Consider the following 72,089-nt stretch of genomic DNA (forward strand, 5'->3'; position numbering starts at 1 on the left):
CAGTCAAGAATACTGGAGTGGGTTGCCATTTCCTACTCCAGGGGATCTTCCCGACCCAGAGAAGGAACCCACATTTTATAGATTGGTAGGCAGATTCTTTATCAACTGCACAACCTGGGAAACCCACATCCGAGAGGATGAAATTCAAGTTAAAGCTTTGAAGGACAAATAAGAGTTCCTAAGTAGTAAATGGGGAAGAGTGATCAAGGGAATGAGGTCAAAATAGTGAGAAAGAATGCAATGGTTTTAATGTTAGAAAAGAATGGGTTGTTACCTATTTCTCCACCAGAATCTCCAATACAGCTACTGAATGCACACAGTAGACATTTAGAAAAGGCAGAGGAATCAGGAGATCAAATTGCCAACATCTGTTGGATCATAGAAAAAGCAAGAGAATTCCAGGAAAACATCTAATTCTGTTTCATTGACCATGAGAAAACCTTTGACTGTGTGAGTCACAACAAACTGTGGAAAATTCTTAATGTGATGAGAATACCAGACCACCCTACCTGCCTCCTGAGAAACATGTCAAGAAGCAACAGTTAGAACCGGACATAGAACAGCTAACTGGCTTAAAGTTAGGAAAGGAATATGTCAAGGCTGTATGTTATCACTTTTCTTATTTAATTTCTGTACAGAGTACATCATATGAAATGTCAGGCTGGATGAATCACAAGCTGGAATCATAATTGTCAGGAGAAACATCAGTCACCACAGATTTACAGATAATACCACCTTTATGGAAGAAAGCCATTAAAAAGAGGAACTAAAGAGTCTCTTGATGAAGGTAAAAGAGGAGACTGAAAAAGCTGGCTTAAAACTCAACATTCAAAAATGAAGATCATGGCATCCGGTCCTATCACTTCATGGCAAATAGATGGAAAAAAACAGAAATAGTGACAGATTTTATTTTCTTGGGCTCCAGAATCACTACAGACAGTGACTGCAGCTGTGAAATTAAGACACTTGCTCCTTGGAAGAAAAGCTATAACAAACTGAGACAACATATTAAAAAGCAGAGACATCACTTTGCCAGCAGAGGTCCATATAGTCAAAGCTATGATTTTTCTAGTAGTCATGAACAGATATGAGAGTTGGGCTATAAAGAAGGCTAAGTACCAGAAAACTTGATGCTTTCAAATTATGGTGCTGGAGAAGACTCTTGAGAGTCCCTTGGACAACAAAGAGATCAAACCAATTAATCCTAAAGGGAATCAACCCTGAATATTCATTAGAAGTACTGAGGCTGAAGTTGAAGCTCCAATATTTTGGCCACCTGATGGGAAGAGCCAACTCATTGGCAAAGACCCTGATGCTGGGAAAGATTGAGGGCAGGGGGAGAAGGTGGTGACAGAAGACTAGATAGTTGGATGGCATCACCGACTCAATAGACATGAGTTTGAGCAAACTCTGGAGACGGTGAAGGACAAGGAAGCCTATTGGCTGTAGTCCATTGAGTCACAAAGCGTCAGACATGACTTAGCAACTGAACAACAACAAGACATTTCATTAACATCTATGGTTTAACTTTTGAAGAATGGTAAGAAATGCGGAAATAGCAATAAATATGGCATCTTGGTAAAATCAGAATAAGAGACTAAATAAAATGAGTTGTCCTCCATTTTTAAATCAACAACATTGAAACAATTTTTTTGATACTACTTCAAAAAAACTCTGATAAGAATGCCATTTCTGGGAGTCCTGACATGTTTGGTCAAATCAGCTTGTCTTTGAAACCTCTCTGAAAAAGGATTCTGAGTTTCAGCTGAAGGTTTACTCATGAAATCATGCCTAAATTTGCCCTCAGAGAACACTGTTCTCTAGGAATATCTTCAAATCCAGAGGATGTTTTCCCCGCCAGAATTTCCTGTATTTCTGGTCTGAGAGAATGAGAGGGCAACATTCTTTTAGCTCCACGCTAACACTTTTAAACATATCCTTAATCACTCGCCTTGAAAGTCCAGACATACGTGTTTATAACACCTTCTACTGGTCCTTGGCATGCTTTTATCCAAGAATAATAAACATCAGATTTCTCTGCTTTTGACTGTTTTCCTAAATTGAAATATAAAATATAGATATAACCAATTAATTGTCACTTAAGAAATCTTGCCCATCCTAAACACCTTTTGTTGCTTAGAATTAAGTTTCAGAAAGCCAATCCTTCACTGTTTCTTCAGTTTTTGGAGAATTGAAAATGCAACTAAGGAAGTCAAGTTATTTTTTTTTTTCAGGAATAAGAGACTGTGTTTAATACTGTACATGAATTCTCATTATCTAAATATGATACAAAGAAATTTACTGAATTGCTGCTTACAAAAAACAGGAAGAAAGAAACATGTTTATATAAAAGTTCTCTCTCTCAGGAACAAATTCTAGAAGTTTGATGCTTTGCTTATATAATGATTTTAAGTATTCAGAATATAATGTTGTTGCTGTTGTTTAATCATTAAGTCATGTCCTACTCTTGCCACCCCATGGACTGTAGCTTGCCAGGCTTCTCTGTCCATGGGATTTTCCAGCAAGAACACTAGAATGGGTTGCCATTTCTTTCTCCAATCAGAAAATAATAGAACACCTTGATTTTGAGTATCTTAGATAAATAACTTACTGTTTTCATATTAACACTCACCATACTTTTATACCATTTGGTTCCTGCTTAAAGTTTTCTGTTAATATTAGTATGATTTATTATGAAAAGTATAGTACATTCTATACTGAGAACTAGACTATCACTTTAATGTTTTGTTTATGTCTATGTTTAAGAGGTGTATTTCTGTGTCTTAGAATCTTGGATTGGAGTCATCATTCCTGCTATGATACTGAAGCACATTCCCTTTCAACAGAGATGTGTCTTTCACACCGTTGTGCTATGCCGTGCTCAGTCGCTTCGGTCGTTTTCAACTCTTAGTGACTTCATGGACTGCCGCCTGCCGGGCTCCCCTGTCCTTCACTATCTCCAGGAGTTTGCACAAACTCATGTCCGTTGACTCAATGATACTATCCAACCACCTCATACTCTGTCACTCCCTTCGCCTCTTGCCCTCAATCTTTCTCAGCAGCAGGGTCTTTTCCAACGAGTAGGTTCTTCGCAACAGGTGGCCAAAATATTGGAGCTTCAGAATCAGTCTTTCCAGTGAATATTCAGGGATGATTTCCTCTAGGATTGACTGGTTTGCTCTCCTTGCAGTCCAAGGGACTCTCAAGAGTCCTCTCCAGAACCACAGTTCTAGAAAATATTTATATATTCAAGATTTACACCTCACTGAAAATACTGGCTAAAGTGAAGAAACATGTTAATGATTTAAGAAGCCATTCAGTTGCCATAAAAAAGTGATTTTGCTTCTTCCAAACTCTAGATTATTAGGTGATTTTTCTGTTGAGTATTACTTTTTAAAGTCATTATGCACATCAAAACTGTCATAGCCATAAGGAATCATAGAAGTTTTAGTATCTGTTGATGTGAATAAGAAACTAAAATTTCCATATTTAAAACTGTCAGATGAATTTTAAATGGGTAACATTAAATTAATGTCATAAATGTTCAATATTTTCTCATCTACATACAGTTGTTTCTTGGTAGAGTAAAACTACAATCTAATTTCTTAGGCCAAATGATCATTTTTCCACTTTGTCCCCAAGCTTGCTATCAAACATGTCCCAAATGCAAGGGGGTGAAATTAAATCATTTCTTAAGTGTGTCTGTGTGTGAGAGGGATAGAAGCAAACAAAAAGATAAGGCAATATCTCTGAATGACGTATTTTTAAAATCAAATTTTTCTCAAATAATTATACGATTTTTTTAATGACACACATAAGGAGGATACTTGGAAACAAATTTTTGTTCAAAGATTTTTCAAAGTCTTTTTCAAAGACAGTTGCATTTTTTGGTATACTCAAAATGTAAAAGTTGGGAGCCCAAATATTTGGATTGATTTAATTTTTTTTAATCCAACATTGTGAGAAAATTATGAGAATTGCAAAACCCTGCCTTAGGCTCTATAGGCTTCCCAGGTGGCTAAGTGGTAAAAGAATCCACCTGCCAATGCAGGAGACACGGATTTGATCCCTTGGTCAGGAAGATCCCCTGGAGGAGGAAATAGCATCCCACTCCAGTATTCTTGCCTGGAGAAGCCCATGGACAGAAGAGCCTGGTGGGCTGCAGTTCACTGGGTCACAGAGTCAGGCATGACTTAGAGACTGGGCACGCACACATACACATGCTTTAGCGTCTAAGGGTAAAGAAAGAAGAAAATTGGGACATTATGATGAAATTACTTAAAGTCTTTTTAATTTCTGTTCATCGTGCAGTATTCCGTGAAAGGGACACAGGGCTTTTGGGAGGGGGACCGCAGAGAACATGTGTAAAGCAAACAAGCCGCTACTTACACGCCGTTGTTGTTTTTGTTGTTCAGTCGTTAAGTCTTGTCTGACTCTTTGCGACCCCATGGACTGCAAGATGCCAGGCTTCTCTGTCCCTCACTATCTCCCATGTGTGCTCAAATTCAAGTCCATTGAGTTGGTGATAATACCTAAACATCTCATTTTCTGCCTCCCCCTTCTCCTTTTACTTTCAATCTTTCCCAGCATCAGGGTCTTTTCCAATGAATTGGTTCCTTGCATCACGTGGCCAAAGTATTGCAGCTTCAGTTTCAGCATTAGTCCTTCCAATAAATATTCAGGGTTTTTTTCCTCTAGGATTGAGTGGTTTGATTTCCTTGTTGTTCAAGCGACTCTCAACAGTCTTCTCCAGCACCGTCGTTCAAAGGCATCAATTCTTTGGCGCTCAGCCTTCTTTATGGTCCAACTCTCACATCCATACCTCCATTGCCACCTTTTCACAAGCATAAATATCTTTTAAGGCATAAACCTTTTAATGGTATTTAAAACTTTAAAATAAAAAGTGTGCTAAAGTACACATTAAAGCAATGGTAATTTTAAAAGGCACTTAGTCAAACTACAATAAAGAGATGCAAAAGGTCAGAGACAGGCCCCCCTCAATAACACGATAACATGAAAATTATCCACTTTAGAAAAAATAGCAAAATAAAGAAACTTTTAAAGATGTATAAACAGTATTTGAGGCTTCCCAGGTGGCTCAGTGGTAAACAATCCACCTGCCAATGCAGGAGACGCAGAAAGGAGTCTCTGGATTGACCTGCAGGTCACTGGATCGGGAAGATCCCTTGGAGTAGGATATGGTAACCTGCTCCAGGATTCTTGCATGGTAAATTCTATGGGCAGAGGAAGCTGGCAAGGTACAGTCCATGTGGTCACAAAGAGACAGACAAGACTGAGTGGCTGAGCACACACACAGAAGATATTTGAGGAGAGAAAGTTTCCAGCCAAAAGATCCATTGTGAAAAAGGACTTTGAGAGCTGGTAGAGAGTTTAGAGGCCTCAGTTCAGGTCAGTCGCTCAGTCATGTTTGACTCTTTGTGACCCCATGGACTATAGCGTGCCAGTCTTCCCTGTCCATCATCAACTCCCAGAGCTTGCTCAAACTCATGTCTATCAAGTCAGTGATGCCATCCAACCATCTCATCCTCTGTCATCCCCTTCTCCTCTTTCCTTCAGTATTTCCCAGCATCAGGGTCTTTTCCAATGAGTCAGTACTTCACAACAGGTGGCCAAAGTATTGGAGCTTCAGCTTCAGCATCAGTGCTTCCAATAAATATTCAGGGTTGATTTCCTTTAGGATAGACTGGTTTGATCTCCTTGCAAGGGACTCTAAAGAGTCTTCTCCAACACCACAGTTCAAAAGCTTCAATTCTTTGGTGCTCAGCTTTCCTTACGGTCCAACTCTCACATCCATACACAAGTACTGGGAAAACCATAGCTTTGACTAGATGGAGTTTGTCAGCAAAGTAATGTCTGTGCTTTTTAATATGCTGTCTAGGTTGGTCATAGCTTTTCTTTCAAGGAGCAAGCGTCTTTTAATTTCATGGCTGCAGTCACCATCTGCAGTGATTTTGAAGCCCAAGAAAATAAAGTCTGGCACTATTTCCACTGTTTCCCCATCTGTTTGCCATGACGTGATGGGACCAGATGCCATGATCTTCATTTTTTGACTGTTGAGTTTTAAGGCAGCTGTTTCACTCTCCTCTCTTACTTTCATCAAGAGGCTCTTTTAGTTCCTCTTTGCTTTCTGCGATAAGGGTAGTGTCATCTGCATATCTGAGGTTATTGATATTTCTCCTAGTAATCTTGATTCCAACTTCTGCTTCATCCAGCCTGGCACTTCTCATGATGTACCCTGCATATAAGTTAAATAAGCAGGGTGACAATATAAAGACTTGACATATTCCTTTCCAAATTTGTATAGTCAATAAAGCAGAAGTAGATGTCCTTCTGGAACTCTCTTGGTTTTTCGATGATCCAATGGATGTTGGCAATTTGATCTCTGGTTCCTCTGCCTTTTCTAAATCCAGCTTGAACATCTGGAAGTTCATGGTTCATGTACTGTTGAAGCCTAGCCCAGAGAATTTTGAGCATTACTTTACTAATGTGTGAGATGAGTGCAATTGTGTGGTAGTTTGAGCATTCTTTGGCATTGTCTTTCTTTGGGATTGAAATGAAAACTGACCTTTTCCAGTCCTTTGGCCACTGCTGCATTTTCCAAATGTGCTGGCATAGTGAGTGCAGCACTTTCACAGTATCATCTTTTAGGATTTGAAACAGCTCAGCTGGAATTCAATCACCTCCTCTAGCTTTGTTTGTAGTGATGCTTCCTAAGGCCCACTCGACTTCAGACTCCAGCATGTCTGGCTCTAGTTGAGCGATCACATCATCGTGGTTACCTGGGTCATTAAGATCTTTTTTCTATACTTCTTCTGTGTATTTTTGCCACCTTTTGTTAATATCTTCTGCTTCTGTTAGGTCCATACCATTTCTGTCCTTTATTGAGCCCATCTTCCCATGAAATGTTCCCTTGGTATCTCTAATTTTCTTGAAGAGATCTCTAGTTTTTCCCATTCTGTTGTTTTCCTCTATTTCTTTGCATTGATTATTTAGGAAGGCTTTCTTATCTCTCCTTGCTATTCTTTGGAACTCTGCATTCAAATGGGTATATCTTCCCTTTTCTCCTTTGCCTTTAGCTTCTCTTCTTTTCTCAGCTATTTGTAAGGCCTCCTCAGACAACCATTTTGCCTTTTTGCATTTCTTTTTCTTGAGAATGGTTTTAATCACTGCCTCCTGTACAATGTCATGAACCTCCATCCATAATTCTTCAGGCTCTCTGTCTATCAGATCTAACCCCTTGAATCTATTTTGTCATTTCCACTGTCTAAGAAATTCCCACACTGTTAACAAAGTTCTAGGACCCACAACAGATTTCCCAAACTGGAGATCTAGCAAAGGTAATGAGAATCCCCAGACAATTTGACTTTGGAGGCCAGTGGAATTTGATTACAGAACGTCCACAGGACTCAGGAAACAGACTTTTGGAGGGCACAAACAAAGCCTTGCCCTCACCAGGAGCCAGAAGGAAGAAGAAAGAAACTGAGCCAGACTTGGTTGTGAGTGTCCAGGCATCTCCAGTGGAGGCTGGGTCGACAGTGACCTGCAACAGGATCAGGGGCACTGAATAGAACAGTGCAGGTGTGGGTCCTTTTGAAGGAGGTGACCCTACCATAGTTTGGCCTCAGGCCAAACAACAGGGAGAGGGAACACAGCCCCACCCATCAACAGAAAATTGAATTAAAGATTTACTGAGCATGGCCCCGCCCACCAGAATAAGACCCAGATTCCCCCACAATCAGTCTCTCCCATCAGGAAGCTTCCACAAGCCCCTTATCCTTCTCCATCAGAGGGCAGACAGAATGGAAACCACAGTCACAGGAGACTAACCAAACTGATCACATGGACCGCAGCCTTTCTACCTCAACGAAACTATGAGCCATGCCGTGTAGGGCCACCCAAGACGGATGCATCATAGTGGAAAGTTCTGACAAAACATGGTCCACTAGAGAAGGGAATGGCAAACCACTTCAGTATTCTTGCCTTGAGAACCCCATGAACAGTATGAAAAGGCAAAAAGATATGACAATGAAAGATGAACTCTCCAGGTCGGTAGGTGCCCAGTATGCTACTGGAGAAAAGTGGAGAAATAACTCCAGAAAGAATGAAAGGACAGAGCCAAAGAGAAAATAACACCCACTTGTGGATGTGACTGGTAATGGAAGTAAAGACCAACGCTGTAAAGAACAATATTGCATAGGAACCTGGAATGCTAAGTCCATGAATCAAGGTAAATTGGAAGTGGTCAAACAGGAGATGGTAAGAGTGAACATTTTAGGAAGCAGTGAACTAAAATGGACCGGAATGGGTGAATTTAATTCAGATGACTATTACATCTACTAGAGTGGACAAGAATCCCTTAGAAGAAATGGAGTAGCCCTCATAGTCAACAAAAGAGTCCAAAATGCAGTACTTGGGTGCAATCTCAAAAATGACAGAATGATCTCTATTCGTTTCCAAGGCAAACCATCCAGTATCACAGTAATCCAAGTCTATACCCCAACCACTAATGCTGAAGAAGCTGAAGTTGAACCATTCTAGGATGACCTACAAGACCTTCGAGAACTAACATCCAAAAAAGATGTCCTTTTCATCATAGGTGACTGGAATGCAAAAGTAGGAAATCAAGAGATACCTGGAACAATAGCCCAGTTTGACCTTGGAATACAAAATAAAGCAGGGCAAAGGTTCACAGAGTTTTGCCAAGAGGACGCACTGGTCACAGCAAACACCCTCTTACACAACACAAGAGACAACGCTACACATGGACATCACCAGATGGTCAATACTGAAATCAGATTGATTATATTCTTTGCAGCTAAAGATGGAGAAGCTCTATACAGTCAGCAAAAACAAGACCGGGAGCTGACTGTGGCTCAGATCATGAACTTCTTATTGCAAAATTCAGACTTAAATTGAAGAAAGTAGGGAAAACTTTCAGGTATGACCAAAATCAAATCCCTTATAATTCGGGGCCTCAGTAAAATGCTACAAGTCATGATCCATGGCCTCCCCAACACCCAGAACCATCTAGAGACAAGGAATCTGAGACTTGATTTGAGCTGAGCTGGTCAGAGCTGGGCTGGACTGGGCTCAGCTTACTGTCAGAACCAATTTTTACTTCTTCTTGATGCCTGTAATTTTATGGCCTTTAATTCCACATTTAGAACAGTACTTAGAATGTATTTCCATTGGAAATGGGAATCTGTTGACCTAATTTCACAGAAAAACGTGAGTGCAGTAATAGATCAAAGGTCTTGATCAAGGCAATAGCACTGAATCCTTAATGTGTGTGAGATGAGCTGAGCTCAGAGGAACAGGGAGGTTTTACAGAAGTGCTGAAGGGGCGTCAAAGGCAAACAAGCATCTCACGTTCTGCTTCTGGGCAACTGTTTACTAATCAGAATTCAGATTCCCCTCTCCGTGCCTGTGGAGGCTGGCTTGTTTTATAAGCCTTGAAAATGCAGTTTTGAACGTCAGATGTTGCTAGTGGCTGAGTTAAGTCTCTGTTTTCTTTCACCTTAATTTCTAAGTTACAAGGTGCCCTTTTGCTTCACTCGGCAGCGCAGCCTCTGACCACTAGAGGGAGCTGCTCCATCAGCTGTGTGATCAATCGACTTCAGGCTCCTCATTCTCACGGCTCTGACTAGAACAGTTTCCTCCGAAGCATAAATTGATCATTGATCTGATTATCTCTATTTCGAGACCTTCAATATGTACTCACCCAGCCTCAGAGTTCTGAGTCGAAACACTGCCGTTGAGCAGAATGAGTTCTCCGGAAACCTGGTTTTCTTTCTGCAGAATGTCCCTTGACTAACACTACTTACTGGTGACGGGTAAACCACGAGTCCTTCCAGGGAACTCCAATAGTAAACAGTAAAGGCACAGGCCCCCTTCTCTTTCCCGAAACTCTCGTTTCCAAAAACCTCACTGGGTGCTGGATTAAATGATAGAGGAGCTGGGCAGGATACTGGTCCTGTGAGTTAGAGTGGGGCCGAATGACTACCCACACTCTGCACCAGCCAAGACCTGGACATCAACTGCGTGCAAAGTAGGAGAAATGCACGAAACCAGTATTCCCGGTGAGTAAGAAAAAAGAAAACCGAATAGGATTTCTTGAGAAAAATGAATATTTTTTCAACTGGTTTCTGTGGAAGGTTTGTGCTCTCAAGCATATTCTGATTCCAACAATCCTTCAGAGGTCCACAAACTTAGAAGAACGAACCAATATTACAGGGGAAGGTGAACAGACTGTAGAACATCCGTAGATAATGGAAGATAAAGAGTTCCTATCTCTCCTGGAGGGTCGAAGATTTATGAATCTTAAATAAACTCAATTTAGGAATCATTTTCTTGTTTCAAATTCATAGCTTATTCATTTAGTAAAATTAACTGTCTTCTATCTACCAGGAACTGTTCTAGGTACCAGAAAGTGTGTATGGGGCACAGGTACTGCATATGAGATCATCTTTGCTTTTATAAAATACTTATACTTTTTAAATTAAACTTGCTATTTTGAAATAATTGTAGATTCACATTTAGTTATAAGAAATAATGCAAAGATTCCATCGACCTTTTATCCATTTTTCCCCAAAGGAAACATCTTACAAAACTCAAGGACAATTTCATAACCAAAATATTGACATCAATACAATCAATAAAAGTGTGTTTCCATCACCACAGGAGCTTCCCTGATAGCTCAGTTGGTAAATAACCCGCCTGCAATGCAGGAGACCCCAATTCCATTCCTGGGTTGGAAACATCCACGGAGAAGGGATAGGCTACCCACTTCAGTATTCTTGGGCTTCCCTTGTGGCTCAGCTGGTAAAGAATCCGCCTGCAATGTGGTAGACCTGGGTTTGATTCCTGGGTTGGGAAGATCCCCTGAGGAAGGGAAAGGCTCCCCCACTGCAGTATTCTGGCCTGGGTCGCAGAGTCAGACACAACTGAGCACATTTCACTTTCACTCCATCACCACAAGGATCCCTCATGCTGTGTCCACACCCAACTCACCCTACTACCTCCCACAGGCCTACTCCTCAACCCCTGGTAACCACTAATCTGTTCTCCATTTTTATAATTTTGTCGTCTTGAAATTGCTGTATAAATGGAGTCATACAGTATGCAACTTTTTGAAATTGGCTTTTTTAACAGAATAACTTTCTAGAGATTTGCCCAAGTTGTTCATAGTTCATTACTTTTTATTGCTAAGTAATATCCCATGATATGGATATATCATAGTTTTTTTATTCGTCCACTGAAGGACCTCTGAGTTGTTTCTAGTTTTTATGTATTACAAGTAAAACTGCCATGAACATTTATGTATAGGATTTTGTGTGAACATAAATTTTGATTTCTCTGGAATAAACGTCCAGGAGTACATTTGCTGAGTTGTGTGGTAGTTGCATGTTTAGTTTTTTAAGAAGCTGCCAACTGTTTTCCAGAGCTGTACAATTTTTATTATTACTAGCAATGTATAAGCGATTCAGTTTCTCTGCATCCTTACAAGTCTTTAGCATTGTCACTTTTTTTTTTAAGCTATTCTGATTGGTGCATAGTGATATCTCATTGTATATTTATATTACATTTATCCGATGGCTAACTAATGGTGTTGAACATATTTTCTTATGCTTATTTGCTATCTGTATATCTTCTTTAGTGAAACATCTCTTCGTGTCTTTTGCCCATTTCCTAGTTGGAATTGGATGGTTTGATTGCTTTTGTTTAGTTGCTAAGTCATGTCTGACACTTTTGCAACCCCACGGACTGTAGTCCACCAGGCCTTCTGTCCACGGGCTTTCCCAGGCAAGGTTACTGGAGTGGGTTGTCAGTTTCTTCTCCAGGGGATCTTGCTGACCCAGGGGTCAAATCCAAATCTCCTGCATCTCCTGCATTGGCAGTCAGATTCTTTACCACTAGGGAACAAGGGAAGCCCATGGTTTGATTATTTTGCATTGAGTTTTGAGGGTTCATTAATTTACATATATATGTGTGTGTATATATATATATTCTAGACACTAGTACTTTGCCAGGTATGTGGTTTGCAAATATCTTCTCTCAATCTGTAGCTTGTCATTTCATCCTCTTAACAGAGTGTTTCTCAAGGCAAAACTGCTTAATTTTAATGATATACAATTTATCAAATTTTTATAGATCTTAATTTTATTGTCAAGTCTAAGAATTCTGTTTTTGGGGAGGGTGTTAGTTCTAGAAGGTCTTGTAGGTCTTTATAGAACTGTTCAACTTCAGCTTCTTTGGCGTTACTGGTCGGGGCATAGACTTGGATTACTGTGATATTGAATGGTTTGCCTTGGAAACGAACAGAGATCATTCTATCGTTTTTGAGATTGCATCCAAGTACTGCCTTTTGGACTCTTTTGTTGACCATGATGGCTACTCCATTTCTTCTAAGGGATTCTTGCCCACAGTAGTAGATATAATGGTCATCTAAGTTAAATTCACCCATTCCAGTCCATCTTAGTTCGCTGATTCCTAGAATGTCGACGTTCACTCTTGCCATCTCCTGTTTGACCACTTCCAATTTGCCTTGATTCATGGACCTAACATTCCAGGTTCCTATGCAATATTGCTCTTTACAGCATCGGACTTTGCTTCTATCACCAGTCCCATCCACAGCTGGGTATCGTTTTTGCTTTGGCTCTATCCCATCATTCTTTCTGAAGTTATTTCTCCACTGATCTCCAGTAGCATATTGGGCACTTACTGACCTGGGGAGTTCATCTTTCAGTGTCCTATCTTTTTGCCTTTTCATACTGTTCATGGGGTTCTCAAGGCAAGAATACTGAAGTGGTTTGCCATGCCCTTCTCCAGTGGACCACATTCTGTCAGACCTCTCCACCATGACCCATCTGTCTTGGATGGCCCCACACGGCATGGCTTAGTTTCATTGAGATAGACAAGGCTGTGGTCCGTGTGATCAGATTAGCTAGTTTTCTGTAATTCTAGTTTCAGTGTGTCTGCCCTCTGATGCCCTCTCACAACACCTACTGTCTTACTTGGGTTTCTCTTACCTTGGACATGGGGTATTTCTTCACGGCTGCTCCAGCAAAGTGCAGCCGTTGCTCCTTGCCTTGGACAAGGGGTATCTACTCATGACAGTCCCTCCTGACCTTGAATACCAGACCATCTGACCTGTCTCTTGAGAAACCTGTATGCAGGTCAGGAAGCAACAGTTAGAACTGGACATGGAACAACAGACAGGTTCCAACTAGGAAAAGGAGTATGTCAAGGCTGTATATTGTCACCCTGTTTATTTAACTTATATGCAGAGTACATCATGAGAAACGCTGGGCTGGAGGAAGCACAAGCTGGAATCAAGATTGCCAGGAGAAATATCAATAACCTCAGATACGCAGATGACACCATCCTTATGGCAGAAAGTGAAGAAGAACTAAAGAGCCTCTTGATGAAAGTGAAAGAGGAGAGTAGAAAAGTTGGCTTAAAGCTCAATGTTCAGAAAACTAAGATCATGGCATCTGGTCCCATCACTTCATGGCAAATAGATGGGGAAACAGTGGAAACAGTGTCAGACTTTTTTTTTTTTGGCTCCAGAATCACTGCTGATGGTGATTGCAGCCATGAAATTAAAAGACGCTTACTCCTTGGAAGGAAGGTTATGGCCAACCTAGACAGCATATTTAAAAGCAGAGACATTACTTTGCCAACAAAAGTACGTCTAGTCAAGGCTATGGTTTTTCCAGTGGTCATGTACGGATGTGAGAGTTGGACGGTGAAGAAAGCTGAGTGCCACAGAATTGATGCTTTTGAACTGTGGTGTTGGAGAAGACTCTTGAGAGTCCCTTGGACTGCAAGGAGATCCAATCAATCCATCCTAAAGGAGATCAGTCCTGGGTGTTCATTGGAAGGACTGATGTTGAAGCTGAAACTCCAATACTTTGGCCACCTCATGCGAAGAGTTGACTCATTGGAAAAGACCCTACTGCTGGGTAGGATTGGGGGCAGGAGGAGAAGGGGACGACAGAGGATGAGATGGTTGGATGGCATCAGTGACTCGATGGACATGGGTTTGGGTAGACTCCGGGAGTTGGTGATGGACAGAGAGGCCTGGCGTGCTGCAATTCATGGGGTCGCAAAGAGTCGGACACGACTGAGCGACTGAACTGAACTGAAGAATTCTTTGCTCAGCTCTAGATCCTGAAGATTGTCTCCTTTTTTGTTGTTGTTGTTGTTGTTTTACAGGAAACTGATAGTTTTACATTTTATTTTTAAGTCCATAATCCATTTGAGTTAATTTTTATTTAGGATATGAAGTTTAGGTTAAAATTCATAGGGGTTGCCTACTAATGTTCAATTGCTTCAGCGTGATTTGTTGAAAGGCAATCTATCTTCCATTGGATTGCTTTTGCGTCTTTTGTCAAAAATCAGTTGGCATATTTGTGTGAGTTTATTTATTGGTTCTCTAAGCTGTTCAACAGATCTCTGTGTCTATCTCTCCACAAATTTTATACAAGTTTGATTACTGTAGCTAAATGATGTCTTGAAATCAGGTAGACAGATTCCTCTAATTTTGTTTTACTCTTTCAAAACTGCTTTAACTAGTTTACTTTTTTCCATATAAACTTTAGAATAATTGTGTCTTCACACACAAAAAAATCTTTCTAGGATTTTGGTGTAAATTTCATTTTGGGAAGAATCACTATCCTTTCTGTGTTAAATCTTCCAGCTCATGCACATAACATGTCCTTCCATTTATTCAGCTCATCTTTGACTTCTTTCATCAGCATCTTGTAGTTCTCAGCATATATTTTCTAGATATGCTTTGTTGGATTTACACCTAAGTATTTCATTGTTTCAATGTAGTCACAATCACTGGGCAATTGTAAATAGTATTTTCTTTTAATTTTGATGTGTACATGTTCATTTATAATAAATAGTATATATACTATATATATAAAATTTATAATTGATTTCCTATGTTTAGTGTGTATCATGCAACAATACTGAATTTACTAATTAGTTCTAATGTAATTCTTTTGGGAGTTTCCCAGGTGGCTCAGTAGTAAAGAACCTGCTAGTTTCCTTGGGATTTTCTTTATGGATAACCAGATCATTTGCAAAAAGATAGTTTCATTTGTCCATCTGTTCTGTATTTCCTTTGGTTAGAAAAAGCAAGCTTTTTGTTTCAGCCTTTCTTTTATTTAAATTTGTCTGTGTTTGTTGCTATTTTCAGATTGCCCATTATTTGGCTGCACATATGGGATATATGAGGCAAAAAAAAAAAATCCAGGCAAATGATTGCAGTGTTTTGCCCGAGTCCCAAGGTCCCTAAGCAATCTGCCTTCTCTCTACTTTTCAGAGCATTTTCATGTTTGCTTGATATACATAATGTGCAGGGGGTGTTTTTCTTAGCAAATAGGTGTTGTTCTTAGAAATAGGGAAAAGCATGTCTACTCCATATTCCAGAAGTAGAACCCAGTGTTATTTTTAAACAATATTTTGAGATATTAGCTTGTGTCATTTTTATGCTTGTTATAACTTGCAACCCATTTTGTTCTCTGTCCATAGAAGTCTTGGAATCTCTTGCCTAGAAGCAATCAAGGAGGCAGATTTGAGCTTCTAACTTCTTAAATGAGCTTCTCTGCACATTTTGAAGATAAGAATGCCAGATATTTATTTCTAATTTTCAAGAGCCAAACTTTATTAAGCTGGGGAGATGGGGGAATACTTTTGCAGACTTTGAAGCAGCAAAGCGTAAAGGACTTGAATATAGAATGCTCAGTATGAAACATAGAAATACTTATATGATCAGGATATGATATTATAACAAACAGAGAAAGCATTTCTCCCAGCCTGGAGGCAGAAAAAAGAGATAGTAAGACAAGGTGAGTATACTTCCTTCCAGGACTGAGGCTGGCTTGGTGAAAAATGGAAACCCTTAAATGGCTTCAAGAATCTAAGGAAAGAAGAGTCTGCTTTACACCAAAAACAGAGACAGAGTGAGGGGGGGAGTCCTTCTGTGTGCCCTAAACCATCACAGTTTAGATTCAGAACAGAAACGGAACATAGCATATTTAGGTACAGAGCCTTGGAATTCCTGACCCTCGGAGTTGGCTCTCTTCCAACAGCTCCAGCATGCTGCAGCAGGGGTGGGGAAGAGAGTAAGCAGGGCACAAAGTCCATGGGCCTGAACATCAGATGGCATGACTGCAACCAAGGGCACCAGCTGAGATGCTGGGACTTGTCAGAAGGATGAGCAGGGACTGGCAGCATGAGATACTCAGGTGGAGACAACTCCAGGCCAGAAACCCCACCTCTACGCCTCACTACCATACAGGCAGCCCCTGCATCCAGAAGCCATCATGAGGAAGAGAAGCAGTACAAGCAGAGAAGGACGAGCAGGGGGAGAGGGAGGAAGAGGAGGAGAAAGAAAAGGAGGAAGCAGAGGGAATCGGGAGGAGGAAAGGGCAAGCCAAGGACAGGCAATCAGGGTAGAATCCTAGAGAGGAAAAGGCAACCCTAACAGAGACCTTGAATTTTTAATCAACTAAATTTAAATACTGGGTAACTACACCAAAAGACTAAATTCTAAAATAGAAGAAAATAAGGTACCTTGAAGTGGCAAAATGCAGTGGTTTGTTGTTTGTTTCATTTGTATGTTACTCTCTCTCTCTCTCTCCCACCATCATTAGAATAGGGACTATGAGAATTCAGTTTGGCTAAAGAGAGGTTAAAAAGTACTACACACTTACATATGCAGAGAGGATATTACTGCCCAGCCTAAATGTGAGCTCCTGGAGTGGACTTGAAAGCTATCTTAGTCCAACCCGCATTGTATTGAGAGGAAACAGAGGGACAAGCGGAGAGTTAATTACGTCAGGGTCACAGAGCTAGTCAGTAACGGAGCCAGAACAACAGTCCACGTCTCCGAAGCGTTGAGTGTTCAAAATCAAGAACCACTTGTATCCACAAAAATTGATGGTGGGAATCTCTGGGTTCACTGGCTATTGCTATGTCTGATTTATAAGCAACACACAACTCCTCCACGGTTGGGGCAAGCTTATCAGCTGTCAGTGAGGACTTCCCCTAGCTCTTGGCTTTCACTGATACTTTCCTTTGTTGGTGACTTTCAGTGTTTTGCGGTGCCAGCTGGTCGTGACTGGTTGTAGCGCATTGGATTTTGTTTTAAAGTCCCCTAGTTGCATTTCAAAGCTAAAAATAAAATTACGTTGTATCATCTGATATGATCTGATGATCAGCTACCCCACTCCCTCCTTTCTGAAAATAACAGAGGTAAGTAGATTTTAAAATTCTGTTCTTTCAACAGCCCAATTGAGAGAACAATTGCATTGTACCATAAGCACATCTAACTTTAGAGGATTCAACTGTACAGATTCAGCTTTAATCCCAGAATGAGAGAGAGACAAAGAGAAGTAGAGACAGAGATCAAAAAAAGACAGAAATACAGAGAGAGTTTCATTCTCTCCAACTTTGTCAGAAATAATTGCACTCTGGCTAACTGACTTCTCTTTATCTTCAAGAGGTTCTCATCAGAGGTTATTTCTTCTTGTTTCATGAGCTGCTAAAAAAACATAGAAATAAGTGTGTGTGTCCCAGATCTATGGAGTATGTATCCCAATCAGCCTGAATTGTGTGTGTTACTAGAGAAACCTGCTTGTGTGTGCTACAAAAGTAGGGTGCATTTTAAGTGTGACCTCACCTCATTTTACTCTTCTCTATTCACTTCCCTTTACCCTAACTTCTACATCTGTTTTTAAATTTTATTTTACATAATTAAATATTTCTGTATCCCATCTTACAAAAATCAGAATAGTAACCTATTTGCTTACTCTCAACAGACTCAACCAAAATTTCTTTCACCCATCTTCGAATTATTTACCCAGATTATATCTACAAGTTAAAAGGAAGTGCAGAATGAAAAAAGAAAGAAAAAAAATGAAGTGGAGGGGAAAAACATCCTGCTATTGAGGATGGAAAGCATCTTTCATTTAATAACTAGTACATTTTTGCAACTATGAACACAGATGATGACATCAAATAGGTGTTTCAGTGGGGCGGGTTCACTCTACCCATATGTATGTAACCTCAACTTAGTGTTGCAACTAAACTTGAATGAAACAAGAGTGAGATTTAGCCTTTTAAGATCAGAAAGCACACCTTCTTTTAAAAGGTAATTCAACTTCATTTTTGTTGGAGACTCACCCAGGGCATTTATTACATACTCCGCAAAAACAAGCAAGAATCGTTAAGAACCTAAATGAAATACGAATAGTTACTTGAAAACCTATAACAACACAAGGTTAAATTTAAGACCTGAGTTGGGAAAGCCCTTTTGTTCTTGGCAAATTGCAAATAAATAAGTCCCCTTCCTTTGTGCCATACACACAACGTAGGGGCTCACAAGTACAATATTCATACTAAGAAAAATAAGATCATGGAGAATATAAGTCAGAGTAGCTAACAATTTCTCTCTTTTGTGAGTCTTCACTTTAAAATTACAAGTTCCAATTCAATGTAGACAAACCGGATTTGCACTTTATCTCTTTTTTTAAAACGCCTCTATTTTTTAGCTTTTTCTAATCAAGAAAGTGAATGGGTATCTTGGCAAGAGAGGCCCTGAGGAAGACTGCAAGTATTATACTATGCTTTTTTTGAGTGGGTTCGAATAGCTTACAATATATTATCATAAAAACAGATTGTCATCAGTAGCATAGTCACTGCATGAATAATCTTAGAACATGTGAGACCTTTCAAGGCTTTTTTGTTGTAAGCAATCATTATGCTCACCATAGTAAAAAAAAAAACAAAAGTGCCTTCTGGGAATTTTTTTTTACAAGACACAGCTTTCTCTAGTTTATATTTCGTGGTTTCAACATGAGATATCTAAAAGATGAAAGAAGCTTTCTGTTCTGCCTATCGAGATAATACTATTTGTAGCCATTGATGACTTACGCAGTAAATTAGTGGGGGGAAAAGTTGCAAATATAATGAAATATTGGTGAGCTAGTCCTCATTACCATTATAATATTTGGTGCTGAAATTTGATAACTCTTTCTGCACATAGATGCCAAAGAGCATTTTAACATTAATCAAAACCCCACAATGGCATTGGATGCAAGGGATGCAGTTAGCCCAATTTTACATATGAGAAATAGAATGAGAGAGACCAGGACACATTTTTTTCATTATTCATAATGCCACAATATGTCACTGGTGAAAATGGAAATAGGTGTTGAGCCCCACAACCACTGCTGCACTCAGCGGTGCCCTGAAATGGGATAGAAGCCTGGTAATTAGGGCCTTTTATTACTACAGATGTCCTCACCCACTCTTCCACGCTGCATTGCCTCAGCACTGATGAATTCAGGATTAATTTGAAATACATGACTGAAAAAATAAAAAGCTGTCTTCAACTCCTTTAGGGCAGAAGCCAGTTCTTTGATTTTCTCCAAATTTCTTCCTATTTTTCAGGTTCAACTTGATGAAATATGCAAGTAAAAGAAGAGTTCATGGGCTGGGCACAGTTAAAAGACCTCTTTAAGAATTCTCTGAGACTTTATTATGCTGATGAAGATCTCAAAACTCCAAGAAGGAAATATTATTTGCAGAATTATGTGACCACATAATTTTACGGGTGGAAGACAGGCTAATGGCTTCCCAAGTGCATCCACATTCTCAACCCTGGAAATTTACAGGGGAATTAAGGTTGTCTATCAGCTGACTTTAAGCTTAGAGAAGTTCTGGATTATCTAGGTGGACCCAACATAGCCACCAAAGTCCTTCAAAGTGGAGTTGGGAGGTGGAAGAGGGTCAGTAAGGCAGCACAAGAAGCACTCAACCATGGCTGGCTTTGGAGATGGAAGGGGGCATGGGAATGCAGGCAACCTGTAGAGGCTGGAAAAGGCAAGGGGGCGATTCTCCCCTGCAGCCTCTAAAAGGAAACCAGTCGGGCTCACAACCTGGTTTCAGCCCAAAGAGACTTATTTCAGACATCTTGCCACCAGAACTGTAAAACAGTAAATTTGTGTTGTGTTAACTCACCAAGTTTATAGTCATTTATTACAGCCATAGTAACGTCCCACTGTGGGTCACCTATTAATCTCCAACTAACATCTCCCAGAATTATAGTTCTGTGTTACAATTTAGGAGGAGGGTAACGCTATTCTGCCTGGGACAGGGACCCACATCAAGCCTGTAATCAATAAATGTTATAGATTGAATAATTAATTTTCGTCACATGAAAATTTTTGGTACTTTATCATTGGGCCAATCTGTTCACTTGTCTATCCCACGATCTAATAAACAATCCTAATAAATAATTGCCTATTTTTAACTTTAAAATAATGATAACTATCAATTACTTTGAATTATGAAGTAAAAATGTGTTTAATTTAAATGATGTTATAATAAACACTGTACATCTCAAATTTTAATGTGCATGCAAACCACCTGAAGAAATACGTGCTTCTAAAAAAGCGTCCAGGTGATGCTGATGCTGATGGTCTGTGCACCACATTTTCAATACCAAATAAAAAGAGGGTGGCCCATGCCAGGCCCTTCATGGTTCTCTGCTCTGGAAGCCTTTCTGTTCTAACACGTGGAATCAGCAGCAAATTCTCTTTGTCCATGCTTTTAGGACCATTCTTAAGCAGAAGATATTCAAGCAATTTTAGCTCAATACTTAGAAGACTCAGTTTCTAGTTAATATTGTATGTTTTAAATTTTAAAATAAATATATCCTCATGAAAGACAATTGGTAAAATAGAGAAAGAGAATAATTTTAATCATCCACAGTCTTAGCACCCCAAAATATACCCTGTTAATATTTTAATGTATTTCCTTCAAGACTTCTTTCTCTGCATAGATTCGGTTGTATATATTTGAAATCATACTCCCTATCTCAGCTTTGGCAAATTGAATTATGAGTCCTAATTCTTCTAATAGAATTGGGATTCTAGAGTCCCAATTCCTCTAATAGAATTAGACATCCACAGGCTTGCCATTCTGGTAAACAGTGTCCAATTCCTCACTCCCTTCTAATGGAAGCATGTGCTCATTCTTGCCAAAGCTGGTGAGCAGAGGGTACTTCTTCACACCTTGACTTTGGGCTTGGCCAAGTGACTTAAATTGGTCAAAGGGATCTTAGCAGTTATTCAGGTATGGCAAGGCCAACAGATCCAGAAATAAATGCCATTGAAGAGAGAGTTTGTTCACTCACAGATCTCAAGAAAAGGAGATATGCTATACTGCAGGCTACACAGGGTCAGCCAGCAGGCAGAAGGAACAAGGGGAAAATGTGGGCAAGACCTTTATTGTGGTTTCTGTGGGAAGGAATGGGTAGAGCAGCGTAAGCGGATTGACTATTTTTAATAGTTTCAGTGGGTTCTGTGTTGTTCCTAGTTGTCTGGCACCTGCCCTGGGGTGATTAGAGCAGGGAAATATTGGCCAGGAATATAAGAGCTCCATAAAAGAGATGGTTGGGGATATTGGTTTGCATATGAAAGGCACACTGGAAAATTTAGTTATTCACTGTCTCCAGGAATTAGCTAATCCTGGGAGGGGCAGTCCCTCCAGGGTCAGCAAAGCCCCCAAAATGCTAAAGCATCAAAAATACAGAATAAAAAGACAAAGCAACATGATGCAAGCACAGGCTTGGAATGTGCTGACGTGGCCGGGCTTGTTCTCTTGCAGCGTGTTTGTCCATAATGAGACGAGCTCATGCAGCCGTGGCTACAGAACAACCACAAGTGGAGCAGACATGAACCCGACCCAAGGCCAAGACCTAAGCCTAGCTACCACTGAGCTGGAAGTTGAGCCAAATCTCAGCCAGCCCACACAAGTGAGAAATTAATGCTTATTGCTGCATGCCTCTAAGATTTTATAGCTGCTTGTTACATAGCATTACTGTGACAATACCTAACTAAGACTAAAATAAGGACTAGAAATAGGGGGCCGCGGTAACAAATTCCAAAACATGTGCCAACAGCTTGGGGACTAGAGAGCAGGCAACAGTGATATTGTCATGGGAGGCTGGAACAATGTTAATCCCTGTTATTTAGTGGTGAGACATTTGTTATAGCTGTTACTTTAAATAAACCGAAAGTCTGAAAGTGGACTTGATAAAGTTGGCATGACAGGAAAGCACAATGCTCAGTGTTGATAGGATAAGTGGGCTCTTGCTAATTGCATTTGAAAAGGTACTTTAAGAGATGAAAGCAGAGAAAAACAAGGCTAGTTTTCAAAGAACTGAGAGTGAACAGAGCTCAGAAATCCTAGGATTTGTAGGAATGAAAAATTTAACTGTTTTGAGAAAAATTTACATCAGCTTGAATTAAAAGTGATCATGGCTCTTTTAGATATGAAAATACCTTCTCTTTCCCCAAATTTCTTCAGGCAGGAAGCAAGCTGAGAAGTTTGCTCAGCTACCAAATTGGGCATATTCCCTAATGATGCCTTCAGACACGGCCAGAGGGGAATTTTGGCAAAGAAGGACCTCCCAAAGAGTAGTACCAAGAACTTGAGGGAAGACCAGACCGGTGTATGGGAAGATCCTCCCAGGTCACAGTAATGGAATCTAATACAAGAACATCCTCTTCAGCCAGGTAGGGGAACCTGGCAGCATTTGCCTACCAGGATTTTGCAATTGCTATAAGCCCATGACTACTATATGCTTCTCAGTTCAGTTCAGTTCAGTCGCTCAGTCGTGTCCGACTCTCTGCGACCCCATGAATTGCAGCACGCCAGGCCTCTCTGTCCATCACCAACTCCCGGAGTCTACCCAAACCCATGTTCATCGAGTCGGTGATGCCATCCAACCATCTCATCCTCTGTCGTCCCCTTCTCCTCCCGCCCCCAATCCTACCCAGCATCAGGGTCTTTCCCTTATTAGAATGGGGGTGTTTACTGTGGTCATCTTGTTCCTGTTCCACTTTTGTATGTAAGATATGGGAGGAGAGAGATGACTTGTCTTTTTTAGCTCAAAGGTCTCTAGACCAAAAGGAATGACATCTATATGTAGATCCAGAGATGCTTTCTTCTTAGCCTGGTGCCATCATGGAATGAGAGTTGAAGGGATGTTGGCATGGGGGTGAGTATATGCGGCAGGGATATGAATAACAGTGTTGGAAACCAGACCGTGGTAGGTTGAATTCTGTATTCTTCCAAAATAAAATTATGTATAACTTTCTTGCCACTTTCTTGCCACATGGCAGGTAGAGGAACTTTTCCACTCCTCAAATTTAGGCCAGGTGCTTGGCCATGACTTGCTTTGGAAAGTTAGCAGACATGAAGCCAGCAGATGCTTAAAATATGCTGTGCAGTTACTGTTGTTTCTGTGCCCTCATGCCCTCTTGCACTCCAGGGGTCTGCCATGAGAAGAGCTTCCCCCAGTAGTAGATGTCCTTCAACACAAGCTCTGAAATGAATACAGTGCATCATACATAAGCCTGAAGCCAGTTTATCTGAAAACCAAACAGAGCCACATCGCAGCAAATCTGCAAACATGTGCATGAGAAATAAATGCTTATTCTTGTATGCCACCTAGATTCAGTGCTTCTGTCATAGAGCTTTACTGAGGCAATGGCAGACTAAGACATGTATTTTCCATGTCATTATATATCTTTAAGAACACTTTGGTAAAAACATCAATTGCCTTGAGTAGGTTCTCTTAAGTAACCATTCCTTGATTTTTGAATTAAGGTTTTCATCTGTTTTTTTTCCTAATGGGTGGAGGGAGCTTCTATTTTTTGCTCCTTTTAACAATGTTATAATAACACAGTGATAAGAAATTTGTCCATTCTTTGGCTTATTTCAAGGGATTAAAATTGGGTAATGATAACTCCGTCACAGGTAGTGCTAGTGGTAAAGAACTCGCCTGCCAATGAAGGAGACAAAAGTAGGTGCGAGTTCAACCCCTGGGTTGGGAAGATCCCCTGGAGAAGGAAATGGCATCCCCTCCAATATTCTTGCCTGGAGAATCCCATGGACAGAGGAGACTGTCAGGCTACAGACCAAGGGGTCACAAAGAGTCGGACATGACTAAAGTGACTTAGCACTTGCAGGGCTGGTGTTAGAATTAAAAGACTTCAAACATACACTAAGCATATTATCTGTTTTATGATCAGCATTCAGTAAATAATCAATTTTATTGTTTTTCATGGTAGAATCTTAGAAGTTAAAAAAATCGAACACATTTGACATGAAATGTAAATCTGTTTTCAAAAAAAGTTATACCAATTTACACTGCTAATAGCAGCCTGGGTACCTTTAAACAAGTACAATTTTTTAAAACTTCAGCCATTTCCACAGGTAGGAAACACTATCTCACGGATATTTTAATTTTTATAGCTTTCACTGCAAATCAGATAGAAATTTTTGATGAATTTTCTAACTTGTTTTTTCTCTTCTGTGAATTAACAGTTAACAGAAGAGTCCCCACCAGTCTTCATGAGGCTCCCTCTGGCCCGACAGACTTCCCTGGTGCCAAAGCCTGACTGAATTCTGCCCTGTCACAGGCACGTGTGGCTACCCGGCGTGGAAGTAGCTAGTGCCTCCTGCTGACAGGATGTACGGGGTTCAGTACCATAAGTTATTAAAGTTTATTTCACCTGTTCCTATTTACTTTTTAAAAGGTCACTACTAGAAAGTGTTAAATTACATATTCCTCTTGGGCAGTGCTGGTAAGGCCCTTGAACTTCGTTTGCTCCGAAATTCGCTGTGGTTAACATTGCAGGTCCATCACCTGCGGTCTGTTGTCAGACCTTCTGGATAATGCCGTGCAAGGTCCAAATCCCTCACCTCCACTCTCTGCTCCATTTTACTCCCCAAGTCCCACTTCTTCCTGATCCAGTTCCCTCCTCCTGTGGTTGACCCTCCTATGTCTGGCAGCACATCTCAATTAGGATCTCTTATGTTTTCCTTGTAGGGGAAATGGCAAACTTGATAAGGATTTTCAACCTTATAATGTGTTTTAAACAGATTGTATTCTCTTTTATCTATATGTCCATATCCTATCTATACTATTTCTATCATTGAAGTATATGATTTTGCAAAGTTCATGTTTTGTCTTTGAAATGTCACAAATGTACAAAGCTAACAAACAACTTCATAGGCTTTCAAAATTCCCCACCTCTGCCCACACTTTCCAACACAACCCTGCATCTTCTCAAACCACATTAGTGAAGACAAATAAAGGTTATGCCTATAGCCGTTAACAGTCAAAAGGTTCCCCAACACTAACTCCAATTAACCAAAATGTCACAGACATTTACTCATCATTCCTGAGGGGGTGTTTTAGTCTAGAGAGCAGGGTGGATATGTGTTAACTTACCTGGCTATAATAGGAAAACCTTAAAAATCCAGTTATGAAGTATTATAAAAAAACAAGTCCTTGCTAATGTAGAATTCTTAATGTATCACAGGATTATCATATGCCACTTGGAAATTCAGTCTCATTTTTTAGATTCACAGTTCTTGCCTGATTGTCTGGATTTTTGTGATTGTGGGGTTTTTTCACTTTAGGGAAATGTCTGTAGCACATTTTAATCCCAGACTAGCTTCCTCCACCCCCTATGCATGCCCAGCACACTTCTCTTCCACCTCCCTCGACACCCCCCTAACCCCTGTGGCACACAGGGAATCAAAAACCAATTTACATATGTAATCATGTGAAATAAAAAACTCAAGTGTATTCTCTGGGGTGCACTCACTGCCACTCAGCTCCCTGCAACTCATTTCCTAAGACCTTTGAGAGATGCTGAGAACACCATGTTGACCTTTTAACAGTTTGGCCGTTCTCTCTTCCCACTGGCTCGAAGCCCAGCTCTGAGAAGGCACAGGAAGTGGGGCAAAGGAAGAGCTTCCTTCCTTCTAAGACTCACTAGGGCACACTTGCCGCAGCTGGAGGGGGAGAGCCTGGCAGGCTTTGAATCAATGCACTTTTAAAGCATTCATTACTCTGACAATGTAGTTCCACGAAGCTAGCTTTTATTACTTTTACACAAGTCACACAGAGATTTCCCAAAACATAATACCAGGAAGCCAATAACCATAGCCTTGTTTTATGAATATGAGAAATTGCTCTGAAGATGCCTAAATATTTTGATTAATCTGAAAGTAGATGAGCTGATGTGTAGATATTTACAATATCAAAGGACGGCTCTGATCAAATCCATTTCAAAAATACAACATAAAAGGGTAGGACATTCATCTTAAACAGCAATTTTAAAAATGGATGCTTTGGTAGTCTGAGGTTTTCAGAATCTGATTAAACACCAGAGTGATCAGTTTGGAGGGAAGGGCCTCACTCTGGACTTAGTAGTAAGATCAGAATGTAAAAGCACCTGCTGTACCTCTTGAATGTGAAATAATAATGAACAATCCTAATAAATATCTGAATGGCAACTAGTGCTCTTTCGCCTATATAGTCTTCTCATTTTCGAAGCAGAATGGGAGATATTATTAGTCTTAATTGCTGGTGTTGCTGAGGTCGAAACTTCCTGCTCAGTTGCTGAGGTCTAAGAATCACTCATCCTTCTTGAACACAGGCATACCCACTCAGGGCAGAATTTCTGCAGACTGAGCTTGAGTTATTTTTAGGTGGGGCTTGAAAAGAAGTTGCAACTCAAGTGGCACAAGTGCACGCCTTCTTGACTCAGCAGCTGAGAGTTCCTTTTCGTGCTCCTCTCCTTCTCCCAACTCCTAGAGCCGTGACATAGAGGCCGTTCGGGAAGGGTTGCGTTATGCATGTACCTCATTTCTCCAGCGTGACTGGAAGCCCCTTGAGGTTTACAACATGTGAAACTTTATCACAGGGCTCTAAACACCCCACATTGATACATATTCATTGATAATAATGTCCCGTAAAATTTCAGAGCCTACCATGACCTGACCCCAAGGCAGAAGAGTGAGGGTGTCCAAGGGTTGAGATGTCTTATCAAGGCACAGTCAGGGAATTGGAGCTGAGGAAATGGCAGGGCCTAACCTGGAAGAGAAGTTAATGACTAGAGGTCTTGAGAGAGGAGGCAAAGTCAACAATTAGGCACCAGAGAAGAGTTTTCAGTTCCGTTCACAATATTTCTTAAGAATCTTGAATTCATGCTCAGATACAATAGTCAGAGACCTTTCTCAGTGTCTGACCCACTGCTGCCCTACATCTCAAATGATGCCCATGTTTTTCCTGTCCTTTCCAGCAGCACAACCCACCTGGCCTCCCCTAGCATTAGCAGAACTACAGAATTTTAGATTTGGAAGGACACTTTCTTGCAACCATCAATGACCCTACCAGTTAGTTATCCAAGTTTGTTGCTTCAAGAACAAAGAACTTATTGCGGGTGTGGTGATAGAGTTATTTTGTCACATTTTTCTCCTAGCATTTCCTCTTTTCCAAAAATATGGGCAACCCTGATCTCATTGCTGCAGGGAGGGGATGCAGCTAGCCAAAAAGTTTTAAAGGGGGGAACTTAGAGTTTGGGGATGATGTATAGACAAAACGTATGGGAGATGTAGGGGTCAGACAGCCATAATTTCATCCACTCCCTGCCTAGAATAGGGTTTTCCATGGGCTGAGAAAGGGAAAGTAAAGGGGAGGCAATTAGAACAGACAGAATGGTGGGGGTCCTGGAGCCAAGTTCCCATCTTTCTTGGCAGTGCTCCTGGGGAGGCAGTCAGATTCCAAAGAGGAAATGGCTTCTTGCAAAGTCTCAGCACAAATGGTCTATTGCCTGTTAAAGTTTCCCTGCCCTTACATGATACAGCAAAACATCTGTGTGAGCCTCCAACCCTATAGGGCATGGCTGTGCTACAGGCCAAAGGCAGTTTTAGGGTAACTCAACTTCAGCAGATGACTCCCCACTTCCCCAATTTACTAGACAATGGACGGTGTAAATCCCCCCAGAACCTTTGTCTCAACCCAGGACTGAAGAGAGAAACAAAAACCACCTGAAAATATTACTCTTAGCTAGGCAGTAGGAGAGTTAACATAGAATTGATTTAGAAGAAATGTGTAAGTTATTTTCCTAAATTAACTGAGTCTTTGGAATGAGATTCATATATCTACTATACATATAAAACATCTATAACTACCTAACACAATAAATTACCAAAGTGTTATTTATGTTATTAATATTTTTATTAGTGAATTTAAAGTCAACTATAAAATCTGACAAACCTAGACGGCATATTACAAAGCAGAGGCATTACTTTGCTGACAAAGGTCTGTATTGCCAAAGTTATGGTTTTTCCAGTAGTCATGTGAGAACTGGACCATAAAGAAGGCTGAGGGCCAAAAAATTGATGCTTTCCGAACTGTGGTGTTGGAGAAGACTCTTGAGAGTCCCTTGGACTCCAAGGAGATCAAACAGGCAATCATAAAGGAAACCAACCCTGAATATTCACTGGAAGGACTGATGCTGAAGCTCTAATACTTTGACCACCTGATGGGAAGAGCTGACTCATTGGAAAAGATCCTGATGCTGGGAAAGATTGAAGGCAAAAGAAGAAGGGGATGACAGAGGGTGAGATGGTTGGATGGCATGATCGACTCAATGGACATGGGTTTAAGCAAGCTCTGGGAGATGGTGAAGGACAGGGAAGCCTGGCAAGCTGTAGTCCGTGGGGTCACAAAGAGTTGGGCATGACTGAGCAACTGAACAACAACATAAAATCTGAAAGGTATTTTTCGTTTGTATGACTATCAGTTGAATTCCACATGTTTTTGTGTCCAGATGGAAAATGCTGATTCAGTTCATTGCTCTCCTAAAATTTCTTCTTAAAAAAAGAAAATGTTGTCGAGCGGGTGAGCGACGGGAGCCGCCGGGGGCGCGGGCGGCTCAGTGGAGCTGCCCTGGACATTGGGGACCTCAGCCTTCCTAGGAAAATCCAGATCCCAGCCCCACCAGAAGCTGAAACAACGGATGGCCTCCAAGCCTGAGAAGAGGGTCGCCTCATCTGTCTTCATCACCCTGTCGCCCCCACGTCGAGATGAGGCTGTGGTTGAGGAGGTGAGGTGAGCAGCTTGTGAGGCCCGGCCTGGTCGCCCCTGGGACTCTCCTGCCCCCACAAAGGCACCCGGGGCTGGCTCGGTGGGAAAGCTCCGTTCCTGGACGCCCGCTGGCAGGGCTGCAGCCCCAGGGCCAGCTGTTCCACCTCAGCTCTCCAATGGAGGGTGTTCGCTTCCTCCTCCGCCCCTGGACATTGACGATGCACTTCCAGACCTGGACCTCTTCCCACCTCCGCCTCCGCCCCCTCCAGCGGACCTGCCCCCTCCTGACGAAGAGCCCCCCTCCACGATGGGGGCGTCACTCATTTCAGACTTAGAGCAGTTGCACCGGCCCCCTCCCCCACCCCCACCACAGCCCCTGGTGGAGGGGCCTCCATTGCAGCCTCGGCCCAGTCATCTCAAGCCCGCAGAGGAGGAGCTGCCGCCCTCCCCCGCAGAAGAGCCTGTCGGCTTCCCTGAGAGAGAGGCCTCCATAGACATCTGTGCCTTCTGCCACAAGACTGTGTCCCCCCGAGAGCTGGCCGTAGAGGCCATGAAGAGGCAGTACCGTGCCCAGTGCTTCACGTGCCGTGTCTGCCGCCGCCAGCTGGCCGGGCAGAGCTTCTACCAGAAGGATGAGCGGCCCCTCTGTGAACCCTGCTACCAGGACACCCTGGAGAAGTGTGGCAAGTGTGGCGAGGTTGTCCGGGAACACATCATCCGGGCCCTGGGCCAGGCCTTCCACCCCTCCTGCTTCACGTGTGTGGCCTGCGCCCAGTGCATCGGGGGACGAGAGCTTTGCCCTGGACAGTCAGCATGAGGTGTACTGCCTGGACGACTTCTACAGGAAGTTCGCCCCGGTGTGCAGCATCTGTGAGAATCCCATCATCCCCCGAGACGGGAAGGATGCCTTCAAAATCGAGTGTATGGGAAGAAACTGCCATGAGAATTGCTACCGGTGTGAGGACTGCAGGGTCCTCCTGTCTGTGGAGCCCACGGACCAGGGCTGCTACCCGCTGAACAACCGTCTCTTCTGCAAGCCGTGCCACGTGAAGCAGAGTGCTGCGGGGTGCTGCTGAGGGCACCCCCGGGCCGGGGGCTGCGGCGGCACAATAGCCCCGCTTGTCGGGGCCCCTCCCTGACTTGTGTCCCTTCCCGACCTATTCTGGCATGCTTTCCTTCCAAGCCACATACAGGTACCAGCTTGCAGCTCCGCCCATCACTTCGGCCGCTGAGCCCCAGGCTCCTCCCAGCTCAGAGCACCCTTCAGACTCTCAGCGGTTCCTTCTCTCCTTCTGGGCACCAGAAGTCTTTCGTACTGTGAGCATCATGCCTGGGGTTCCACCTCCACGGCTCTGGCCCCTCTTGAGCACTGGCCTCGACCTCTATTTCCAGGGGTCAATTGGGTGAGTCTCCAGCGGGCACCCTCTGTCCATAGTAATGATCCATGAGCTCTGAGGGTGCTGAGCTGTTAGAGTACAACCCCAGAGTCCTTTAAAAAGCACTATTTTTTAACATTTGAAGGTTAAATGATGAGAAACATACTTTGGGTTTGGGGGGAAGGTGAGGAAATACCTTCCATTGTTCATAAACATTCAAGATGGTGACCCTCCTGGTGGCACAGACTTCCCACCTTGGGGCCGTGTTGACATGGGGCTCAGGCCAAGGCATGAACCTGCACAGCAGCAGGGGCAAAGGGTGACACGCTGACACCCAAGGACAATGTCAGCAACTCCTCCACCTGCCTTCTGGGGCCTCCTCCTGTGTGCAACAGTGATTTCTGCAAACACAGATTAAGTGCCCGTTGTTTGCCAGGGAGCAGAGCACAGGAGCCCTGGGGTGTTCCTCCTGCAGCCTTGATGGGGGCTGTTCTCACACACACACACACACACACACACACACACAAACACCTCCAGGACGGTAACAGGGGTGTCCCCCAACCCCTGCCCTGGCCCTCCAGCCCAGGCTGCCCTGTGACCACTGACCACTCAAGGCCACACCTCTAAGAGTCTTTTCTCTTTTAAGAAAAAATCATTTGTTGCTTTGTAACTTCTAAGACATTTTGTAGGGCATGAACACATGAAGCAAAAGGTGCTTTCCTCTCTGGGGTCCTCTCAATGTACCACATGCTCTTAGGAGGATTCTCGGAGCTCCAAGTACCTGGAGGGTTTCTTTGTAGGGCCCCTTAAGGGCTTCAGACCAGAGCTGAGCTTCTTGCCCGAAGCTTAGAGCAGCACGTCCCAGACTCCAGACATTCCCATAACCTCCACAATTTTTATCATATGAGGCCCTCCTGTTCTCTCACTTACTTAATATTTTCTTTAACTCAACATCCTTTTTCTTTTTATTCACTTACCAATTTAGTGTTATGTTAACTAAGCAATATATCCACACAGTCACATGTTGATGTGCTAGTTATACATGAAAATAAATGCGTAACTATTCAAAAAAAAAAAAAGGAAAGAAAATGTTAATCAAATATTTATCATCCCTTTAAGGGAAGTAAAAAAGGAGCGAGTGTGGTATATATGTCTTCATTCCACGAAATTTGTCGTGGTCTGTTTCATTCAGCACTTTGCCAATTCCTTGGGCAAGTGGAGGAGCAGACATATACCCTATGAGATGTTTTCACTCTGCTTGATTTGACCATTTGTTCCAACAATGCCATTTTGAGCCTCAGTTATGCTAACCAGTATTTTGGCGGCCCGCTCAATAGCACATGATCTTAATTAATCACCATATGAATCTACATTTTCAACAGCTTCTGCTCTTACTCCTTGCTCTTTCATTTTACCATTTCTGCAGACCCCTCATTCTTGGAGCACTCAGTCCATCTTCCTCTTCCTTTCCTTCATCCTGAGGTGAGGATGTAGTCCTACAGCTGAGGACGGATACACAAAAGCCACACATCAGTGCCAATTAGTGTCACTGCAAACCACGTCTCCAAATCACATGCGCCCTCAACACTGCGTAGCAGCGTCCTCCTCCCCCAGCCAGGGTAACAGCACTCTCTTTTGGTTCTCCCCTCATCCAACTGAGCTCTGTCTCTCAGGCCGCTTTGTAAGTACCTTTCTCCTTTTCTTAAACATTAGTGTTCCCTGCATTCTAGCCTTTCCCCTGCATTCTAGTTCTCTTCTCACTCAACGCTCAGAAATTTCAGCCACTGTGAAAATCTGACAATCATATACGCTAATTAATCCCACATCTGTATCTCCAGTCCAGGGCCTTCTGAGCTCTATAGCTGTCTATCTTAATAGACATCTCAACATCACTGATTTATTTTAAGTCTAAGATGTAATTTGTTTTCTATTATTCGATTCAGCAACTAGGCCTTTTCAATTTTGGTAAAGATTGCCACCATTCTCTTTTGTGTACCTGGTCAGATTTCTGTCTCATTCCTTCCTAGAATACTTGATTCAGATCCCATGTTCATTAATATATGAACATGTATTGCTTGTTTCTCCAATAAAAATGTGACAGACACTATTCCTGCACCTAGTTGACATTCAATAGCTATTCACCAGATGAGTGACTAATTTTCATGATCTAGTAGCTTAATAATCATCCCAGAAAGGAAAATGACAAAACTGACATTTAGGAATTAATGTTATGCTTCATAAATGCTTATGAAAGTGAAAGTCACTCAGTCATGTCTGACTCTTTGCAATCCCCTGGACTATACAGTCCATGGACTTCTCCAGGCCAGAATACTGGAATGGGTAGCCGTTCCTTTCTCCAGGGGATCTTCCCAACCTAGGGATCGAACCCAGGTCTCCCATATTGCAGGTGGACTCTTTACCAGCTGAGCCACAAGGGATTAGCCCTCTAAATGCTTATAAACAATCCATATACTACTTCACTTGGGGTAAACATCGAGCTTATTGGTTTATAATACATGAAGTTATGAGACTGAGTAGACTTGCCTTTTCTGGAAATCAGGATAAACTCTGTGTCACATGTATTGGGCACACGCTCATGCTCTGTGATTCCTCATGGATTGCCATTTGTGGTTTCCCAATCTTGCCTGCCCTTTTCCTAGTAGCCTACGGGACTTCCCAGGTGGCACTAGTAGTAAAGAATCCGCCTGCAATGCAGGAGCAGCAGGAGACATGGGTTCAATCCCTGGGTCAGGAAGATCCCCTAGAGGAGGGCATGGCAACCCACTCCGGTATTCTTCCCTGGAGAATCCCATGGACAGAGGAGCCTGGCAGGCTAGAGTCCATAAGGTTGCAGAGTCGGAGATGGCTGAAGCAACTTGGTGCACAGGCATGACATGGCTAGTATGAACTCATTTGGATGGCTCTTTTTCTGTCTCTGAGAAACTTAGATTCCTCTTACCAATGTTAATTATTCCTTTTCTGATTGCAAATACTTCTCTTTGACCAAGAAGAAAAAAAATAAAAACACTAGTTTGCTAGTTCTGCTTTCTTTCTGTTGTCTGTTAACATTACACAATTTCTCTAAGTAGCAGGTACCCCTTCCTTATTTTTCCTTCCCTAAAGACAATGGAGGCTCTCTTTTTGTTGTCCTGTGTCCTCTTTGCAAGCCTCTACTCAGTTTGGGCTTTAACCTCCCTGAGCCAGCTTTTCCAGGTTCCCAATGCTTTACATTTCTGCTTAGTTTTTTCCTCTCCTTCCAGCTTCTGGTTACATCATTTTAAAATCTGTATTAAAATCTCAGCAATAACACTGGCAGATAGAAGTTATTGAACACTTTATTGTGTACCAGGCACCATGCAATCTTTTTTTCACAATAAAACCAGTGGAGCAGGTATCAAAAGTTTATAAATAACAGAAGTAAATCCAACAAATCACCAAAGTAGTAATTAGTGAAAGTTTACTGCACACACACCAAAAAGACAGTTTGCAAACTGGGAAAACTCAAACCAAAATATGGAAGGAGGCTCTGGGAGATATTTTTGTGAAGCAGCTTGTGTTAAGTCACTTCAGTCATGTCTGACTCTGTGTGACCCTGTGGGCTGTAGCCCACCAGGCCCCTCTGTCCATGGAATTCATAAAGCAGCTCATAAAATGCCAAAGCAGTGAAGTGACTATTTATTCTTCACAGTGGTACACTATAATATTAGAATTTTCTTAAGTGATAGGGAATTAATCCGTGGTTACCTCGACAGTTTTGGGAAACAGTTTAAGTTTTCCTTATGATTTCCAGAGGCATAAGCAAGAAATGACCCAGGTCAAGTTAAGTCTTGCAAAATAAACTAAATTAAGTTTTGCTGGTTTCGTCTGCTGGTTTCCATTTGTTTTTTATTTTAACATACGTATCATTAAAAATCCCTATATTATAGGTGAGGAAATGTGTCTTAATAAGATTCAAAAGCTTTCCACAGTCACAAAGCTGGTAAAAGGCAGAGCCAGGAGCTCAAACCCAGTTGTAAGTGACTGAAATCCTAAGTTTCAGGTTTATTGGCAAATTCTTCTTGTGTGTGGGAAAGTTGCCATTAAATAGCTCACAAAGTCAAGTTTGAGTAAAAAGGCCTAAGTGTTTGCATTTTAAACATGTTGAAATGTTCTTTGCTTCCACAAAGACAAACAGTTCTCCTTTTTTTTTTTTTATTTTTCCCATTATCTGGAGAGATACATAGGGGAAAATATTTCTCTAAATAGACCAAAGGCAGTAATGTGAGCTTGGTGATAGAGTGGCAGCAGATACCCGAGGTACAGGAACCAGTAAGTGGAAGGACCATGCTTTGCTGGAAAGCACATTTCCTACCTCAGTGGTTCTCAAAGTGTGGACCCCAGACCTGCAGCATAAGCCTCACCTGGTAGATTGTCAGAAATGCACATTTTTGGATCCTGACCCACTGAATCAAAAACCTCCTGGTGAGGCCTGCAATCTGTGGCTCATCAAGGCCTCCAGGTGATTTTCATATACTGCATGCCCACCTAAACTGTTTGAGAACCACTGCTCTCCATAAAACAGACACCTGCCACTCGGTTCCAGCTTCTTGCTGCCAGGAGGGGAATATGAATCCCAGGTCATCAGACTCTCCCAGGTTTAAGAAAGCTGGAAGTCTCAGTTATTTTCATTCTCCCAATTTAAAAATACTGCCTGAAATGTTTTTGATACTGTATAAGATGAACAAAACATGTTTACAGGCGGATTCTGGACTGCAGACCATAAGTTAATGACTTTTGAATAGAATTGAGTTATAGTGAATATTGGAGTTATTTTATTAATAGCTATATATTGAAAGGTCAGTTAATTGGCCAAACGAATTGCAATCTCCTCTTCATTACAACTGCTTGTTGTTGGGGAAAGTGTTGCCTACCTTACAATCACTGAATCGAGTTTAAATGTTTTGATCATTGAGCATTTGGGGCCTTATTGTAAGGACAATGAAAAATTATTGGCAGATTCAAATACAGCCACGATTCTCTAAAAGTTGAGTCTTTAAAGATCAGTTTGATTGTATTATGGACACTCAATGGGAAAGTGTAGATGCAGAGCAGAGTGATTAGAAAATTATTCCAGGAGTCCTAGTGGGAGATGGTGTTGGTAATAAAATTAAGGAGAATTACACAGATTTAGTAAGCACTTGGGCTTCCCAGGTGATGCTAATGGTAAAGAACCCACTTGCTAGTTCAGGTTAGATGTAAGAGACACGGGTTCCATTCCTGGGTGAGGAAGATCCCCTGGAGGATGTCATGGCAAACCCACTCCAGTATTCATGCCTGGACAGAGGAGCCTGGGGGGCCATAGTCCATAGGGTTGCAAAGAGTCAGACATGACTGAAGCAACTTAGCACGCACGCACAATAAGCATTTAGGAAGTTGAACTGATGTGGCTTTGTGGTTACTGGTCAGACTTCGGTAAGTCAGAAGGCCCCGGTGCCATGGACCATCACTGGAACTAGACTGCAGCATGCATGCTCTAGGTGACTCTGACTACTCACCCCAGTGCTCCAGAGAAGCCCAATCTTATTCCAGCTCCCTGCACCTGCTGCCTCCTTCACCTCATACCTACACCATTCTCTGAAGTCCTAGGCCTCATACACCACATTTACAAATACATATATGGCCTTGAGAAAACAACCACCCTTTACTAATCCTATTTGAAACTATGTTGAGTTACAAAACAATCAGCTTCTGGAAAATAGCCTGTCTACTTTAAGTTAGATAGTCCTTGCCCTCTGTTCATTATACGATATATTTAGAGCCCATTATCACATAGTTATTAATTCTAATAAAGTTCTGAACCTCTAAAACTATTTTTCTATGTCTCATTTTCCTTTATTAGCACAAGAGACATTAGCACAATTTCATCATGCTGACCTGACAAAGGTCTTCTTGCTCATCAATCAAAATCTAAGGCATAGTTTTGGTGTTATATCTACATTGAAACATTGAACCTCTCAGTTTAAAGTATATTTATAATTTGGGGCATTATGAGTTTCCAGGGCAAAATAAATTAGCACCAACTATTTTTGCACTCCATCACCATCCTAATGACAATATGGTACAGAAACGTTCATAATCTTCTTGTTTCTTTTAGGAATTTAGAATTTAGATCATTAATACTTACCAGAAAAGACTATGGGTGATACAAATAAAAAAAAATATTAATACTAGGTCAGGAATACAGGCAGCACATATCAACACAATGCCTAGAAGAGCATTTTTTGAAATACAATAATCATTTGGAAATTCCTCATCAGCTTAGAAGTATCTTTTTCAACCTAGGAGTGATTATAAAGGGACTAGGTCAATACAGCATATACACCCATTAAGATCTCATCCTGTTAAGATCATGGATGAAAATATGAACCAAAATTAAGAATATATATTTTTGCATCCTGTATAATGTTACATGCTTTCCACCCATTCTCAGACCCATTGCGCTAAATTTAACTTTCTTTGGTAGGTAAAGCTCAGGTACCAACTGTGGGTGAAATGGAGACAGCATGAAGCCAACGGGGAATACAAGACTTAGCCAGAAAAAATGCCCCATCAACACTTCTTAGGTCCTGAGAAGAGCTCCCTTTCCCCTTTCATGATACTAGAAACCTAGGGAGACAGAAAGAAATATGGACAGATGTAAGACAGACAGACTTGTCCCCTTGCTCTAGCTGTTTTTCAACAGTACTGCAAAAGCAGTATTTAGTGAGATAAAGTCCTGTCCAAGGCATCATGATGATGGCTGGTTATTTAGTAAGAAGAAACATCAGGACATGATCCAGATGATAAAATGGACTTCCCATTCGCACAGGAAAATTGAGGGTTTCATATCTTCTTCGCTGTGGGCTATCTTTTGTTGTAAACCTAAATGGAGGTATTCCCAGTCTAGTGGGATTAGGAGTGAGATGGGTGACAGATACAGCTTCCAATTATGCCCAGGGGGGAAAAAGTGAGCAAGAGTTCCACTACTACTGTGTCTTCCAGGATTATTAAAACAAAAAGATTTGGGAGTTAGAATTGATGCTGGGAAAGTATTATCTTTATAGGAGATACAGAAGCTACATAGTAATAAAACACATTGTAAGCAAAATTTATCACCTCCCTGGATGCCATTCCTTAAATAACACCTTCTTGGTTAATACTCAGTACACTACATCAGTAACCATAATGGCATATGGATTTTAATGTTGCTGCTAAATTCCATACAATTGATAAAGGCAAAGATGTATTAGCATTATTTCCTTTTCTCAACAGAACTAAGTTGGTGTGAAATTGGACCACCCTGTACAACAGAACCAGAAATTTTTCCCTTTCAAGATCATGGAGAAAGAAACTGAGGAAAGAAATTGAATCTAAATCTGAAAGAGATGGGTCTAATATTTATCAAGCATGTCTACCAAGGGTAAAATATTTAATCCTTTCAAAGCCTTCTGAGGCATGTGTATGTGAGTGTGTGTGTGTGCACGCTAAGTCACTTCAGTCGTGTCTGACTCTTTGTGACCCTGTGGACTGTAGCCCGCCAGGCTCCTCTGTCCATGAGATTCTCCAGGTAAGAATACTGAAGTAGGTTGCCATGCCCTCCTCCAGGGGATCTTCCCAATCCAGGAATCAAACTCATGTCTCTTGCATCAGCAGATGAGTGCTTTACTGCTAGCACTAGGAGGGAAGCCCATCTGAGGCATAGGTGTTATTATTATACTTTATATATAAAGAAACCGAGGCTTAGAAATTTAAGTAGATAACTGAAGGTCACACAGCCAGAGAGTGGAAGGAGCCAGATGCAAATATAGGTATATTTTATGTGCATATTTCTTATTCCAAATTCTGCGCCCTTTCCTCAAGCATTTTAGTTAACACTGGAGCCATTTTACAGATAAGAAAACTGATAATTAGCTTTTTCTATAACCTCAGATATGCAGATGACACCACCTTATGGAAGAAAGTGAAGAAGAACAAAAGAGCCTCTTGATGAAAATGAAAGAGGAGAGTGAAAAAGTTGGCTTAAAGCTCAACGTTCAGAAAACTAAGATCATGGCATCTGGTCCCATCACTTCATGGCAAATAGATGGGGAAACAGTGGAAACAGTGTCAGACTTTATTTTTGGGTGCTCCAAAATCACTGCTGATGGTGATTGCAGCCATGAAATTAAAAGACGCTTACTCCTTGGAAGGAAGGTTATGGCCAACCTAGATAGCATATTTAAAAGCAGAGACATTACTTTGCCAACAAAAGTCCATCTAGTCAAGGCTACGGTTTTTCCAGTGGTCATGTATGGATGTGAGAGCTGGATGGTGAAGAAAGCTGAGCGCCGAAGAATTGATGCTTTTGAACTGTGGTGTTGGAGAAGCCTCTTGAGAGTCCCTTGGATAGCAAGGAGATCCAACCAGTCCATCCTAAAGGAGATCAGTCCTGGGTGTTCATTGGAAGGACTGATGTTGAAGCTGAAACTCCAATACTTTGGCCACCTCATGCGAAGAGTTGACTCATTGGAAAAGACCCTGATGCTAGGAAGGATTGGGGGCAGGAGGAGAAGGGGACGACAGAGGATGAGATGGTTGGATGGCATCACTGACTCGATGGACACAGGTTTGGGTAAACTCCGGGAGTTGGTGATGGACAGGGAGGCCTGGCGTGCTGCGGTTCATGGGGTCGCAAAGAGTTGCACACGACTGAGCAACTGAACTGAACTGAACAGATCCTTTGACAGGTAAGAAATCTGCAGCTCAGAGTAGTTAAGCATTTTCTCAAAGTTACATAATTACTTAATGCCATAGAATCCAGTGGTCATGTATGGATGTGAGAGTTGGATGGTGAAGAAAGCTGAGCGCCGCAGAATTGATGCTTTTGAACTGTGGTGTTGGAGAAGACTCTTGAGAGTTCCTTGGACTGCAAGGAGATCCAATCAATCCATCCTAAAAGAGATCAATCCTGGGTGTTCATTGGAAGGTCTGATGTTGAAGCTGAAGCTCCAATACTTTGGCCACCTCATGCGAAGGGTTGACTCATTGGAAAAGACCCTAATGCTGGGTAGGATTGGGGGCGGGAGGAGAAGGGGACGACAGAGGATGAGATGGTTGGATGGCATCACCGACTCGATGAACATGGGTTTGGGTAGACTCCGGGAGTTGGTGATGGACAGAGAGGCCTGGCGTGCTGCAATTCATGGGGTCGCAGAGAGTCAGACACGACTGAGCGACTGAACTGAACTGAACTGATAGAATTCAAACCTACTTTTTCACAACAGATTTGCTGCCAGGACACAATTATCACAACTAAATCTGAGCCAAAATGGGAAAGAAAAAGATTCATATCAATATTGTTCTCACTAGACATAGATTACAGCAAGTCTACAAACATGGTGGTATCAACAAAAGAACCATAGAAAAAAATTGAGAAGGAGGTGACTGATACAGGAAAGGATTTCTTCAAGTATACCTGGATCTTGGACAAAGTGAAAGCTGAATGTGGGCATGGTATCATCATTGATATTTCCCTGTAGAAATTCAAGACCAGCAAGTAGTATCACTGATGCCCTGGAATACAGAGACTACCAAAAACATGACTATAGGCACACCTTAGGCTGACTGTGCTGTCCTGACTATTGCTGCTGGTGTTGGTGAAGTTGAAGCAGGTATCTCCAAGAATGGGCAGATGCATGAGGGTATTCTTCTGGCTTATAAACTGAGAGTAAAACAACTAATTATTGGCATTAAAATGGATTCCACTGAGACACCCAGCAGCCAGAAGGGATATGAGGAAATCGTTAAGGAAGTCAGCACCTACATTAAGAAAACTGGCAATAGCTCCAACACAGTATCATTTGTACCGTTTCTGTTTGGAATAGTGACAGCACGCTGCAGCCAAGTGCAAACACGCTTTGGCTCAAGTAATGGAAAGTCACTCACAACGATGACAATGCCAGTGAAACCATGCTGCTTGAACCTCTGGATCCTGCCACCAACTCTTCCATGTGACAAACCCTTGCATCTGCCCCTCCAGAGTGTCTAGAAAATTGGTGATACTGGTACTGTTCCTGTGGAGACTGGTGTCCTCAAACCCAACATAATGGTCACATATACTCTAGTCAACATTACAACTGAATTCAGATCTTTTGAAAAGCATTGCAAAGCTTTAGGTGAACCATACAAATAGTGGAAAATTCTTAAAGAGGTGAGAATACCAGACAACCTTACCTGCTTCCTGAGAAACCTGTATATAGGTCAAGAAACAACAGTTAGAATTGGACATAGAACAATGAATGGGTTCAAAATTGGGAAAGAAGTACACCAAGGCTGTATATTGTCACCCTGCTTATTTAACTTTTATGCAGGGTACATCATGCAAAATGCCTGGCTGGATGAATCTCAAGCTGGAATCAAGATTGCCAGGAGAAATATCAATAACCTCAGATATGCAGATGAAGCAGATACCACCCTTATGGAAGAAAGTGAAGAGGAACTAAAGAGCCTCTTGATGATGGCGAAAAAGAAAAGTGAAAAAGCTGACTTCAAATTTAACATTCAAAAAACGAAGATCATGGCATCCAGTCCCATCACATCATGGCAAATGGATGGAAAAACAATGGAAATGGTGACAGATTTTATTTTCTTGGGTTCCAAAATCACTGCATATGGAGACTGCAGCCATGAAATTAAAAGACACTTGCTCCTTGAAAGAAAAGCTATGACAAACCTAGACAGCATATTAAAAAGCAGAAACATCATTTTGCCAGCAAAGGTCTGTATAGTCAAAGCTATGGTTTTCCCAGTAGTCATGTATGGATGTGAGAGCTGGCCCACAAAGAAGGCTGAGTGCCAAAGAAGTGATATTTTTGAACTGTGGTGCTGGACAAGACTCTTGAGAGTCTCTTGGACAGCAAGGAGATCAAACCAGTCAATCCGAAAGAAAGTCAACGCTGAATATTCATTGCAAGGACTGATGTTGAAGCTGAAGCTCCAATACTTTGGCTATCTGATGTGAAGAGCTGACTCACTGGAAAAGACCCCGATGCTGGGAAAGATTGAAGGCAGGAGGAGAAGAGGATGACAGAGGACAAGATGGGTAGATGGCATCATTGACTCAATGGACACAAGTCTGAGCAAACTCCAGGAGAGAGCGAAGGACAGAGAAGCCTGGAGTGCTGCAGTCTATGGTGTCGCCAAGACTCATACATGACTGAGTGACTGAACAATGTCAACTTTCTAGGGACAAGATGGGCTTCAGTGTCAAGAACATGTCTTTCAAAGATGTTGGTTGTGGCAATGTGACTGGTGAAGGCATAAATGACCCCCCAGTGGAAGTAGCTGGCTTCACAGCTCAAGGCATTAGCCTATGGCATCCAGTCCAAATCACTGCTGGCTCTGCGCATGTGCAGGATCATCACAGAGCTCGTGTTGCTTCCAAGTTTGCTGCACTGAAGAAGAAGGTTGGTTATCATTCTGGGAAGAAGCTGCAAAGTGGCTCCAAATTCTGTCAAACTGGTGACACTGGCATGGTTCATATGGTTCCTAGAAAGCTCATGCATTTTGAGAGCTTTTCTGACAGTCCTCCTCAGGACTTTGCTGCTTGTGACATGAGATAGACAGCTGTCTTGAGTATCATCAAGCAGTGGATGAGAAGACAGCTGGAGCTGGGAAGGTCACCAAGTCAACCCAGAAAGTTCAGAAAACAAAGTGAATAATATGCCTAATACCTGCCACCCCAGGCTTAATCAGTCCTTAAACGTGGCAGAATAGTCTCAGAACTGTTTGCTTCTGTTGGCCATTTAAGTTTAAAGGTAAAAGACTGGTTAATGATAATGCATTGTAAAACTTTCAGAAGGAAAGGCAAATGTGTTGTGGACTGCTTGTGTTTTTGCGTGTGTGGCAAGTTTAAGTTGTCAGTTTTTAAAATCAGTAATTTTTTTCCTTTTTTGAAAATTTTTTATTGGAGTATAGTTGATTTACAATTTCTGCTGGTTTCTGATGTATAGTAAATATAATAGCTTTGAAACATATACATTACCATATGTAAAATAGATAGCCAGTACGAGTTTGATGTATGATGCAAGTAACAAAAAGTCAGTGCTCAGGGACAACCTAGAGGGGTGGAATGGGGAGGGAGGTGGGTAGGGAGGTTCAGGAGGAAGGGGCCATATGCATACCTAATGCTGATTCATGTTGATGTATGGCAAAAAACCACCACACTATTATAAAGTAATAATCCTCTAATTTAAAAAATAAAATATAAAAATAAATAAATAAAATCTGTAATATCTAATGGAAACAGCTGACCAAAAAGCTGTTATCAAAGTTGGAGACACAATAAAACAGAGTTTAATGAGAAACGTATGTCCTCTTTTGGTCAAGAATATAAATCTCTATAGTACTACTTAGGTAAAAGATTTAAGTAAGAATTTCCTATAATCTATTTTTTGGTGTTTTCTCTGCTGAAACCAAAGTTTGATAATTCTGGGTTAACATTTTTTTCTGGGTAGGAATTTTGCTATTTTCTCCTTGTGTAAGAGGAAGAATCAGTTATATATTTTAAGGACACAGTGAAAAGCTGTGGGAGGGGGTCTGTTGGTTGCAAACTTTCATAGGTTAGGACAGATAAGCAAAAAATATTTTTATATAGATAAGAGCTTATAAAAAGACCACATTCATATATCTGGAAAAGATGAAAATTCTAATTTGAAAAGATACATACACCACAGTGTTTACAGCAGCAATATTTACAGTAACCAAGAGATGGAAGCAACCTAACAGATCTGTCAATGGGCATTTAGGTTTCTTCCTTACAGTGGAATATTACTCAGGCATGAAAAACAATGAAACATTGCCATTTGCAGAAAACATGGATGTACCTAGAAGTTATCATACAAAGTGAAGTCAGTCAGACAAAGACAAATACCATATGATATCACTTATCTGTGGAATCTTAAAAAAAATTATTAAAATGAACTTATTTACAAAACAAAAATAGACTCATACACATAGAAAACAAACTTATGACTACCAAAGGTGAAAGGGGAGGAGGAGGTATAAATTAGAAGTTTGGAATTAACAGATACACACTACAATGTATAAAATAGTTAAACAACAAGGACTTACTGTATAGGAGAGGAAAAGCTGTAGTCAATATCTTGTAATAGCCTATCTACAATGGAAAAGAATCTGAAAAAGTTATACACACACACATATCACTGAAGGACTTTGTTGTATGCCTGAAACTAACATTATAAATCAACTATACTTCAATTTTTTTAAAAATTCTGCAATATTGAAGTCCATGTGTTGCATATAAAATTTTCTGTAGTTACATTAATATTGAGTAAATTTGTCAGTATAATCTCTCAAATTTTAGTTTCACAGTTATTAGAATGTGATAGAATGTGAATTCTCATATTTACAAAATATTGAACTAATTTAAAGAACCTTAAATTTGAAGCTTAAATAGTAGTAACTGCCCTGCTAGAGTTCATTGTGTCTAGATTCTAGGAAAAATAAAGATGCTGGGAGTCAAAGAAAAGAAAAAATAAAAATTCACACCCAGAATTTCTAATTTCTTCTCTAAGACTCTTTCCATTTTATTGATAATTATAACATTCTACTAAGTCCAATGTTTATCATTTTTTAATGTCATTTGTAACCTTTGTTGAGCATTTACTACTTAAACTACATGACATTCAGGGTCATCTTGCCTCTTAAAATCTAGACAAGACTGGTCTCCAACACACCTCGTGTTGAAAGCCTAAATCCCTGTCCAAGATTTCTGTGCATTCCTGGGGGACTTTCATTTTCATGACCACCTTCTGCTTCAGCTGACTTCCTGTTCTCCACTTGGCATTGAGAGGGTAACAGGCAGGAAGGATAGGGGTCTCCAAATGGAGGAAATAGGCTGCAAGTGTCAGACACTTTTTTCTCCCTCTCTTAAGTGGCAGGAGGAAACTACAAGTGTCAGATTTTTTTTCCCCTTTTCTATACAAAATTAAAAGGAGGTTTCTCTTAAAATTCTATGTTGCCATGATGACACCTGGCTCCACCTGAACTTAACTTTTCTCAAACATGTTTTTCTTGTGGAAATGTTTTTCTTAAGCTACGGTAATGAACTTTGTATTTACCCTAGACTCTGTCTTTCTTCAAGTAGGTTCTGCTTAAGACTCAGAACCAATAAGGGCTCAACAAACCTGTATGTTTTACTCATGCATTGTTCTCCTAACCTATGTTACTGAAACTATATATTTCCTTGGAAACCTGCCTTTCTTCAAGATTCATGTCAATCATTTTATGACCCAGGATGACTCACCTGTTGCCAATGTTATCTCAAAATGCATGTTGTGGGTGAGGAGGCTGCTGCCACTCTGAGTTTTGAGACATCTCCTTTCTCTAATTAAGAGCTTGCTGATAGGTATATTACATACTGCTAAAGGCTAGCAGGGGGGCACTCTTTCTGCCCCCTTCAGATGTCTATGTCAGAAGCTTTCTCTATCTCTTTTATACTTTAAAAAAACTTTATTACACAAAAGCTCTGAGCTATCAAGGCTTGTCACTGGCCCCTGATTGATTTCCTCTCCTCTGGAGGCCAAGAATCCCAGCATCTTTCACAACTCAGCGACAACCTTTCAGCATCTTGCAACTTGTTCTTTATTGGTGGGTTTTTCAGCTAACTTTCTTGGTTTTACACACACACACAATTATGCACCCAAAGTCTCTGTGTAGCAGATTTTACAAAAAGTTTAGAAAAATTAAATAATAGATGGGGACTGCACTACTGATCCATCACAATTAGTACTAATAGTCATTCTGTTCTAGAAAGTCTTTTGGCTGATTTTCCACATTGCTCAGCCATTCTCCTTCTGTCCCCTCCTATGACTACCAGTTTTGGTTTTTTTTAAATACAAAGTAGTTCTACCCTCCATTTAGTCTGCCTTCACCCTCTGCATTCTACGGTGGGCCTATTTTTCATACCCAATTGCTCCAAGATATTTTCTTCTTTTAAGACCACTTATTCCCAAAGGAAACTCTACTATCAACTATTAAAAATACAATAGAATTTTTTAAACCACCCACGAACTCTATCACTTGATCTAAGGAGCACACAAAGAAGAAAATCCACTCTTAACCAGTAGCTAATCTAATAGGAAAATAGATGCACATGACTCAGAGCTCCCTTGGGCCTCACCAGCCAGTGAAAACAATGAGGTAACATGATATTTAACAGCTCTGTCTTGACAACATGCCCGCCTCCCCCTCTGGAATCCCTGGACCCATGTCCTGACAGCTATGAGGAAGGCCAACACAACAGAAATTCAGCTAATACAGCTATGAAGACTAAATAACTTATGATTAGAGCAGGGAAAGACGTCTAAAGGCTGAAGAGAGTTATAAAGATGACCATGGGTGAAATGGCCCACCTGAGGTTTAAATCAGCTATTTCCTTTTCCAAGCTTGAGTCACCAGGGTTCAATGGTAATAGCTTCTAAAGGTCTGTTTGTTCAATCTATTTTAGTTTTATTCTCCCCCAACAAAAAATCCAGGGTTATCTGGGGTTTCCATTTTGACCAAATGGAAAGAAAGTATTAACACTCAGAAAGCAACCGGCAATGGAAATGCATTTAACTTCATGTTACAATGTTTCTGTTATAAGCAACGAGAAAAACCAGTACAGTCAGTGAAAAGGCAGTCTTGCAAAACAGTTTTTAAATAATACTGCTACCACAGGTCTCCTTGCTCTCTGGGTCTAACTAAAGGTTTTTATTCACAAAGTTCTAGCAAAGTTATGTGGTGGCAAAAGTTGAACTGAACAGACATGAGACTGTTTGCAGTCACTATCCGTCCTATTTCATGGGAGTATCCCATGTTTCCTGAAGAAACAGGCAAGTGCTTGATTACAGGGTACTGCTCCACCGCACTAAGAGAAGTCCGTAACACATGGACTGCAGAATCTACCTTTCCAAAGCCTAAGACATGCTGAATTTCAGGACACATGCAGCCCCAGGGGTTGCAGATAAAGGGTTGTGTACCTATGCTGGCATCTGCCAGAGGAAACCAAGAGCAAAGTGAAGGGAAATCATGGCAAGTAAGGGAAGCTGCTATGACTCCAGGGGCCCAGTCTTCAGAAGGCCAGATGAGAACATGTGATCTGTCAAAGGCAGAGGATACTAGATAGAGAACTGGTGTAGACATCTAGAGTCGTGCAGAGACTGGGGTGAGTGAGAATATTTGGGAAACCCTACCAGGTTCTCCAGCCAAAGCCAGTCTTGCCTATTAGGACCTGTAGCCCAGCTACATATCACCACCTACAAGGCAGGCTGTTGAGGTCAGGACAGTAAGACTGCAAACATTCTACTGGGAGTTTCCAAGCCTCTCCTTTCTATTTTAAGATATCTGCTCATTTAAGTTTGGGGTTGGTTTTTTTCAATGTTTATTTAATTTTCAGAAAATGAATTATTTTTAAAAGTAAAAAGAGATAGAAGATAAATAAAGGCTTACTAAAATAGATCTTAAACTTGGAAGCACATAGGAATCAATTGGGAAGATTTTTAAAACTGATCCCTACACCCATCCCAGACACACTGATAAGGAGGTCTTGAAGTGCTTCAAAGGCACAGAGCTTTCGAAGTGACCCAAGGTAAACTTGATGCGTAGGCAAGGTTGAGAACTATTACCTTAGGAATTTTTTTAAATTTTTAAAAAGAGAAAGAGAAAGACTTTCCCCCTATTTTTGTACAAGGAATGAAAGTGCCAAAGATCCAGAAAAGTCCAAACAGGGTGGTGAGTACACTCTGCAGTTCCTGTTTTAATCACATGTACTAACCACACAAAGGAAGCTTCATTTCTGCAAAGACTATGAGTTTCTCTTTCATACTTCTTGTTTGCAATCCTAGATGTAGAAAACAATCTTCAGCCAATGATTTCATCTTCCCTGAACTTGAGGCCTTGGATGTACCCTACATTTATGTACCATTAAGGATTAAGGGAATATCTGTTAAATGTCAGAAGGGAAAACAACTTCCCAGAAATTCCCTGGTATGTTGGATGGAATGTAGCAAGAATCAGTGTCTCAACAGGGACCTAACTTCTTTCCTTTCTTCTGCTGGAGTATCTGCATAATACTCTCCACATTCTTAAGCAATTTGGCTTTTTCTTCTTTTTTCCTGAATTACCTCAACATGAAAAAAAAAAAAAATATTGCAAGCTAGTCCCTCTCTTATCTGCTTTATAATATGGCTCCAGAATGCTTTGTCTTTGACTGTATCATGTTTATTCCATGACTGCTTAGTTCATTTTTGATAGCGGACAATTCTCCCTCTTCATCTGTTGCTTGGGGGAAATGATTAGCCAAACAGGGTTCATATTCTTCATGTGTTTTTCAAGCAAACCTGTTTTCTGAGCTATTATTTATTTTTCTCTCTCCATTTGGACTTTTTCTCCCCCCTCCTCCTTCAGATCTCTTCTTCAGAGGTTCTGCCTTTATCCTTGATTCAAACTGGGTTCCTTGTTATCATTTCTCAGAACATCATGTGCTTCACTTTTCATAGCACTCATCACAATTTAATGAAATGTTTATCTCTGTGCTTATTTATTTAATTTTCCTACTAGAATTGAATATTTGAGGTCAGGAAACAAGTCTGTTTCGTAGTTTAGTTTGTTGCTGTTTAGCTGTTTAGTTTGTCATTGTTTGGCTTGGTTTCTGTTTTTATCTTTTTTTCCTGTGTGTGTGTGTGTGTGTGTGCGCGCGCGTGCATGCACACACATGTGCATGCATTTGGAGATTTTCTTGCTGGGTTTTACCTTGTTTATTTGATTGGTTTTGGGAGGGAAGGGTCCTTTCCTTTTTTATTACCACGTGTCAAATCAGTGCCTAACACTAACACAGCATGGGTGATAAATAAATATTAATTCAATCAATAGATTAAATAGATTCAAGTAAGCTGGGACCATTGGATATGTTCATCAGAAGGTCACTGGTGACTTTATGAAAAGGTGTCAGTTAAAGTAAAGATAACTGGAAACCAGAAAGCAGTAGACTGCAGATGGGCTGGGAGGCCAGAGAAAGGAGAGGTAGTACACTCACCTTTGCATAGCAGGACTTGCAATTATCACGTAAAAATATGTGTCCAAAATGTAAGGCTTCAGCCAAAGAGTCACACCTAACATGAACATACATTTCAGAGTTGCACTTTCCACTTTTATATAATTACAATTCAGAACAAATACCTTGATGATGTTTTATTTGCTATGGCAAATGCTTAATTGCACCTTGTTTTGCTGGCATTGATTTAAATGTCAGTAAGACTCTTTCCCACCAATATTAAATTCTATAATTAATCGTTCATGAAGCCTTCTTTAATCAACTTTTCCTTAAGTATTTCACATTCCTGTCAGACCCATTCATTTCCCCTGTGATGATCTAAGAATTGGTTTTAAGTGATAAATTGACTATGTTCTTCCAAAGCACATTTTTCTTAAGAGTTTGAAGACATTCATCCTCACTCATCTGAGTTATCACGCTCAGTATGATAGCCTGAGCTACAATAAACACAACATAATGAGTAACATCTGTCAACCCAGCGGCAAGTGATGTCAAGCATTTTCAAGTTTCTTGCATTTTTGTATAGTCAGTGAAGTGAGTCAGTCAGCTAACATAGGCAACTGCTAACCATGAGTAGTATCCAGGAATAGAATTATATACATACTATGATATGTAATATGATGTGACATATAAAACTACACCTGCCCTCATGGAGTTTATAGTCCAAGTGGAAAGACAGACATGCAGCAAGAAGTAGACTTAAGTAGCTATAATGGGGGCAAATATAAATGATAGAGGAAAAGATTGAAGTTTGGGGTGATAGGGGGATCAGAATAGCTTCCTGACTTAAGCTGTATCTTAAAAACTGAGTAAATAAGGGGATTTTAGGGAAAAGAGTAATGGGGAAAAAGAACAGTCCAGATAGGAAGAACTGGTTCAAAGACCCAGGACTGTGAAACAGTATGACCCCTTGGACATGCTAATCATTAGGCATCTTGCAGGTCATTGGGCACAGAGCTAGTGAGAAATGAGATGGGAGAAGCAAGTAGAGTCCAGCTTGTGGAGTGTCTTGTACACTGTATTGAGCTCTTTGGATTATATTCTCTTGCCATTGGCCAATATGGCATCTCTGGAGTGTTTCAAGTAGGGAATGACTTGGTGAGACGGGTGTCTTCGGGAGCTCACTCTGGCAGCTGTTTAGAGATTGAATTAGAAAGTTTGATGTCTGGAGACATGTTATTCATTCATTCAAGCATTTTAAAAATATTCTTTTAACTGCCAGATACTGTCTAAGCTCTAGGAATACAGGAATGAACCAAAGAGAAAAGATCTCTAGGTTCACAGAGCGTTTTAGCAGAGGCAAACAGATAATAACCAGACAAGTGAAGAGATAAACAAGAAAAGTAGAAGATAATGTTAAACACTGTGTAAAAATAAAAAATAGGCTGACATAAGAGAGACTGTCTGATGGCTACTTTAAATTGCATAGAAAGAAAGACCTCTCTGAGCAGAATATGAATGATAAGAAAAATCAGTCAATCTATGATTGGAAGGTAAGCATTTCAGGCTAAGGAACCACTGATGCTAGGAAGACAAAAAAGTTTAGCCAGTTCAAGAAATGGAAACAAGGCCAGTGAACAGGATCAAGAAGGTGAAGGGTAAGCAATTGCGTTTAATAGGTAGACCCAGACTAGAATTCAAAGGCCATGTGGCAACAGATTTGGGTTTTATTTTAAGGTCCACAGGAAGTCACTGAATTGCTGTTGCTTAGTCACTAAGTCATGTCCAACTCTTTGAGACCCCACGGACTTGCCTGGAGAATTTCATGAGCAGAGGAGTCTGGCGGGCTACAGTCCACCGAACTGCAAAGATCTGGACATGACTGAGTCACTGCATGCTTTTAGGCAAACAAGTGACATGGTCTGGTGTGTATTTTTATGTGATCACAGGCTGCTTTGTGGAAAGTAGACCAGAGCAGAAGTAGCAGGAAGTTGGAAAGCTATAGCAGTCATCCTCATGGGAGGGATCAGGGTGGACTAGGCTGATGGCAGTAGAGATGGAGAGAAGCAGAGGGAACTGGGACACGCTTGTGTAGAGTCAAAAAGGTCTTAAAAAGGTGAAAGTGAGTGGCCGGACACTGCTTGGGTGGCAGACTGGCTACACATGAAGCTTACCTTTGACCTCTCCCCATCTGCCTCTGGCCTTGACTTGTGACTTTAGGCTCTTTTGGGCTCCTCAGGCCCAGCTAGCCAGATCCCAGACCCCAACCATGTTCCCCGTGAAGGTGAAAGTGGAGGAATCAGAGTTGGAGATGGCCAAGGCCTGGAGCCAACTGGATGCTGTTCTGAAGTGTCTGCTAGAGAAGAGTCACATGGACAGGCCATCTGCCCGATTCCCCCACCAGCGGAGGAAGAAGAGGAGGGAGATGGATGAGGGGCTGGCCGAGGGAGGGCCACAGCGATCCAACACCTATGTGATCAAGCTGTTTGACCAGAGTGTGGACTTGGCTCAGTTCAGTGAGAACACGCCACTGTACCCCATCTGCAGAGCCTGGATGCGCAACAGCCCCACAGTGCGCAAGCGTGAACGCTCACACAGCTCGCCGCTGCCCCCACCCCCGGCCTGAGGATGAGGAGGGTTCCGAGATCACCAACAGCAAGAGTCGTGACGTGTATAAGCTGCTTCCACTCACAGCTCCCGGGCCACCTGGAGATGCCTGCAGATCCCGAATTCCATCCCCACTGCAGCCTGAGACCCAGGGTACCCCTGATGATGAGCCCTCCGAACCTGAGCCCTCACCCTCCACGCTCATCTACCGTAACATGCAGCGCTGGAAACGCATCCGCCAGAGGTGGAAGGAGGCATCTCATCGGAACCAGCTTCGTTACTCAGAGAGCATGAAGATCCTACGGGAGATGTGTGAGCGACAGTGATGTTCCCCTGTCCCCACTCCCATCACAATGAACATTCCCCTCTTCCAAAAAAAAAAAAAAAAGGTGAAAGTGAAGTTGCTCAGTCATGTCTCACTCTTTGCGACCCCATGGACTGGACTGTAGCCTACCAGGCTCCACCGTCCATGGGATTTTCCAGGCAAGAGTACTGGAGTGGGTTGCCATTCCCTTCTCCAGAGGATCTTCCCAACCCAGGGATCAAACCCAGGTCTCCTGCATTGCAAGCAGATGCTTTACCATCTGAGCCACCAAACATAAGTTTCAAAAAAAGGTCTTGGTGGGTGAATTAAATCTGGGGAACAAGAGGACAAGTAATATAAAAGAACAGTGCTGAATATTCAGCATGTGCAATGGGTGGATGTTGGAAATGTTTATTGAGAAAGGAGCAGGTCAGAGAGAGAAAACTGGGAATTCTATGGGACCATGTTAAATGTGAAAGAACCATTACATCCAAGTGGAGATGACAAGTTGGCAAATGGATGTACATGGCTGGAGTTCCAAGGAGAGGTCAGAGCTGTAGATAAAGATTTGAAAGTCACCTCCATGGAGTGTTTCTAAAGCTTTGGGACTGGCTGGGACAACAAGGAGATGGTGTAACTGGAGGGGAAGATGTTACCCAAGAACCGGCTCGAGGTGCTGAGAAGGAGATGCAACTATAGTTTGAAAAAGATCCTGCTGCCTCACAGAAGCCAAGGAAAGAATGAATGGTTTTACAATATAAGTTGTTTTGTTTTTTTCTTTAAAGTGAGATATCATTATAATAAGCGGAGCTTCTTTTGCAGCAACCTAGCTTGTCCCTGTCTTTTTCAGCTCTGAAAATTTAGTGCTATAAGAGATCCTGACACAGAGTAACAATAAAATAAATCTTGCTAAGCCTAAAGCTCAGGCAAGAGGCCAGGGTTGGAGGTTTGTATAGATGTGGGAAACTTCAAAATTGACGTCATTGGAGTGGGTGAGTGAGATTATCCAAAATGGGTGTAGAAAGCCAAGGGCAGAAAGAACCCAACAAATAACGTTTAGAGAGTGTTTAGCAATGAAACATTTAGCAACAGTTAGCAGCGGATTTAGAGAAGGAACATTCAGTAAGGCAGGAGTGGAGCCAGGAGAGCATTATGATTATGGCAGGGGTGGGGTGTGAAATGCTACCAAAACAAGTCCCTTAGCAGACCTCAGAGAAGTAAACAAAAAGGATCTTGGTTGTAATGGGTGGGGAAGAGGTAAGAGAGCCAGGAAAGGAAGTTTGAACTATTCTCTCGGGAAATGAGGAGTTGTCTAAAGAGTATAAAATTTCAGTTTTACAAGATGAAAAAAGACTTCTGTGAATATACTTACACTGTAGAGCTATACATACAAAAATAGTTAAGATGTAAGTTTTACATTATATGTATTTTACCACACTGTAAAAACAATTTTTTTTTTTCCAAAAAGAGACCATCTTTCTCTGAAGCTGGAGAAAAAGATGAAACTGATGTTGATGAGGAGTTAGGTGACATCAGCATAGAAAACAGAGAGAAAAGCGTACATTAACGTGACTTTTCTAAAATATAAGGTGTGGTCGTCAGTGCTAACAGGAGGGCAGGCAGGAGTGACTCCAACCTCAGTTATCCTTGACGTTTGGGAAAGATAGCTTAGTGAGATCATTTTACAGAGGAGTCAAACCTTGTTTTTGCCTGTTCCTCTTCTGCTAGACAGTTTTTCCCTGAAGGGTATAACTCATTATTATAGTCAGTCAGTGAAAATAATACACAGATAAACACAAACTCTTGTATTTGAGTTTTGATTTACATCAAACTTAGTATTCACATTATTTCTTTTGTTCTGATCACACAGAAGAAATAAGATCATGACTTCTGCAGACAAGTAGTTTTGAAAATGTATTTATTTGTTGACAGCTCACCTTGCAATCTCAGGATGGTCTAAAATTATATCTAGAGGATTAAGAGAAGAATAGTAGTAATTTTTGTGGAAAATTAGCACTGTGGAAAATTCTGAAAGAGATGGGAATACCAGACCACCTGACCTGCCTCTTGAGAAATCTGTATGCAGGTCAAGAAGTAACATTTAGAACTGGACATGGAACAACAGACTGGTTCCAAATATGGAAGGGAGTCAGTCAAGGCTGTATATTGTCACCCTGCTTATTTAACTTCTATGCAGAGTACATCATGAGAAACGCTGGGCTGGGGGAAGCACAAGCTGGAATCAAGATTGCCGGGAGAAATATCAATAACCTCAGATATGCAGACGACACCACCCTTATGGCAGAAAGTGAAGAACTAAAGAGCTTCTTGATGAAAGTAAAAGAGGAGAGTGAAAGAGTTGGCTTAAAGCTCAACGTTCAGAAAACTAAGATCATGGCCTCTGGTCCCATCACTTCATGGCAAATAGATGGAGAAACAGTAGAAACAGTAGCTGACTTTATTTTTTGGGGCTCAAAAATCACTGCTGATGGTGACTGCAGCCATGAAATTAAAAGACGCTTGCTCCTTGGAAGAAAAGTTATGACCAACCTAGATAGCATATTAAAAAGCAGAGACATTACTTTGCCAACAAAGGTCCATCTAGTGAAGGCTATGGTTCTTCCAGTAGTCATGTATGGATGTGAGAGTTGGATGATGAAGAAAGCTGAGCACCAAGGAATTGATGCTTTTGAACTGTGGTGTTGGAGAAGACTCTTGAGAGTCCCACGGACTGCAAGGAGATCCAACCAGTCCATCCTAAAGGAAATCAGTCCTGAGTATTCATTGGAAGGACTGATGCTCAAGCTGAAACTGCAATACTTTGGCCACCTGATTTGAAGAACTGACTCATTAGAAAAGACCCTGATGCTGGGAAAGATTGAAGGTAGGAGGAGAAGGGGACAACAGAGAATGAGATGGTTGGATGGCATCACCGACTCAATGGGCGTGAGTTTGAATAGACTCCAGGAGTTGGTGATGGACAAGGAGGCCTGGCGTGCTGCAGTCCATGGGGTCACAAAGAGTTGGACATGACTGAGCAACTGAACTGAACTGAACTAAGTGGTGATTTTTATTTCAAATATGAATTACAATATCTAAGAATTGAATGTATTTATTTCATAATGTCAGAAAAGAAGCACTTATAATATTCAAAAAAAAAAACCCAAAATATGTACAGCAAAACATCACAACACAATGTTACTTCTTCCCACCTAATTATTAATGCCAGTGAGAGTAGAAACAGAGCAGATGTGTCTGAACTTTGCCTGGCATTTAATTTACCCCAGTGCATGCACATGTGCAGGAATATTTTATTTGCTTGCAAAATTTTATTTGCATCTATATATACAGGCTTGAATTTTTAAAAAACAGCAGTGTATGTAGGTACAACTCTTTAAAATGGAAATGTTTATAAACAATTTTTCTTTTATTCATAAATATTTCATTGTGTATCTCTAAAATCTAGGAGCTTATTTTTATAAAACATGGATATATCATTATCACATCTTAAAAAATAAAGAACTCCTTAACATCATTGAATGTCCACTCAGCATTTAAACTTCCCAGTGTATTTTCTAGTTGCTCTAATGGGGACCCCAATAAACTCCGTATATTACAATTATTTGACATGTACTCTAAATCTCTTTCAATCTGTAGGTTCCCTTTTTGTCTTTCTTTTATCTCCCCCCAGGCTCTTCCTTTTATATTGAAATTAAACAATGAATGGGCCAGAAACTATGCTAGACACTTTATGGATATCGTCGTATTTATTTATCACCAGAAGTCCTTACACATAGATATTATACTACCCAGATACAGGGACTTCCCTGGTGGTTCAGCTGGTAAAGAATCCACCTGCTAATGCAGGAGATGCATGAGAGGTGGGTTCCATCCTTCATTCGGGAAGACCCCTGGAGAAGAAAATGGCAACCCACTCCAGTATTCTTCCTGGAAAATTCCATGGAAAAGGAAGCCTGGTGGACTAGAGTCCATGGGGTCATAAAGAGTCAGACACTACTGAGTGCACACACAGACACCCCTAGATACAGGATCAGGAAATAAAGGCTTAGAAAGGGAATACTAGCAGTAGCAGAACTGAGTTTACGTTGCAGACCTCTTTGACTCCAAAGCCCGTGTTCTTTCTACTAGTGATGGCCTCCCAAGTCACAATGTACTTGATTCTCCAAAGCTCAAGACTACCTCTGATTACTTTTAAAATGCTATCCAAGCAAATTTGAGCCCAGGCATCCCGTATATCTGAGTTTCTGTAACAAATGCAGGAATGCATGTCAAATCTTCTAACCATTTAGATATTTCCAGTTAATTCTCCCAAAACAACAGAAATTACTCAAATATCAGCCAAATGATCCTCTCACCCCCAGCTCCTGGTATCATCTTTCAGCCTTTAAGAGGTGAGAAGGAGATGAAAATTTGTTGAGAGTGACCAGAGACTGCTATAAGGAAGCAGATTCAAAATGGTGTCTCGCATACTTGCCTCAGATTTTGCAGAGCTGGTAACTCCTGAATGATGACTCTAAACATAATGAAAGTCAGGCAGACTCCATTTTTATTAAAAAAAAAAAAAAAAACCCTTATGACAAAGCAAAAATGTTTAAATCAGTTGCAGTCTCTCAGACAGATAATATTATGATCAGGGTTTGCATTCTTGATACAAAAGCCATCTAAAAAAAAAAAATTACTATTTTTGAAATTACATAAAATAACAAAATAATATTTTAAGTGCTATAAATGAGCATAAATTTACTTTGTATGTTGATGTTTAAATCAGTCCCAATTTACTATAATTGCATGTAGAGTTTACAAAATGATATACTCCTATTAAATCTCCATACTTACAATTGTTACACTTATATTCAGTCTCCCAGACTTAGGTCTATCATTTTCATCTTACTTTTTCAGACATATGGTGAATGCCAACTTTATGTCCAAGTAAAAGTTTATTTTATTCCTGAAGCCATTCAGTATACATTTAATGAGCCGATCTTAGGTGGCAAGTCCACTGTCGTTCAGTCGCTCAGCCGTGTCTGACTCTTTGCGACCCCATGGACTGCAGCACACCAGGCTTCCCTGTCCATCACCATCTCCCAGAGCTTACGCAAACTCATGTCCATTGAGTTGGTGATGCCATTCAACCATCTCATCCTCTGTATCCCCTTCTCCTCCTGCCTTCAATATTTCCCAGCATCAGGGTCTTTTCCGATGAGTCAGCTCTTTGCATCAGGTGCCCAAAGTATTGGAGCTTCAGCTTCAGCATCAGTCCTTCCAGTGAATATTCAGGGTTGATTTCCTTTAGGATTGACTGGTTTGATCTCCTTGTAGTCCAAGGGACTCTAAAGTGTCTTCTCCAGCACCACAGTTCAAAAATATCAATTCTTTGGCACTCAGCCTTCTTTATAGTCCAGCTCTCACAACCATACATGACTACAGGAAAAACCATAGCTTTGACTATACAGAACTTTGTTGGCAAAGTAATGTCTCTGATTTTTAATATGTTACCTAGGTTTGTCATAGCTTTTCTTCCAAGGAGCAAATATCTTTTAATTTCATGGCTGCAGTCACCATCTGCAGTGATTTTGGAGCCCAAGAAAATAAAGTCTGTCACTGTTTCCATTGTTTCCCCATCTATTTGCCATGATGGGACTGGATGCCATGATCTTCATTTTTTGAATGTTGAGTTTGAAGCCAGTTTTTTCACTCTCCTCTTTCACCTTCACCTAGAGGCTCTTTAGTTCCTCTTCACTTTCTGCCATAAAGGTGGTGGTATCTGTATATCTGAGGTTACTGATATTTCTCCCAGTAATCCTGATTCCAGCTTGTACTTAATCCAGCCCTGCATTTCACATGATATACATTGCATAAAAGTTAAATGAGCAAGGTGACAATATACAGCCTTGACATACTCTTTCCCCAATTTAGAACCAGTCCATTGTTCCATGTCCAGTTCTAACTGTTGCTTCTTGATCTGCATATAGGTTTCTCAAGAGGTAGGTCAGGTGGTCTGGTATTCCCATCTCTTAAAGAATTTTCCAGTTTGTTGTGATCCACACAGTCAAAAGTTTTAATGTAGTCAATGAAGCAGAAGTAGATGTTTTTCTGGAATTCTCTTGCTTTTTCTATGATCCAACAGATGTTGGCAATTTGATCTCCGGTTCCTCTGCCTTTTCTAAATCCAGCTGGAACATCTGGAAGTTCTTGGTTCACATACTGTTGAAGCCTGGCTTGAAGAATTTTGAGAATTGTTTTGCTAGCATGTGAGATGAGTGCAGTTGTGTGGCAGTTTGAACATTCTTTGGCATTTTAGATGCTGGAAACTAGAGAACTAGTGACTAATAAGACAAGGTTACCATCTGTAAGTGGCTCAGCCCCATAGAGAACTGACATGGAAAGGAACAAAGACAATATAATGCAATGAGTGCTGGGTGTATAAAATGCTTAAAGGATGCATGAAAGGGAATATCTTATGCTGCCTAGAGTCTAGGAGGCCTTCACAGAGGAGAGCATCTATGAGCTGATGGTTGAAAGATGAGGATGACAATGATGAAGATGGTGGTGATCGTGGTGGTGACAGTGGTGGTGTTGGTGTCGGTTTGGGTGATGGTGGTGGTGGTGATAGCAGCCCTCGTTACTGAGCACTGACTTATAACTATGCCATGTTTATATAACACCTCACTAAATCTTCACACTAGTCCATCAAGATCAGTTTTACCCACATTTTACAAAAGAAATAGTTGAGATCCAGGAAGTTAAGAATTTTATCTAATCACACAAGAAATAGGTGAAATCAAAACTACCTACCAAAAAATAAAAATAAATAAACCTACCTACGAAAACATCTGGTTAAACCAAAATTCTGGTTCCAACAATAGCTTCTTATACTACCTATTAATAATACTCTCAGCCGCTCTGCCCAGGGCAAGCAGACCGCAAGCACGGGGGACCTGTATGACAGCATCCTAATTTCCCTCCAATAATCCTTGGTTAGTGTTACCTCCCTCAGTGACTTCAGCCTTATGTACAAAATATGCTGTGCTTTGAATTTAGAAGCTGCTAAATTAAGAATTAGACTCACAAGGAGATTGAATAATCAGAATAACAGCAGAGAAGGGCCAGTGGGAAATAATTTTTCAGAGTCAATATTCTTTCTCTTTCATAAAGCCTCAGACAATTGCACTATCATGCCACAGTTGGAATATTTCAACTTTATGTCCACCAGGAATCGACTTTTGCATGATATTACAGAAAATACTGAAAAAGAAATGTTTGCTTTGGGAAAAAAAAGAAAAACAGAATTAGGTTTTGTAATTACTTGTGTTTAAAGATGTCCATGTTTTAATTTTCTTAAGCTAAAAGCTACCTGGCAGAGTCTTGATTTCTAAATGGAATAACTAGAGGATTAAACAATTGTTAACAATGTAGTATTTAAAGTAGATTAATAGATAATCTGACAAAAAAAAAAAAACCCAGAAAATTAATAAGCATCAAGGGCACTAAAAGGCAGAAGACTACAGTGAAGATTAAGGGACAGCTGGCCAAAGGCTCCATAGTGATGCTCTAAATGGAAGATAGAAACTGTGGTCCCTCCCAGTGAAACATTATGTGCATTTTCAGGGACAAGATAAATGTGTATGAAGGTAGAGGACATGAGCAATGTGCTGTGAGAAAAGGAACCAAATATTCTCTAGGTCTTAAAATTCAGTGTTGTCCCCTCCTACCCACTTCCGCATGCCTGGAGTCATGGTGAATGGCATTCTCAGACTGCATACTGTGAAGTTTCAACTATAAATGGGTCTGCATTGATGTAGACTTAAGACTAAGAGTGGAGGTTCCTCTGCACAGTGGTTCACAAGGACACATGACTCTTACAAAGACGTGGCAATGAAGACCTAGCAGGGGAAAAACAGAAGCAAAAGAGTGGGGAATTAGAGTCAATCTCTGTGGTTAAGAGCTGATGCTTTAATTGACATTTGTAATTAAACAGCCTTTGGCCTATTCAGAGCCGTCACCCTGGGAATGTTCCCTTCTCTGTCCTGTATCATCAATTTTTCCTTGTCTGTTGGTTGGATCATTCCCAACACATAAACATAGTTTTATCTTTATCATCTTATAAAAATGTCCTCTCTGGACTGTACTTCCCCCTTCAGCTACTGCCCATTTCTCTGTTCTCCTTTTCAGCAAGACTTCTTGAGATATCTGACTATTCACTATTTCTTCATTTAATTTTGTTACTACACTCTAATTAGGCTTTTGCCACCACCACTCCCCAAACTGCTTTCCAAGCTCATCAATGATCTCCATGTTGCTGAATCCAATGGTCAGTTCTCGGTCCTCATCCCCCTCAGCATATCAGCAACATTTCACAGAGCTGATAACATTCAATTTCTTGGAAATACTTTCTTCACTTAAAATTCATGGCTATTCACTGGCTGCCTCCCTTACTGCTTTATCCTCTTCTCCAAGCCCAGTGCTTGGTTCTTGGACCTCTTATTTCTCCACACTCTCCCTTGAGACCTCCTGGTGTTATATACCCTCTCTGTATTGATGACTACCAGAGTTGTACTTCTCTGCTGGATCTCTCCTCTGAAATCTTCTCTCATCCATCCAACCATCTACTCTATCTGACTGTCTAAAAAGCATCTCAGAATGAATATTCCCCAAACAGAACTCATGATCTCTTTGGCACCATCAGATTTGGATCACCCATAGTGTTTCCCATCACAGTCAGAAACATTCATCCTTTCACTTGCTCAAGCTCCAAAATCTCAGATTTTACATCTAATTTCTGTAAAGTAAGAGTTTTTCTTTCTTTTCCCAAGAAAGGTCCTAGTGAAATGCCATGGATCGCTTTAAGGAAGGACTGAGCGCCACAAGGACCACAAATCTTCCTTCTAGTCTTCCCCAAAGGGAAGGTGGTGACTTACTTACCAGGGTGACTGTGCACTATGGAAATGGAAATACCCAAAGTTTTCTGGGATTACTGAAGACTGGCCCTGAGGTGAGACTCATTCCTAAGAACCCAAAATGCCACTGTGGCCTACCAGACCAAGTGGGGACCTCTGGAAGTCGGGTGATAAATGTAATTTTGGCCTAAATCTTTCATGGACCCAGCACATGAAGAGATTCACACTGTCACGATTTCCCTAGTGCCTCAAGGTTTAGTTGGAATTGACATTCTCAGGAATGGTCAGAATCCCCACAAGAAGGGCCAAGTAATGATGGTTAAGATCATAGACTCTGGAGCTTGCTTGTTCAAATCCCATGTATGACACTATCTGTGTGGCCTTGGGCAAATTATTTTAGTTAAGGTCTCTGTGCTTCAGCTTACCAATCTTACAAATCAGATAATTACATCTCTTAAGGATGATAAGAGGATTAAATGAGTTAGTATTTGTCAAATGCCTAGGCATAGTAAGTGCTACATAAATGTTACTTAAATAAAATCCTTAATCCCTTCCTTTATCTCCCAAATCAATCCAGAAATCCTTTTGGCTTTACCTTCAAATCATATCTAAAATTTGAGTGCTTTATACTACACTCCCCTCCACAACCCCCACTGCCACAGAGCCAGGCACCATCAATTCTTATTGGGTTATGGTAGTAACTTCAGGCCCTCCGTTACCTCTCTAGCCTGATCTCTTAATAGTCTCCTCTGTATTCATCCCACTCCCACTACACTCCATCCAGCTGCTCCCTGAGTGCTCCAGACTTGCTCCCACTCTAATGCCTTTGCATTGGCTGTTCTCCCCCTAGGATGCTCTTGTTCCACTTATCCGCATGTGTCAACACTCTTTGATGTTTTTCACAATATCACCTTCCTAACAAAGTCCACTCTGATCATCTCTATTTAAATGCAGTTATGCCTCCATACGTATTTCCAATACATTCATACATACTCCTTATCCTGCTCTGTTTTAGTAGACTTTCTAAAATGTATGCAATTTACTATAATTACTAGATCTTGCAGAAGATCGTGAAACGGTACCAAATGATTAAAGGCCTATTAAATAGAAGGTACCTGAATGCCCGAGTCATGGCTTGGAGCAGAACAGTCCAGGAGAACCTCCATGAGCAAGGACTGACTGCTTGCTAGGAGGTTCATCGCCAGTTCCATATAACACAGATTACTGCCTTCACCTGGCTTTGCTATCTTTCAAGAGCCTCCTCAACTTATCAGCTAATATCCCAGGGGTGAATGGAGCCACTCAGGAAAAAGAAAATCACAATAGCACCCACAGGACCCAGCAACCAGAGAGAAACAGCAGAATGCCTAAAACTGGCAGCTCCTCATAAACCAGAACTGCTGGAGAATAAGGATGCTTTAATTTCTGAATGAGATTTATAACAGAATAATAACAATGGTGCTCAAAAATTCAGTTCTAACATATGAAGAGAAAAAAAAAAAAGAGACTCTGGAATTCAAAGAGTTGTTTTTGTTTTCTTACAACTTCACAAATTCTACAGATGAACTAAACGAGCTGTTATTTTCTGTTGGGGATTGAATTCATGCCTATATGATTAAGCAATACATTTCTCAACACTGAAGGTAAAAACACAAAGAGATGGAAACCATAAGAGAAATTTTTAACAAGGGCTTGCAGGACAGATGCAGAGACTCAACATGTGAATAATGAAAGTTCCAAGGGAGGAAAAGGGAACAGATGTAGGGGTGCATTAATTAAGGAAATAACAGAAGAAATTTCCCCTTGTTTGAGGAAAATCTCAAGTCTGCAAATTTAAAGTGTTCATTGAGTTCCAGGCATAATTAATGAGGAAAAAAATTTTTTTAAAAACCCAGTTGGGCATATCCAGGCAGGATTCCTAAATTCAAGCATAAAGAAAACGTATAGGCTCTCACACATAAAAACTGTATTACAGACAAAGAAAAGGGCCAACACAAATAGGACTGAGGCACTAGACAGAAGAAAACAGAATTACCCCCATAGAGCTCTGAGGGAAGAGGATGCCTGCCCGAAAACCTGCTCCCCACTGAGATAGTCACCTGTTAGGGTGAGAGGGGTGTGGGCAAATACGTGGGAATCCAGGGCTGACATCACGCACATCTTCCACTACGGTAATGCTTCAGGAAGGACCCTAAGTGTAATGCTTCAGGAAGGACCCTAAGGCAACAGGATAATCAAAACAGAGTTCTCAGTAGGGCACAAGAAGGGGAGGAAATAGCATGAGTATGCAACTCTGTCTCTCTGCATGTGCATTTGTATACAACTTTCCAGTTAGATATACACATAGTGAAGTGAAAGTCTCTCAGTCATGTCTGACTCGTTGTGACCCCATAGACTGTATAGTCCATGGGGATTCTCCGGGCCAGAACACTGGCGAGGGTAGCCGTTCCCTGTGCTTAGTGACTCAGTCATGTCTGACTTTTGCAACCTCATAGTCTGAAGCCCGTCAGGCTCCTCTGTCCATGGGGATTCTCCAGGTGAGTATACTGGAGTGGGTTGTCATACCCTCCTCCAGGAGATCTTCCCAACCCAGGGATCAAACCCAGGTCTCCCGCATTGCAGGCGGATTCTTTACCAGCTGAGCCACCAAGGAATCCCAAGAATATTGGAGTGGGTAGCCTATCCCTTCTCCGGGGGATCTTCCCAACCCAGGAATTGAACCAGGGTCTCCTGCATCGCAGGCAGATTCTTTACCAGCTGAGCTACCAGCAAAGCAGATATACATACACTTAAATATAAATTGAAAATGATAGAATGCCAAGGAATCTGTAATATTAGTGCCAAACAATGATCATATAAAGAGAAGAAACATCTTACGGGGAAAACCTAAAAATGTCTAAGAATACTAAATGATCTCAAACCCTCAGAAAGGGAGGAAGGAACAAGTAGAGAAGGGAAGTGGAAGTTTTCTTAAGGTTTCAACTGAGTAGGGAAGTAGAAGTATTACAAAGGCCCCTCGGAGGACAGCAAGGAAATAAACACGTCTATGGAGAGATATGGTCGGTATCTTGCTTTCATACTGATAGCAGAGCAAGAAGTGGTTCGACAAGTAAACAAAATGGGAGAGTAATGCCTAGAAGAGTGGGGAAATGTGATAGAAACTCTAAATTCAATAAGGAAAATGTAGACAATTAATAGTACTTTGATCAACCCACCAAAATTAAGGGGAGGGAGAACAGCACAATATAAATAATATGCATGAGGTAAAATGAAAGAAAGAAAATCAAAGATATCTGTTTTCAATTAAATGTAAATAGACTGGATTCATCTTTCAAAGATAAAGATTGCCAGATTAGATTTTTTTTTTTAAAGTGGACATCTCATTTTCAAAACAAAATTGTTTTTAATGTTGGAAAGAAATAAATAGGGAATGAGATATCAGGAAAATACTTACTTTTTTTAAAGAAAAGTTAAGGAGAAAAAGCAGCATACAGTTATAACTAGCAAAGGAGCATTTAAGATTAAAAGCATTAATCAGGACAAGAGGAAGTTTACCAAACGTCAAGGCTCCATGTAGGAAAAGGATAGAACCGTCACAAACCTGTGTGTACCAAATATCTAAAAAGCCAAATATGTGAAACAAACATCATTAAGATGTTTCTTCTTAAGAAACATCTTCTTAAGAAATGATACATAAACCTTAACTTTATAGTGGGTTATTTAATGATTAATTTTATTATATCACTTTTATATTCGTATTCCTGTGTTTAGTGTAGGTGGTTGTGTTTATACTTTGATAGAGACTCTAAGGTTCAGTTAATTCTAGAAGAAGGGCTGGAGATAATAAATTTACTTATGAAGATTCCAACCAGTCTTCTTGTTTTGAAAGCTGGTGATCCCTTTACCACACTGTGCTGACTCCCTCCGGCCAAAGGGAACCCAGCCAGAGCTTCACAGGCCCACCAGAGAGAGAGCAGAACAGAGTCCCTAGGGCCCCTCGGAGGAAATGCTCTGGCCCTGCTGGTGCAGCATGAACTCAGGCCCTCCTTCCACCCTGGGCCTCCACCAGGACCCTCTGAGTCTCACACTGCAGCCCCACTCCTAATGCTTTACCCCCGTGGGAGCGTCTTGAAGGGAGATGGGGAGTTCTCTCTGTCCTCTGCCAGCCACTCCCTAGATTCACTCCTGGCACTCAGAATGCATTCATCCCTCTTCAGTTTCCACAACAAACATATTTTGAGCACACAGTATGTACAAGGCCCTGTCCTGGGCTTCTTTATTTTGTTGTTTTTCAGTCACTAAGTCATGTCTGACTTTTTTTGTGACCCCACGGACTGCAGCACGCCAGGCTCCTCTGTCCTCCACTATCTCCCGGAGTTTGCTCCAACTCATGTCCGTTGAGTTGGTGATGAATCTAATCATCTCACCCTCTGCCACTCTTTGCTTCTTTGCCTTCAATCTTTCCCAGCATCAGGATATTTTCCAGTGAGTCGGCTCTTCCCATTCGGTGGCCAAAGTATTGGAGCTTCAGCTTCAGCTTCAGCATCATTTCTTCCAATGAATATTCAGGGTCGAGTTTCTTTAGGATGGACTGGTTTGATTTCCTTGCAGTCCAAGGGACTCTCAAGAGTCTTCTCCAGCACCACAGTTTGAAAGCATCAATTCTTGGGTGCTCAGCCTTCTTTATGGTCCAACTCTCACATCCGTACATGACTACTGGAGCTTTGACTCTAAAGAGATTTATCAACAAAGTGACATTTCTGCTTTTTAATATACTGTCTAGGTCTATCATAGCTTTTCTTCCAAGGAACAAGCGTCTTCTTATTTAGGACTCTTTTTCCCCCAAGATTCTCCTCACGTCTGGTGAATGTGACAGAGCTATAGGACTCACGTGTGGCTCCCAAATGCTCCATATTCAGGGATTGTCTGACAACGGTCCATAGGCAGTGCTGACCCATGACTTAGTTTCTAGATAGTGAGCTTTTAGTAAAGCTAAATCTATTCCATTTAGACAATTGCTCTTTATTCTGATACTATTTAATATGTCCTTCCTCTTTATAGTTTAGACTTCAACTTATGAAATGACAGCAGATGGCAGTTTATTGTTAATAATCTTACTTGAAAAATAAATGTTGCCAACCCTATGAATGCCCCCTCAAATAATTTAATATATGATAGATATAAGATGTATAACTCTGTGAATTCAAATATGTGGGGACCCCTGTTTTCCATGGCTTCCTCTCTACACAGTTTTCAATGTGTGTGGCCGTCCTGTGCCACATGCAGGATCTTAGTTCCCCAACCAGGGATCAAACCCATGACCCCTGCAGTGGAAGATTAGAGCCTTAATCACTGGACTACCAGGGAGGTCCTCCCTTCTCTGTGCTTCTAAGGACTAGCCATGCTGCACAGATACATTTCGACCACTACCTCTCAATCTGCAAACACATCTTGACCAGCAATGGAAATGGTCCAGTCATTCCAGGAACCAGATTTCCCCTGGAGGGATGGAGACTACATGATACAGAGTCCAGTCCTGGGAGGCTGGAAGAACACATTGCATTGCCAAGCAATACCTCCACTGGAGACAGCCTGCTGTTGGAAATTTGGTCTGTCTGAGGGCAAGCATCTGAGTTTGAATCTCGACTGACAATTTTTTATGAGCTATATTGTTACTTTCAGCAAGTTTTTAATATCTCTAAGCCAGGGCTTCATCATTTGTAAAATGATGTTTGTAAGACAAACAGCACAATTGTAATGTATCTGGTATAAAGTATCTAAGAAATGCCAGTAGTATTTTTTAATCTAATTAGACTTCAAATTTTACTTTTAAATAAACTTTAAAAAGATATTATTTTTTCTGTTTGTACTATTTTTTAAAAAAAGCAGTTGGGAGGAAGTGTTTAAATTTATTTCTCAAGTTTGTAAAGAATGACACAAATGAGCCTGGAGTGAAAGGGATCTCATGCCAAATGCTCTTGCCCACTTGTGATGCCACAGGTCCACAAATAAGAACCACAAGTAATCTTAGCTTTGATTCTATCCCACTGTCTCTTTAGCCAAGCGGTGTCCTTAGCACTGTGCTTCAGTGCTGAGTCATTACTGACTCAGAGGTTTATAAATACCACTACTTGAATCACTTGGAGTTTTCTTTAGTGGTCCCCTACTTCCCTTCTTAAGTTTCAATTAAACCTGACCCCATAAAGGGAGTGATATCTGACTTCCCACATTAGCGGGGCTCCTGTCTCTATGACGTACATGACACATTTATAAGAAGGAACATTCTAAAAATAAGCTTAATGTATTCTTGTTCAATTCACTAAATAGCTGATGTAACTTGAAGACAGTAAGTCGCCTGATCAGTGTTCTGTAACAGCTTACTAAATGTCAGAAAGAAATAGAAATGTTCTAAGCTAGGACCCCATTCTTAATTCCTCACATAATAAGCTAGAATGCATACATTTTACAGAAAAGAAAGCTTTAAAATAATGTAAATATAATAACATTCAAAATCTAAATCTCATTTGGTAGGAATAGTTAAAAAATAACGTTCATAAAGACAGCAAAGGTGCTGTGTTGAAAGCAGTTGAAATGTGACTGCCAGTACATGAAATCATTTCAGTAAGGAATGTACTTTAGAAATGGAGGTAGAATTATAGAATAATGCACAAGTAAATCAACACTGTTAGACCCAACTCATCATCTATGCTAATCATGTACAGCAGCAAAGATAGTCCAAAAATTTTTTATATTTGTTTTGTTTTGAGGGCTTCCCTGGTAGCTCAGTTGGTAAAGAATCTGCCTGCAATGCAGGAGACCCTGGTTCGATTCTGGGTTGGGAAGATCCCCTGGAGAAGGGAATGGCAACCCACTCCAGTGTTTTTGCCTGGAGAATCCCCATGGACAGATGAGCCTGGCAGGCTACACAGTCCATGGGGTCGCAAAGAGTTGGACACAACTGAGTGATTAAAGCACACACACATTATTTGCAGTAGATTTATCTTCCCAATTATACTTAAGATTTGTTTCCCTTATTGGATATTCATTACCTGATGGATAGGAAAACATACCAATGGCATCCTTGAGGACACAGATAAATAAAATTTTGCCAGAGATAATCAACAGAACAAATTGTTTCTGTCAGTAGGATATGCAGCCTGGAACCCTGAGAGTGTGGAGGGGAGTGAGACCAAGTACATTATTGATGGTTCTGCCATCCATCAGCCACCCCAGGCAGCCCAAGGGGAGCATGATTGCAAGCATGCCTACTCATTGCAATCCTCCTTTCCTCTAGGCATGTACCTTACCTCTTCAGAGCATCGTGGAGGATGGGCCTTATGAGAAAGGACCACCTGAGCCCTGAAGGAGAGCCTCCTGGGCTTCTTCGAAACCACATATCATCCATATATGTTTTGAAACATGCTTAGACGTTTCTTTTAGAAACCCTGCAACTACTCTAAAAATTGATTGTACTTTAGAACAGACTTACAGCCAATGATGGCAGAGTCTACCTAGAACTCTGCTTCAGGACCTTCTGGGAAAACACCTTTCAAATTGTTGGCTATACTGTTCAGTACAACTGTGTAGCTTATTGTGTTGTTGAACATGTTGATGGTGTTGTCATGAATTCTAGATCATCAGTGGATTCTACAATTCAAAATTCAGATGTTAAAATCTTTGCAAATTTGCAGAGACTCTTAATCAACATTTTTATGACATCCAAAAAGGTGACATTGTGATTGCAAAAAGCCCAAGTGATCCAAAATCAAATATTTGTAAAAGAATATTGCTTTGGAAGGAGACAAAATCCTCAGCAATAATCCATCAGGTTTCCCTGGTGGTCCAGTGGTTAAGAATCCACCTTTCAATGCAGGGGACACGGGTTTGATCCCTGATCAGGGAACTAAGATCCCACCTGCCACAGGGCAACTGAGCCCGTGTGCCACGGCTACTGAGCTTGCTATCTGGAGCCTGTGATCTGTGACAAGAAGCCACTGCAATGCAAAGCTTGCACACCACAACCAGAGAATAGTCCTCACTCACTGCAACTAGAGGAATCTCGCTCACAGCATTGAAGAATCCATGTGTTGCAACAAAGACCCAGTACAGCCATATAAATAAATAATTTTTTTTAAAAAGCTATAGTTATGTGCCAATAGATCATATTTGATCAGAAGGTGGAAATCTACAGAATTCTACAGATTGTAGGTACTGTTGGACCTATTCTATGCAAACTAATATGAGAATGTGTCTTGTTTAAGATTTGAGCTCTGGGTGATTTGGGTTTCTACCTAAACACCTTAAAGGCCACAGATTTTACAATGGTTAGCAAGCATTTATTCTATGACTTGCCTATTGTCTCCTGTTCAAGTGAATTTATTGCTGCCACTAAAATCATATACTTACCAATAAAATATTTACTATTCAAAAAAAAAAGTACTTCCAAATGGGGGGAGCAAGTATAAAGAAAACTAATATAAATCTATTGAAAATGAATGACACTCTGCTTATTTAAAATGGATAACCAACAGGATCTACTGTATAGCACATGGAATTCTGCTAAACGTTATGTGGCAGCCTGGATGCGAGAGGAGTTTGGGGGAGAATGGATACATGTATATGTATATGTACATATACTGTCCACCGGAAGCATATACATATGCTGTCCACCTGAAGCTATTACAGCATGGCTAATTGATTATACTTCAACACAAAATAAAAAGTTTTTAAAATCTTTTCAAAAAATGAAGAGATCTAGCCATCTCTTTCTCGGTTGGCTATCCAGAAAAAAAGAGAAAAAATGAATGAGCTAAGCTACATGCTGAGAAAAATTTGCAAAGAAATCTTTCTGATTCTTAAGAAGGAGATAAACCGCAATTTATGCAAAAATTCTTCTTAATCTTTTAAACCCTAAGTAAGATAACAGTGGAACAACTATTTTCAAATCTCTTCTCAGACTCAGACAAAATCGTAAAAGTAATAGGAAACAGTTCCTCAGTACTGAAAGTAAGGCATGTTGTCAACAAACAAGGAAGATTATCTGACCTATAGAGTAAGGGATAAACAGGATCAGAAGATGTCACTAAAAATCAATTCAGCTTTCCCACCTGAAAATGCAGGGTTACGGGAAGAAAGTAAGGCAAATCTTGACAAGTTTCACCAGCAATCTCTAATAATGAGTGATGAGGGCAAGAGGTGAGAGTGCCAACCGATGGACCCATGGATTCAGAGGCTGGGTCAGGCAGGGAAGGCAAGCCCTGAAGACAGCAGAAAATCTGAAGCAACTCGGCTTGCTGCCACTCAGTTGCTCCACAGCAGATGTGTTTTGACCTTAAGAAATACTTTCCAAAATGGGGAAGGAGGCAGGACCCTCGATCCCACTCTGACAGGGTAGGAAAGACCGTGAGAGAGAGGGAGACCACTCCTCGTGGAGGCATGTTTGTACTGGCCCTAACTCCAGCATCTATTGAACCGGTGGCCCGTGGAACTGGCTCCAAGCTTTCTCTCATCCAAAATTTTATCTCCCTAGCCATTTCCTCCTGATACATTAACACATTTCCAAATTAGAAGTAATTGGGAACAATGTAGAGGGACAGTCTTGCACGATGACAAGTCGTTCTCCCAGTGTGGGGGGCAAAATCCCTCAGGAAGAGCCCAAAGAAAGTTGTACCACCCTGTATCCTTGGAGTTAGAAGCAGGATGAACAAAATACCAAATGTAAAAATCTGGCCTCTGGTACAACAATTTCAGCAAGAGGTGGAAACACAACTTCTGAGACAAATGTATAGATTTCCCTCATTTCTGATCCACATGTGACTCCCATTCCCTCCCTACCCTATTCAGACTTCTGAATGATTGAACTGAAAACATTATCCAACAAATCCGGCGCTCCAGGTTATCTATAAGAATGAGGAAAAATTCTTTTAAAAAACAGACTGGAGTCAGATAGCTTCTTGGTAACATTAAATGCCAAAAGAAAAAGGAATCATTACTTTTTAAGGGAAATAGCTATAACACTGAATCAAATAATGATAATATGAGATAGAATACAATACTGAGTTCTATAACTCAGTAAAATGTCCTTTTCATAGAGAGGTAACAGGAAAATCAAATTTGCAAATCTTCAGTAAGTGTACAACCAATATATTCTACTCAGAAATGACGAGATTATGTACTAGTGGTCAAAAAGAGATGTATATAAAGGACTAGCATTACTCTAGGAGGTGAGTCAAAGAGGATCTTGCTGTGATGTATGTCAAAGAGTGTACACTGCCTATATTTCCCTCTAAGAGCTTTATAGTTTCTGGCCTTACATTTAAATCGTTAATCCATTTTGAGTTTATTTTTGTGTATGATGTTAGAAAGTATTCTAGTTTCATTTTTTTACTTGTGGCTGTCCTGTTTTCCCAGCACCACTTACTGAAGAGGCTGTCTTTTATTCTTGCCCCTTTTGTCAAAAATAAGGTGCCCACAGCAAGATCCTCTTTGACCTACCTCCTAGAATAATGGAAATAAAAATGAAAATAAACAAATGGAACTTAATTAAACTTAAAAGCTTTTGTACAGCAAAGGAAAATAATTGCAAATGAAACAACTGACAAAGGATTAATCTCCAAAATATACAAGCAGCATACCAACAAAAATCTGGGAAATGGAAAGAAATGTCACCACTGATAAATTCTTCATCTTAAAGATGACAGTCTTTAGATGCTATTTCATATTAATAACCTGAGAAAGTTTGCATTTAAATATTTACAAGAAATCAGATCTGCTGCATCGCAGGCAGATTCTTTACCATCTGCGCCACCAGGGAAGCCCAGTGAAATTAAAAGTTGACTTTAATTCACAATGTTACTGAATCATATACTTACTTGTATTTAAAAAATGAAAACAGAAAAACCACATATGCTATATCAAGATAGAATATAAATTAAACCAAGAAAAGGCAAAAAACATGAAATGGGAAAATTAATAAACATATGTTATAAAAATAAATGTAAAAGAAATAATCTCATCTGTTAAAAGGAAAAATTCTTAATCAGGTCAAAACACAAAATCCAATTACACATTATCATTAAGAGTTATACCCAAAATGACTCAGAAAAGTTAAGAAAAAACAAGGAACAAAAAAGCACAAGTTGCAGTGTAAACATCAAAGTAGAAATAAAGGGGAAAAAACATTAAATATAATAGAGTCACTTTTGTTAAGATCTGAAAATTCACAATGAATGTCATCTATCAGAAACATATGTGTCAAATAACATACCCTAATACATGCAGCTTAAAAGTTAAAAAGGAAATGACTATAGACATGAAGAAATTAATATAATGATGCAATCCTTAAAGATTACATACTTCAAAAACAAATAATAAATGATAACATTATTTTTTGCTTTTGAACTGTGGTGTTGGAGAAAACTCTTGAGAGTCCCTTAGACTGCAAGGAGATCAAATCAGTCAATTCTAAAAGAAATCAGTCCTGAATATTCATTGGAAGGACTGACACTGAAGCTGAAACTCCAATCCTTTGGCCACATGATGAGAAGAGTTGACTCATTGGAAAAGACCCTGATGCTGGGAAAGATTGAAGGCAGGAGGAGAAGGGGACGACAGAGGATGAAATGATTGGATGACATCACCGACTCAATGGACATGAGTTTGAGCAAGCTCTGGGAGCTGGTGATGGACAGGGAGGCCTGGCATGTTGCAGTCCATGGGGTCACAAAGAGTCGCACATGACTGAGAGACTGAACAGAACATTATTTTAATGTGTTTACAAATGCCAAATTTAAAGAAAGTCCACCTCCTTTTCAGGTTGCCATGGAATTTAATATAA

At 40.9% G+C, this 72,089-nt stretch overlaps 3 pseudogenes; all 3 read left to right on the top strand.

Annotated features, from left to right (window-relative positions):
* Positions 1–28,928: 28,928 nt before the first annotated feature.
* LOC145526204 (filamin-binding LIM protein 1 pseudogene) lies at positions 28,929–30,256 on the top strand (annotated as a pseudogene).
* Positions 30,257–39,697: 9,441 nt separating this feature from the next.
* Positions 39,698–42,085, top strand: LOC145525234 (elongation factor 1-alpha 1 pseudogene; annotated as a pseudogene).
* Positions 42,086–50,693: 8,608 nt separating this feature from the next.
* On the top strand, positions 50,694–51,371 carry LOC145525151 (protein lin-37 homolog pseudogene; annotated as a pseudogene).
* The last annotated feature ends 20,718 nt before the right edge of the window (positions 51,372–72,089 follow it).

The sequence above is a fragment of the Giraffa tippelskirchi genome, chromosome 11 (genome assembly GCF_054371585.1).
Source record: "Giraffa tippelskirchi isolate mGirTip1 chromosome 11, T2T-mGirTip1v1.2.pri, whole genome shotgun sequence".
Classification (NCBI taxonomy): domain Eukaryota; kingdom Metazoa; phylum Chordata; class Mammalia; order Artiodactyla; family Giraffidae; genus Giraffa; species Giraffa tippelskirchi.